General features: G+C 35.1%; 1 protein-coding gene across 1 annotated transcript; it reads right to left on the reverse strand.

The window, feature by feature from the left end:
- Positions 1-3,106: 3,106 nt before the first annotated feature.
- LOC150094762 (ras-related protein Rap-2c-like) lies at positions 3,107-51,438 on the reverse strand. The gene is made up of 3 exons (XM_090411073.1): positions 51,305-51,438; positions 48,797-49,376; positions 3,107-9,090 (listed from the first exon to the last, which is right to left on the reverse strand). Exon 2 carries the CDS (start codon positions 49,346-49,348, stop codon positions 48,803-48,805), a length of 546 nt encoding a protein of 181 aa, XP_090267199.1. The 5' UTR covers positions 49,349-49,376; positions 51,305-51,438; the 3' UTR covers positions 3,107-9,090; positions 48,797-48,802.
- Positions 51,439-72,089: the final 20,651 nt, after the last annotated feature.

Here is a 72,089-nt window from a genome sequence, read left to right on the forward strand (position 1 = left end):
AGATTTGTGGGTTACAGAAACTGGTTGATAGGTGGAAAAGGAGTGATATGATTGAGACATGCAAATTACTGAAGGGTTTTTTACAAGATTAATTCAGAAGAAAATTTTCAGAACAGGTGTGGTGGTGGGGAGAATTAGGGACCATCCATGGTCCCTAATACTTAAAACTAAGTATTTTGCTTGGAGAGTAGTGAATGAGTGGAACAGGTTGCCAGAGTCTGTTGTGGGTGCCATGACTGTGAATGAGTTCAAAGCAAAATATGATAGATACTACACAAATGTTGGATAGTCGATATGATGTTTAAACCCTCAATGAGTCTGAGGACTCCTTGTAGTTGCCGGTAGTAATATTTATTTATTATATTCTTACCAAAGTTTTCCCAGGACTTGTTTAGCTACTTTTACATTTTCTCGGTATTCTTTTAGGGCATCTGCCTTAACTTATTTGCTAGGAACTGTTGGTATGCTTTCTTCTTTTACAGAACTGCTTCTTTAATTTATGTCTACCATGGTATTCTTACAGACTTCATATACCTCCCTAACTGAATCAATGTCTTCTTCAGTTTGCTACTGAGACTCCAAGGTTTGGTTCATGTTTTCAAATTTTCTTCGATAATGTTCATATAGATGTTATTTAAATTCAATGTAATATCCATTACATTTCTTTAGATATTTCTGAAATATCTTCTATTATTTTTGAACAGCTTATCAATGGAGAAACCATAGGGAATTTCCTGCAAAACAGAGGATGTAAAAATTTATAAATATGCCAAGAAATTATATTCTTGGTTTAATCCTTTATCCAAGTTTGTGCATGAAGTCACTTCATGACTGGGCTACTTGTATATAGAAGCTAACGACATCACATCAATTGCCTTAGTATCCCATAATGCAATGCACATATCCTTACAAACATGTGTAATGTCTATGCATTATGGTAAGGGCCACCACCTAGATTAGTTTCTACTTTTATTGAGGTCTCATCAGTATCTTGCCTTCTTCACAGCCAAAATATTATCTCTCACTCAATTCATTACTTTGAACAGCAGTATCACAACCCTACCCAAGTATAGTGTTTCACATTTGTAGTGCTGTTCCCTAAAAATATTTGATTCAATATATATAGAAGAGCAATTAGGCTGCTTAATGACCATCTCTCACCAATTCACTGTTTCACAGAAAGATTGTTTCTGCTGTTTGTATTTTAATATTTTCATGGTCACTGCTCATAACTGGCATACTATTCACAACCCTCCTCCACCAGTTAATCCTTCTACCACTAAATTCTGAAGTATCTTATTTCCTAAAGTTTCTTCTTTCTCAATAAATCAAAAGGTACTAATGTACTGTGGACTTTCATCTTCTAGTGCAGTACCACATAACAGAAACCTGAACTTGCAAAGAATCAGGTTTGCATCCTCTCTCCACATGAACATCTAAGTTTATTTAAAGCTACAGTACTAATGTCCTATAGGTTTTCACATGAATTAATATTAAAAATCAGACTTCTAGCAATGCCTATTCTTGTTTTAATCCACATTGTAGCCTATTTGCACATAAATTATCTTCATAATTGAGTTACTTACTACCTATGTATAGAGAAGTTGCAACTCTTTCTCCCTAGTTCTGATTGGGTCAGATGACAAAATGATGCATTACATTAACATGCACCATTTTGCTACATGCATACAAAGTAACTTCCATTGGAATAGCTCTCATCACAGGGTGGTCCAACATCACTAACATTTGGCATCCTACATGAACTTTGTGTGAGAGAGAGATTGTGGAATACAGCACAATTAAAGTTACTGTATAAGAACTTAGTTATAAAGATATGTCATGTACAAACTTTCATTTGCTTACTGATGGACTATAATACAGATAACAACAGTCAAGCTTTAAATTAGGAACACCTAACTAATAATGGGGTGTCCACCTCTCTGTGTAATCATGGCTCAGATGTTGAATATCCTCCATGTGGAACTTGACCCATGTCTGCTGCAACTCTGTTAGTTCACACATTCCGTGGAGGAGGATCAGCAGTTCTCATACCCCATTTCAGCATATCCCACACATGTTCAATTGGGTTAGTTAGGGAAGTTTGGGGGCCAAGGCAATATGGCAAATTCGTTTGTCATGTTCTTCTAACCACTCAGTTGTTGTACAAGCCCATGACAAGTGGTGCACTGTCCTGTTGAAAGATAGCACTACAGATATGGATGGAGATGGTCAGCTAAAGGTCCCTGTAGCATTCAGTGTTTGTGGAATGGTAACCAACAGACCTATGGTATGCCATGCAGAGCCTCCAGACCATACCATCACCTCAACTGGATTGTTGAATTCCAACTGTGCAACCAGGGGATATGGCTTCATGCTCTTTACGCCAAATGCAAACCAAGCCATCAGCGTGGTGCAGCCAAAAACATTATCACCCCACAAAACCTTCTTTTATCTGTTGATAGGTCCTTTGCTAACTTTCCTTGGCATCATGGGCACTCTTGTTGGTCTCAGACTGTGGAAACCCAAGTAAAGCAAGGTATGGTGCATGTGGAAATGGATCGAACTGTCCCCCTGTTGTACTGGTGAGCAAGCTGAAACTGTTCCACATCGTTTCTGAGATACCAGTTGTGACACCCAACGGTCACCTCTAGGATCAACCACATGTGGCTGGCCAATGTGAGCTCTTTTACTGGATATATTCATGGTTAATCCAGTCCTGGTATACCCTTGATACAGTAATATGGGAGCAAACAAGTGCAGCTGTTTCCAAAATACTGGCACCTGCCTTCCAGGCCTCAACACCTGCAGTCAAATTGGCTTAAGTCACCACATCATTTCTCCATTACTGGCTCCCATCAGTACCTAATTTCCTGTTAAACATAATATACTTTCAACCTTAAAAAAAAAATGCTATAATCTAAAAAATTTTGGATTTCTGTGTTATGGCTAAGATCTTATGCTTAAAAATGCTAACTCATAACAGAATAATTAATTTGACTAAGTTTATATAATTGCAAACTTTGTAGTTATGTTTAATTCATAATGGTTTATTCTTTGTTTTTCATATTATAGTGGAAAAAATGTTATGTATTAAAATAAAGAGGCATTTTCCCATCAAAATTAGTTTATTGTTCTGTTTATTTAAAAGGATTTATATTACTCTTTTACACTCTGGAAAGTTATAAAATATTGCAAATCTGCTATAAGGCATTAAAATATCTATCTTTAACCCTCCAAAGACTTTATATTACAGTCTATCCTTATACACATTTAGAATATGGGATACAAAGACTGGCAGTTCTGTGCTACTCATAACAGAGGAGCTTATTTGTTCTTTCAAAATACTGCCCCAATTCATATAAATCTCAGCAGTCTATGACCTTGTCTAGATTTAAAATTGCACTATAACTAAAGGCTACACAGACCCAAGTATGAAAAGTTAAAATATGTGAAGTAATGGAATAGATGCACATTTTGGACTTTGCACAAAAGGTACATATTTTTCTGGATATTCGTACCACTACAGCTATAAAATTGGTAAGGTTAGTTGCAAAAAGTTTCATTTGTCTAGTTATTCCAAATGAACAGTAAAATACATCAAAATTGGATTAGTATAAAAAGTTCCAACATTTTTCTATTGTGAGCTTATCCAAAGCATATTATATACAGTCAGCCCAAAGAGAACTGGCAAGTGAAGATTGAAGCACATGATTTTAACAAATTGTCATATCCACAAATTTTAAATCACTACAATAAAGAAATAAAAATATATTTTTTTTTATTTTACAAATGTTAAGTATAGCTAAAATAAACTTCATTTTCATCTTCTAGTCTCCATTTTGTATTTAATTAAAAAAACTAACATAGATTCCACAAATCACCCAATTCCTTATCCTGTTGTGATTTGGCCATGCAGAGATCAGTATACAAATTAGTATTTTCAAAAATTATACCAGTTTAGTATTTCACAAAGTACAAATCTTACCATCACAGATGAAATATCGCCTAATACACAAAATAGGGATATTGCAATTTAATGAAATTTGTTTCCACAATTATTTTTTAATGCAGGCTTCATTTCTACTATATCACGATTCTCCCTATACAAAACACCTACACTGTGGACAATAAGTACAAAGATTAGTAACAAAATTGTGCCATTAACAGTTTGATTTATATATTTTGTATTTAGTTATCTGAACCACCAATATGTCCTCAGAGATATGTAGAAAAAATGTAGCTTATCTTAAAACCTGAGAAAAATGACAAATATCAGCAGTACTCTACTTTGAATTATTACATATAAAAAATTTTCTTCAATTCATATAATTAAGCTTCAGTGTTTTAAAATTCTCTTCCATTAGGCTATTCCCTTTGAAATAATCAGAATAGTAATGTATGGAAATTCATATTTTTATCAGATAGTATATAAACAAAATTTTATATGCAGCGGTAATTATTCAGTCCTATTTTGATTTACCAGATGCTTCATTGTAATTGATGATGACAGGTTCAAGTATTCTGAACATTAGATTTGGGAACTTTCAAAAATACAAAATCATACTGTGAGTTTTCATATAGATCAGTGATTTCCTTTCTCTTATATAAGAAAAAAAATTTTTTTTATAACATTTATACAATGTAAACACAGTATAAACATCTTCTAAAATAACATTGTCAAAAGATAGATAAGGATTTCTCTTTGGACACTAACAACAAGCCCTATTAAAGAAATGCATAAAATTTACATACCATCTGATGATTTATGTGACTTATGTTTCATAGTACTTAAAAATTTTCAAATACTTTGATATTTGTGACTAGTTAATATCACATTAGTTACAGGATAAGGTTATTTTTTTATAGAAGCCCTTCTCATAACATTAATTCTTCTGCTACATACAAATGATAATGTAATCAATTAATCTGGTCATCTATGCTTAGACCTATTCCCTGTACATATTTTATGAACTGCAACCCATGTATGGTAGCTGCCAAAACAATGTATGTTTTAGTTGCACTGCACATTTTATGTAGAGTTAATTTAAAAAAAAAAAAAAATGAGGACTAGAAAAATCCTTTTCTCATTCTGATTACAGAGTTATAGATTATGAATATAGACAATGTTTTGAAGTAGATATCAAAAAACATTTAAATACACAAAGGAAAAAAAATCTGTTATTTAATATATGAAAAATGTTTAAGGTGATGACTCATTCTTAATGAATAGACCTATAAATTATATTTAAGTTAAAATACATTCATTTTCCATAAATTCAAAATAAGAGTTTACGCAGCATAATATTAAACCAATGGTTTACTCAATTATCCTTTACCAAGCTAAATAATTATATATATTTTTAAAATTTGTAAATAAGTTATACATTCTTTGTAACAAAATCAATTACATTTTTAAGTTAAATCTGATAAATCATGACCTAGCCGTCAAGTCATTTTTTACTGATAAAAAAACACATTAAACATAGCCAAGATCCACTGACTACAGGAATAATCATGTTTGAGTTGTCTAAGAGGCAAAAAATGTCAAAACATGAAATATTTTGATGTAGGATGAATTTTTTTCACTTCTTTCCAATTCTGTATTCCATTCCTTGAGTTTTGCCATTTATTTTAAACAAATCTCACACACTATATATACCATAATTTTGTTCTACAAATTAATGTAGAGTATTTTGACTTTTCATTTACTATAATAGATCATAGGACAAAGCTCAAGCTATACAAGAAATTAGATCTAGCAATGATCTAAATGAGTCAATAGATAAGTCATGAGCTAATTATCAAATTAATGTTAATTGGGATATCACTGTATTCTGGAAAATATATCATGCTCTAAGTTTTAATGATACAATGTCTGGAAGTAGGATAATATTTTACAATTTGTAGTTAACTGTTCAAATAAAACTAAAAACTAATATGATCTTTATGTGAAATAATAGGAAAGCATTACAAATCATTTATCAAAAGTATATCAAAAACTGACCTATATAAGCAATAGCTTTTAAACATTTTAACTGCTAATATTAATTAAATATTCCTACTGAATTACTACACATCAGTCAGAAACTACAGTGAGCAATAAGTACTATCCAAAAAAAATGACTCGGTACTGAGAACAGACAAAAGACTAGTGACAGACAGTTACACATTGAGGATAAACCTTTCTATTATGAATGAAATAGCTGATTCAAAACCAACCTTAAAAAAAAATCTAGCATCAGAAATTTTCACTTCTGGACATGAGTAAAATGCCAACAGATAAACTCGTTTTTTTTTGTTTTTTTTTTTTCAATATTGAGAAAAATATCAAAAAAGAGATACACAAACTGTATGTTTAAAAAAACAATATATTATGAAGTTACTCTGCAGTAAAATAGGTCTATACTGACCATACTATTGCATAGTATAAAAAAAATATACAGCACCAGGATACAAAGAGAATTTTCAAAAAATATATACATTTAGATTCCTTATATGTAAAAAACTGCAGCAATCGGAACTCGTGCAATGTAGTACACAATTTTTTTTCTGTTATCAAACTGATATGATTATCGATGGATCAAACATGCTGATAATTAATGCCTTTTTTAACTTTACATCTTTTGATGATATGTGTTCTGCTAATGTTTGTAAACAAAAAAAAAAAAAATTATGAAATTTGATGTTTATAGTTCACTTTAAGTAACCACACTTAAAAAAAAAAAAAACTAATTAAATATTCTCATGAAAAGAACTATAAAAACTGAAAAAATATCAAGCACACTATTTAAATTTCTGTATTACAAACTAATTCCAATGATAAAAGGAGAAATGGCTTACATCATTTTCATACCTGAATGAAATATATTAAACCCATACAAATATATGAATAGAAAATTACATTTTTATGAATTCAAGATTCCACTCACATGAGCCTGTATTTATTTAAGAAAAAAAAAATATTGAAATTATCTTAATACTTTGGTATTTTCAGCACTAGTTACTCAAAATAATCTCACATAAGTATTTGATGTAAATTATATTCAATTTTTTAATCATCTATGATTATTTTAATTCAATAGCATGTTTTGTCCTTGATACTTTTGTTTACTACCACATAAAGCAAAAATGCCATGAATCTCTTGCTCCCCCCCCCCTCACCCCCAAAAAGAAAATACATGATTTGTCCATAAAAATAAAGGCTGTTAACCTTAGAGATGCAATAAAATCATATTCCTTATAAGTAAAAAACTGAAGTAATGCATGGTATAAATGCATGGCACATAATCTTTAACAGTATTAGAAATACCGAAGTGTTGGAAAATACAGCATGCTCTCAATTATCAATGTTACCTATAACTCACTAATTTTCAAATAAATATTTACGTATAACAGTCCTCCAAGACTTTTCTGTAAAATGGTCTTTCGTTAGTTATTACATGCTAAATTTTTTTTTTTTTTTGTAAACGATAATTTATTTTTAAGTTGTAAGTCACTAACTGTGCTACCCAGTATCACTATATTTCACTCTTCATTATCCTTTGGATTCACCCCTCTTCCAACTCTCAAGATAAATGAAAGCTGTATGCATAGAATTCTGTTGTATTTTTAATTAGACAAGTACTATATAATATGAAATTCTATAGACTAAAATTTAAATCTACTTTTAAGTAGATTTATGAACTTAAATCTACTTAAAAGTATAATCCACCCCCCCTAATTTTGTGTGATCAAAATAACACTATTTTTTTTTGAATAAACAAGAATAGTCGAATACTATAATAAAAGATTAACTTAGGTACTAGGTACTGTAAAGCTATTGCATTAATCCCTATAATTTAATATATCAGCCACTGTATACTATGTTTATATCTAATTTTAGATAACACAAAGCTAAACTACTGTAAATGCCAATCATAAAATTAAAACTAAATTTTGATTTACTGACAAAGATTTCCTGCATACAATCCTAAAAAGTTAAGAGACGTTGCATATTGTTCCTGATAAATTTCATTCCATATAATTATATAAATCAACTGCATTATTGCTTTATAAACAGGATTCCATTAACTTCACTTAACTGTATATGCAAGAATGAAATTCCAACTGTTCATCCCTTGATTTAAAAATGTGACACATTTGCAGTTTTTCTATTCTCATAATGAAGGAAATGAATGACTTCAAAGACTGAATTTACTTAATACAAGATTACATTTCTCTAAAAATATATAAAACTATTAATAGATAAAATACCTCTAGAAATTCTAGGCACAGTGATAAAAAGTTTTCTTGTAGCATTTACTTTCTTTGTCCCTAAAATGTTACCAAAAAACTATACACACAGGAAGACATGACTTCATCAAAAAAGCCTTATTACAACACACAAATACACTCATTTCAGAGGATACTCAACCAATGACTTATATGGCACTATAAGAAACACCCCACATCAGAAAGGAGGGACATCAATATGAATTATACATGTTATAAAACTTTGACTTCGGAGTTTGTTTGAAAATTACATGTATTATACAGTTTAGGAAATATCTAAATATCTCTAAACCAATGAAATCAATGAAATTAAAAAATGAAAGGAAAAGAGCACAAGACAAAAATTACAAAACTGATGGGAAAGACAGCAGAAAATTATTACACAATATCAAAATAAACAAGGTTTCTTGGGAAAAAAATTAATATATATATATCATTCTGATAATTTTTTAAAACAAAATAATGAAGAGGTTATTTGGCAAAGTCATTTAAAAACATACACCAAAATACTGACTTCAGAGCAGTACTTTCTGTTTCCTTTCATAGTTATCACATGTTCAGAGGAAAGTTTATTATAAAGGATAAAAAGGATTTTCATTCACAAGGTTCACCACAGAAAGAGATGACATTACTTTTTTTTTCTGCATTGACACAGCTATTGCACATTCACAGCAGAACCATGGTGATGTTGCTCACTAGCACTGCTACTTGTAGTTCTGTTCAGGATATCAGCCAATAAAAAGAGCCAATCACAGTTCTTAAGTGGTCCATAACTGATTTTTACCACCTCACTTTTTTCCTCAAGATGCCAATGAAATGCTGAAAAAGAAAGAATATGTGTTGTCAGTCATGCAAAACTCAATCTAGTTTCAGTGACATGCCTTAGATTTGGAGAGTTAAGCAAATAAAACGATTATTAAGAGAATTCTTCCATGACCAATATGTTCAGAAATTTTCTGGTTGCTTAACAGTTCTGTACTTAGGCCAATGCATAATTAAGATAAAGCTTGAAAATTAAATGATTATTATTTAAACAACAAACTATCATAAAACAATAACTAACTACTGCAGGTTAAAAATTTCCATATGTGCATTAAGCATTACCATTAAGAAGAAATTATTTTTAATGTCTTATAATGATAAGGACATAAGATGCATTATCATTAGGTCTAGATTTTTCAAATTGTCAACAGAATCAGAAAGTCACATTGCTTTGAGTTCTGAGATTTCCAATATACAGAATTCATGATGAATATCATTCATTTTCAAATAATTTTCTCTCAGTATAATCCTTTCTCATTTTTTTTATATTTCTCTTATTAGTATTCCTGTTATTCCATTTTAACTTTTTATTAATTCTTTCCATTATTTAAAGCATTAACTTAAATGCTTGCATTTTTTGGTACTGATTAAATTTGAAGATAGAATATAAAGTTCTATAAGAAACATTTTCTTTGTACCATTCTGATACAAAGAAAATATTTCTTATGGAACTTTATCTTGAAACTGCTCTACAAGATTAAGCACCATCTAATTATTTCACATCCACACATGCATGTAGATAGGAAGTGTTATAACTTCAGATATGACCCTGACATAACAAGGAAAGACTACATTAGAGCACTTCCTATTGATAAAAACTTTTACAGGAACTATACAGTTAGTTTTTCATTTGCCACCACACCCTTTGCCATTCTCATTTTGTCCTATTATTTCAATTGAGAATAATGATTTAATCTTTAATTTTTTTAAAAAAATATTTAGGATATACTACAGAATTTGGATTCACTCCTATAACTTATCTTACTTTTAACAGAAGTGAAATAATTAAATTTCTATAAAATACAAAAAAAATCTCTTATATTTGATCCTAAGATAACTAAAAATTGTATTTATGCAATATGAATATTTTTCTAAGACATGTATTAAAGCTAACTAAAATAAATAAATGAATATCCCAACTGAAGAAAACATACATTAGGCTGATAAACATTCTTTGTTAATCTATTCTTATAAACTACACCTGTCAACTGGAATTGTAAAATAGAAATATAATGTTGGATAGTTAACTGTTTTTTTTTAAATTATTCCAGTTTCTATAATTTTATTTTAAAAGTATTTAGTTTATAATGACCTCTTCAGGAAGACTGATAATTTGACTTAAAATTTTTAAGTTATATTTCTTTAAAAAATATTTTAGACAGCAAATCAATTATGAAAATCTCTTTCAGTATGATTTTAAAAGGAACAGATGTTTAGTGTATGATATACTCAAATTTTAAGCTGTTTCTTAAAATTCTAAGCTGTTTGTTAAGTATGATATACTTAATTTTAAGCAGTTTCTTTTGAATAAAATTTGGCTTCTTTTTCAGAAAGAGGTCAAGAAAAATAATCTATCAATCTTAATATAGATCTTGATTATCAAAGAAGAAATATTTGAGAGAATGGTTATTTTTAAATTTTTGGTTTCTCTGGAGAACTTATTTTGATAATTCATATTTCCATAACTTCTGTTTATGGAATATGAATAAGTTTCACAAATCATCATTAATTTATGTTACTTCAAATTAAACTGAAGTAAACATAAATTAATGATTTGTAATCTAAAATTAAATACTTTTGTTACAAAGTGGTCTTTTGAAATAACCTTAGCTGAAGTGAGCAGCTGGATGTCTTGCGTTGGTCTTGCGCCATTCATGGTGTACAGAGGTTTTTCTTGTACTGTGTTGGCACATTTTTGAGTTGAGCTGAAAAGGAGGACCATAATAGTGAATGAGTTGATATGTTGAGGAATAATGTGGAGTTTGTGGAATGAGTTTGATGGACGAAAGGAATTATACAAGGATGGTTTGCATCTGAATGGATTTGGTGTTCAGTCTGGAAAAAGTGTTGTGGAATGAAATGAAAGTGGATGTGCAAAATCATGGAAACTAGAGCTTGTGTGTGTGTGGGGGGGGGGGGGGGGGGGGGGCTGTTGAGCAGGCACACAGATATCAGGGAGGCAGTTCAGTGTAAGAATGTGCATAAAATGCCTAAGTTAGTATTGCTGGTAACAAACCAGGATGGGATAGTTAGTATAAAGCATCAGGATATTATGGGGTTTTTGCACTTTATGTACACTAATGCCAGGAGCATTTGGAACAGGGTTTTTTGGCATTGGTTAGTTCATTATGGTCAAACGTTACTGCCATTAGTGAGGCATGACTGACAGATGATGATATACTTAGTGGGATAGAATATGAAGGGTATAGTGTTCAAGGAGAATAGAGAGAAAATAATGGGGGAAGGAATATTATTGATGATAGTAGATGAACTGTAACCAAAGATAGAAGTTCAATTCAGCTGCACCAGTATATATAGAAAATTTGAGGCCATCTGGTATGAGATTAGTGGTCAACATTACAAAATATACAGCTGGAAAATTCCATAGACTAGGGGATGGCAAGAATGATGAGGATAGTATGCATCTGCAAATAACTTAATGAGTGGAAGGCAGGTAATTACTATGGGGGATTTCAATTATGGGAACATAGATTCGAAGAAGGAGAGGACACATAAGAGGAAGAAAATGGAATATACTAGAAGTTTCAGAGTGCTAGATCTAGTAACTGCATCAGAGAATTTGTCTATAACCAATATGACCACATTGGCAGCAATTGGTGAGAGTGATCATATGGTCTTGACCTGGGAGGTGGCTAAATGTGTGGAATTTTCAGTTAAGAGGGGGGGGGGGGTGTATATATATATGGAATTACAGAGCTGGTAAGTATAAAGCTTAGGAGGTTGCTTGGATCAGTGCCATGGCATGTGAAACTGCAAGGACTGGATATTGATAGTGCATGAGAAGTGGTAAAGGAGTGTTTAAGGGGAAGTAATAGCTGACTATATACCTAGAGTCAGGAGAATAAATCAAATGGGAGTTAAATGGATGAATATCATCATTAGGCTGGAGTTACAAAAAAATTGTGGAATGAATTCAAGGAGAAAGGTGACCAGCAGGCACATGAGCAGTACAGGCCAGAGGATACAAGTGTGGCAAGAAAGGCAAAAGCAGAGCATGAAAGGAAATCAGCAGTGTATGCCAAAGATTATCCAAAAGAGTTCTTTGGTATGTTGCAAGTAAAAAGAAGGACATTTATGGCAGGATTTTAATGAATGTTGATGGTAGGGAAGTAAATGAATCAGGTGAAATAGTAGAATTACTAAGTGAACACTTTGGAAGAGTATATCAACTAGGTGAAGATATTGCAGTAACGAGAGGCAAAAGCTTATATGGAATCTGAGATAAATGAAATGGAGGTGGATAGCATATTACAGAACCTTGATGTGAATATAGCTATAGGATTAGATGGTATACCAGCTTGAGTTTTACAAGAATGTGCTAGGGAATTTTCAGTGCCAGTGACCATGTTGTTTAATCTAAGTGTCAGCTCTGGGTTAGTCCCAAGGGGGTGGAAAAAGGGGAAAATAGTTCCACTACATAAAGGGGGCTCTTAGACTGATGTAGCAAATTAACCAATCAGCATATCAGAAGTCATTTAGGTACTGGAAAAGTTGGTCAAGAGCAAATTACTGCAATGGATAAATGAAAATGGAATACTGTATGGGGGGGGGGGGGCGGTTTTGTGAAGGGAAGGTCTTCAGTAATCTTCAGTAACTTGATCATGTTTTATAATACTGTGACAGCTGAGTTGAATAAAGGCCTGTGATTAGTGTGTGCCAGAGCCCTGATCTTGGGCCGCTACTATTTAATTTGTACATTAACGATATAGGAAAAGATCCAAGAGGAACTATTCAGTTTGCCAACGATGGAAAATTGGATAGAGCAATAGTTGATACAGATGTTAAAATTTTGCAGGATGATTTGGACAGACTGGCAGTCTGGGCAAAGGAAAACAGATGTCTGTTTAATGTGGCAAAGGTTATGTATTTTGGAGGGAAAAGATTACTTCACTGATGGAATGTACTCCAGGAAATTGACAAAGATATTTGGGGGTGTTAGTGGATAGGGGGGGTTGAAGTTTAGAGGACACACTACAAAAGTGGCTAAAGCTTTCATTGGATTACTTGGTTACTGAAGAATATTCTGACGAGTAGAGACAAGCATGTTATTATACCTGCTTGGTAACACCCCATCTTGACAACTGCACACAGATTTCATCACCTGTGTTTCTTGACAATGAAGAGGAAGTGGAGAGGATCCAGAGGAAAGTGACCAAGATGGTACTAGGTATTTGGGAATTAACCTTATGAGAAGAAGTTGAAGATTTGTAGATTACAGAAATTGGTTGACAGGAAGAAAAGGGGCGATATGATTAAGACATACAAATTACTGAAAGTTTTTTTTATTTATTTTATTACAAGATTAATACAGAGGAAATTTTTCAGAACAGGTGTGCTGGCAGAACTAGGGGCCCATCCTTGAAAACTGAACAAGAGTATAGTTAATAAGAGTGTTAGAACTAGATTTTGAGAGTGGAATAGGTTACTAGAGTGTTGTGGATGCTATGTGGACTCTGAATGAGTTCAAAGCATGATACTGTGCAAATGTTGAATAGTGGTGAGTCTAAGGACTCCATGGGACAGCCCATAATAGTAATAATAAAACATTTTATTAAATCATGTATTATAATTTGTTTATATTTCCTATTTTGGACATCTATATCTGACAGTGGAGGCACCTCTACAAATGAGTGCAAGGTAAAGTGTGTGCCAGCAATAAAATAAAGCAACAAATAAAATTATAAAACTTTTCACATGTTTAAAACAAATGGAATACTTTAATCAAACCAATATTTAAAAAAAAAAAAAAAAGTTGAAATCATGATAAACCTTTATAAAACTATTTCTCTTGGCAACATTTCAAATAATCAGAATATAAGCATTTCCACAAATTGACTTAATTACACAAGTCTGAAAGGAAAAACAGTAGATTAGATATTTTAAATTCTCTGATAAGCACTAGGATAAAAACATTTCCTTTAAAGATAATTAAACCATTAAAAGCATTGACTTACTCCTCTACTCATAAGATTATCAGAAATGATTATTTAGAAAGGTTTGCAAGTTCAAAAAATAAACAGTAAGGAAGAATAAAAACAGGTGGGTCTTTTTGCTATACTCAAAAAAATGTATTTTTCTTTGGATATAGTAAATGTCCTTTTTCATAAATAGCAAAAGATCCACCTGTTTCTATTCTTCCTTACTGTTTATTTTTTGAATTTGTAAATCTTTTTAAATAATAAAAATTTCTGATAGTCTTAAAGGAACAAGTCAGTACTTTTAATAACTTTTCACAGAAAAATTCCAATTCCTCATATGAGCAAGAGCTACAGAAATAAATAAACTCAGAATTATTGCATCCTCCATACTGGTATTCAATGGGGACAGTGCACCTAGCTGCCAAAATCAGAAGATGGCTACATGCAAATGTAATAATCACAAATAAAATTTGACAAATACAGTGATACCTCGGCTAACGAGTGACCCTGCTAAAGAATTTTTCGGCTAACGAAGATTTTTTCGCTGTTTTTCGGACTCCGCTAACGATTGTTTTAGTGAATGTGCGCGCTAACATAAAGCAGCAAACATGAAATTGAATGGTCGGGCCATTCCAGGAGCTTATCTTTTCCATGTGTGTGTGTGACAAAGAAATGAGCTGACCACATCACAGAGGGGAGACCCACCAACCCGACTGGATTGTTTATGTTCGAGACAGTGAGAAGTGAGATGCCTCATACCAGTGTCAGGTGACATTAAAAAAATGCTGCACTACTGGGAAGAGTTTCAGTCTTTGGCTACAAAGTGGCATCCCAACAAAGCTGAAATGAACAGACTTTGTGCCTTGGTTGAAGACAAGTGTCTGAATTACTTTAAAAACATTCTGAAAAAAAAAGTACAATCAACTTTGGACAGATTTTTGACTTCTCCTTTAGCAAAGAGACAGAGGTCAGCTACTGAAGAAGAGGAGCCTTACCTTGAATAAATTTTGAAAATTTGGAAGAAGAATAGTAAAAACGTTATGAACATATTTTCAGTTTAATAAAGTGTATATAATAGTGTAAAGATCGTCAGTTTTTTATTCTACTTTCCATTCTCCTTCATCTAATTGGGTAGCTGTTCATCTCAGCCTTTGGTGAGTTTTTGCCCTTTTATAGTGTACTTTTTACTATTTTATAAAACTTATCTTTCAATAGTAGGCAGCAGCCAGAACGAATTAAACGATTTTCTATAGAAACCTAAGGGAAATCATGTTTCGGATAACGAAGATTTCAGCTAACGAATGCGATTCCAGAACCAATTATCTTCGTTAGCCAAGGTATCACTGTAATGTTAATGTCCACATTTGTGTGACTGGACAGCCAAGCAGGGGCGAATGCTGGTCTTGAAATTCACGCTTGCTCTTGTTATCATTCAGGGAGCGAGAGGTGATTGAAGTCTGATTAGCGGAATAATGAATTACTGACCATTTAAAACTATATATGTAGAAATTTATGTACATTCATTTAATCATACAAATACAACATTTATTTTACAAATGATATTCTATCTTTTTCAATTTAGCTATTTGAATACAAATTCTACCCTAGAGTTCTTCTTTATGAACTGTCAATAACATAGTCATAAAAAGTTAGTTGCAACTTAATTTTCCCAAGCAGCATGCACACTTGTAAAGGCTGGCTGAAGCTCACTGGCTAAAGCTACTTTGACTGCGTATGGCCTGTGTTTAAGACAACGTGAAGGGAGCAAAAATGGCCATGCGCGTGCATGCAATCACAGTGCTGTAGCGAAAGACCTGGAAGCTCCCACAACCGAGCAAGCCAAGGTAGCTTTGACTAGACAAGCAAGCATCGGCCTTCAATACACAATGCAAAGCTCAATTATTGCCACACAAGCTTAAGACGTCTTCTGTCTAAAAAAATAAAAACCTAAATGGAATGCTTATAAATGCATGCATTTATTAACAAATAAATATTACTTCTTTCTCAAGTAATGAAAGCATGGAGAATTTGCCCCTGCAGCCAAATAATTGGAAATGGTTATTGGTTAAATATTACTACTAATTACAAAAAAAAAGATTCCAAAGAGTATATTCCTTTCTCACAAATATTTAACCTAATTCAATTTTATTCTTCTTTGGAGAAGAAATATTAAGTAAGATTACACTATAATTTTATAGACAGTTACTGAAATGATTATTGGTAATAGGACCACTCCTAGCTCATTATACAACTTCCAGGATATCCTTCTGTTCTTGTCCCTTCTAAACTATATATGTTTTCAGTACTATCTAAGTTGTTTCAATCATATATATGTGTGTGTGACCTCTTTTTCCTTAGAACCACTCCAGAAATCCTGTTGAGACCAAACATGGAACTTCAAGCCCTCAGTAAGCAAAGCAGTAATTGTTATTAGTCATTGTTGGCCAATACTTTACAAAATCTCACTTCCCCAAAAAACCAGCTAACCAAATGCAGCCTAAGGCCTTATGCAATAGGACAACGACCTCATCCTTTTTTTTTTTTTTTTTAAATCATCACCTCACACATGAAAGGTTATAAGATCTAAAATACAACAGTGCCATGTGTCAATAAATAATTAAGGAGTAAGAAGTGATCTACTGATATGTTTTTTAAGCGCTAGGAATTGTACTCAGTGGAAAAACAGATAGGGAATATATGTTTGGAGTTGGACAGTGTATAGATGTGGCTGCTCTAGTTCTTGCATGATTAAAAGAAAGTGGAGGAATGGTAGTAACTAGTTCAGCAGAGCAGTGTCCGTGAAAGCACCTATAGAAAAAGCATAGTATGGAACCAGAGCCCCATGACAATGCCCATGGGGAGATGGCTAAAAGGATGCTGTGAGAAACAAGTCATCTATTAAGCAAATTGCCCACTTCTGTATATCAAAAATTCTTAGGGAGGTTTTGAGAACAATATTCCACGGTTGGTCAAGATCTGAGATTTATGAAATATTAGTTGAGCAGAAGAGAAATGTCAATATTTTCCTAACATTGCTGCCATAATCTATTAGGTTGTTCTCATAATTATCATAATGCATCTCTTATCTTGTCTGCCACACAATCCATTATTTCCTCACTTCCATGAATGCATACCAACATAGCATTTCTTCTTTCAAACAGTCGTATAGAAATATCTCAAATTGTGATTGATTACAGAATACTGATAACCTTCATAGACAACACACCATCTTACTTACAGAAGGCTTGAAGTGGCTGTTACCATGTTTGGTATATATGGTTTCCTATCTGTTGCCCCTCCCCAGCAACATGCAAACAAATTTAAAGCCTGGAATCTTTTACAACTAAGGGGAGGTATACACTATTAGACAGTAACATAAGACCAAACTGATAATGCATCAGGACTATGACAGCGCTACCCATAGCAACTTAATACATAATCTTATCACCACTCAAACTGCTGTAGTTAGTGCCTGAAGGGTCCAATATAATGAAATGCAGCAACACTGATGACACAATGGAACAGCTAGAAGACTAGATTCAGAAAACATCTAGTCTTCTGGTCTTTTGCTTTCATATCGCAAATTTTTCAGCAACAAATTCCACTATCTTCCATTTGTGGTTACAGCAGAAAAGTAGTTCCACTGACCAGTTGAAAGATGGTAGTACATGGGAGCAAACTCGACTGTAATACATCAAGAGAAATTGCATCTGGAGAGAGTGAGTATAGCCATGAGGAAAGCTGATGTCATGTAATGGACGTGTATTTCACATGCACTTTCTGTGTGGGAATCTTGTATTTCACACACAAATATTGATGACATCTACATACATGACAATGCACCATTACTTATGTGCATCAAAAATCATCTATTTTTCACTGAACCTCAACTGTTCAAACTACATTCTGCGTGATTCCATACATAAGGAGAGTACATATGCCTCTCTCAGATCTGACATCCCATTCTCATTGCTAAACCTCCAGTTTCCTAGTTCCAATAACTACTCCAACCTCTATCTGGTAAGGTTGATTTTCAGTAATATAATCCACTGATGTTAGTAACTAATGCAAACAGTATATTTGAAATATACTGTTGGTAATGAAGTATAAAACTGGTTATAAAAAATGAGACAGTATAAATTGGTGAGATGATAAAAAAAAAAAATCAGATATGAAATTGTGGAATCTAGCTAAAAAAAAAAAAGTTAAATAAGATAATAAGTGAAAACAGAATACTTTTTTAAATCAATATTTCAATGTCTCCATGAACATTAAATTTTTTTAATACATTATCTGCTAAAATAAATTTTAAAACTGAAAAATTACAGCATCCTTGAAGTTATATGGAGGGGAGGGGGGAAGTAGAAAGAATGTAAATATAACTTTAAAATCTAATTAACTATACAGTTAACAGTAACAACTTTCCATCAGTTAATAGAGCAACTTTCTGCCAAGTTAATAATACAGTAAATAAACTATGACCAGTAAATAGGAGAGATACTTAAAGATAAGTAAATTATAATGCTTCTTAACTGCAACATCAAAGTCCCTATACAGCAACAGTGAGAAAATAGCAAAGCCAGTATGACCCTTGAGCAAATTCACAAGGGTCAAATTTCTCTCTTAGAATGTCTAGCATGAGTCAGTGACCCACTTTTCAGGTTCATTAACTTCAGGCTTCATTCAGTGAAATAATTAAAATAAACTACCAGAGGTTTTATGTCTTTATGATATATTACAGACTATCAACTCAATTTGAACAATTTTGCAACTGCTATAAAGGAAACTGACTAGAATTATTTTAGTAGTGAATTTAAGACACCAAAATAATATCCTTGCAGTAAAAATTATATAAATTATACAAATTTAAATATTACTCATAAAACAATTTAGCTAACAAAAAGAATCCTTCAGATGAACACTGAATAATATTCAAATAGAATAAAGCCAAAATTAAGAAATCAAAAATACTGTAGGGAACCAACATACAGTAGAAGTTAAGAATTTTACATACTTGAAAGCTAATATTGATAATGAAGGTAATCTGACAAAGATAATAAAAATTGACAAAAGCAAATATATTCTTTATAAAAAAATAAAAGAAAATAAAAATAAAACTGAAATAAAGATCATCAATATTGATAACATTGGAGCTAATATTGATAATGAAGGTGGATCTAACAAAGATAAAACAAATAAAGCAAATATATTCTTTATAAAAAAATAAAATAAAAATAAAACCGAAATAAAGATCAATAGCAATGTCAAGGCTTTATTAAATTATTGATCAGGAATTGAAGCTGACAAAGAAACAGGAAACTAATTTAAAGTTTTCATTGTTTGTATAAAATATTAAAAATATTTAGACCACAGCATATAGCAAATGATGAATTATATAAACAGAGCAAAAAAAAAAAAAAGAAGTATCACCAGTGAAGTAAAGATAAATGGATATGTACTCAGAATTGACAGAGTGGAGATTTCAAGAGTAGCTTTGATGGATTCCAGAAGGAAAAGGTTTAAATTATAGCAAAAAATGACAGAAAAAGAAAGTAGAATATTTGGCTGAGAGATATGAAGAGCAATAGAATTAGTTGCAAAAGAGAAGGTTAATTGAAGAAGACTGACTTCTGCCCTTACATACTACAGGACACAAAGAGAATAGGTGTATATCCCCCCCCCCCCAAAAAAGCTCCAGGATTGGATTTAAAATAGTTTAAGTTCTGTTGGAATATCTTCTTAATCAAAATACACATCTCCCAAAAAGGACTGCCTTTTAAGTCTAGTCCTAGAGAGCACTAATGTCAATTTTGACTAACTGCAATTTTGAATTGCTTCCACAGTTACTTGGCTATGGAAAAAATTCAAAATTTGTGTGAAATAAATGTTCTGAATAGCTGATAGCATTAGAACATCAACAAGACAACCTGATTGAAAGGGGAAAGATTTTAGCAAAAAAAGATAAAAAGAGAAAATTCTAAGTTGGACACTGGTACAAGATATAAGGACAAACAAATGCATAAATGCCGCCGTTCAAATAAAAAGTCAGAGCATGTAATAAAAGTGATATGAGTAGTGATGAAAGAAACTGAAAGTTGAAGGTTTCAGGATAATTATCCTCACTTCACAGTTGCGGAAATTATTTTGTAACATGCTTGCCAATTTCAACACTGCACAAATCAAAATTAAATATAAAAAATATATATGCATACACTGCTTTTTTTTTCTTTTCTTTTATGTTGAGCCCATACATGAGAGGTTGGTTGGTCAACATATAGTATGCTTGGAGAAGTCAATAGATTTAAGACAATGGGCAAGGTGCATAGTGCCATATAATGAGTCACATGTTTGTAGTCAGTATATTGGAGGAATATAATGCTACCAAATCAGTGCAACTGTGTTTGGGTGAAATGGCTGGGAATAGGGAATAACAGAGTTTGAAAGAGATATTGTGATAAGATGCCATGTTGTAAGTCTATCAGTTCAGCAAATTGTTGACAAATTGGGCCATTCCAGGTCAACAATCAGTGATACCATATTGAGATGAGAGTGCAGGGAGACAACTGTAAGTGCTACCCTCAGTGAACAATCCACCACACTCACCAAATATGACTGTAAGGTGCTATGAAGAATGATAATATGTAAAACTGCCGATCATCTGCCTACAGGTTGAATGCAGAGTTCCGGGCATCGACTGGAACACAAATCTGCACAAAAACATTCAGAACCAAAACTCACAACATGGATTTCCATGGTAGAACTGCACAATATGCAAACCTCACATTACCTGGACCAACACAGAGTGTCATCTTCAGCTGTGCAAAGAACATGTATACAGTGAAACGGGATGTGGAAGCTTGAAAAGCTGTGTTATGGAGCAATGAATCAGGCTACGCCCTCTCCCGAGCAGATGGATGAGTGCAGGTGTGGTGGATGCCAGGTGAATGTCTCTTACCAGCGTGCATAACCCAAACTATGAAATTCAGAGGTGGCAGTGTGATGGTATGGTCCTTTTTTTTACTGGTTTGGCCTCCTCGGGTCTTTGTTTACGGTTCAGGGCTTGTGGCACCACAAACAAAGGCCCGAGGCCAAAACAGGACCATACCATCACACCATTCAGGGGTTTCTGAACATTCTGGACAATGCAATGCTTCCTACTTTGTGGTATTTCTATGGAACTAACCATTGTCTCTTTCAGCAGGACAATGTACAGTGCCATAAGGCTGGTGCTGTGACTGGGTGGTTTATGGACATGAAGGTCACCACACAGTCCTGATCTTAATCCTACTGAACCTGAACTGGAACATCAGGTGAAGTCAAGGGATGTTCTCTCCACAACAATTCAGAACCTCATTATATGCCTACAGGAAGAATGGTCCAAAATTCCAATTGGTTGCTATTGTATGCCCTATGGCCCATAGGATTGCTGCAATCATTGCAATGAAAGGAGGTCTTACATCTTATTAAGGTGGATGCCATGGCTGTTTGTAACCCACACTATGGTGTCTGTTAACTTCTTTCCAAGCACTGTATATATATCAACAGCTAAGACATTCATTCATTCAGCATGCCATGTAGATTGTAGTGCGGCTTGATTCTTTGTATGTGTATACTCCAGATGATGTGAATGTCAAAACATCAAGTGATTATTTTGATTTATATTAAACTGAAGTTTTACTCTAACACAGTAATTGTTTCCATAATTTTTGAAGATGTAGATAAAACATTCACTTTTCGTCTGTTAGAATACATAAGAATCAGGCCACAATTTTTTCACTTAGTACCTTATTTGCTTTCTTTCCTTCTCAAAGATGTATAAAAATGTTAAATTTATCTTTTCACAAAGATTGTGATCTACAATTTGTACAAAAATGCCTCAGCTTAAAATTAAAAAAGCTCACACATTTGCACAAACAGAATAGCAACTGGACTAGTATCATCCCATCTCTGGAGACATATCACAATCTGCTAATGATCAATATTTCCTGTGACACATTACTATCTTTCTGCATCACAGAAATCACAAGATTCACTAACACATTACTTTCCACCTGTATTCTTAAAAAGTTACACCTGCAATCAGATACAGCAGCTATTCACAATAACTGTGGCAGGAAACCTGCAAGCATGCAAAAGATGGGTATAGTGGATACATGAGGAGGGGAAGGGAATTTTTGATATGGTCTAATTCTGCTAAAGCATTAGGTCCTATGAAACTTCTCACTTTTAATGATAAAGAACAGCTAAATATCTCACTGCCCTATTATGTTCTATACAAAACACATTATACTTGACTGACAAACCTACAGAAGAAAATATTTCACTATTTATATAGAAGTGGTAAGAAAGATGAAAAATATGGAAATATGGCGAGGATTTAAAAATGTTATCAATGGCAGAACTATATTAAAAATGAATATTAGAAAGGAATCTTGCATTATTAATATTCAAAAATCTGTATGCAGATTTAAAGATTGGGAAATGAAAGATTAGCAAAACAGATGTTTGAAGAAAACAGCAGACAAAATACCAAAAGGAAACCAAGAGATAAACAGACTGATGCTGTTAGGAGTGACAAAAGATAAATATTTGGGCTGTCTCTCTATCAACATTTTACTGCATACTGTTTACAATTGAAGTAAAATGTTGATAGAGAGCTAGTAATGAAGCCTTATGTTGAATTATCATAATATTCTGTAACACAGATTAGGGTATATGCCAGATTACTAATCTAAGATTTCTCTACTCCTAACCATTTTTATGATCTTGCTTATAGATCTCCCTAGTTGTCTATTTTTCTCAGTTGAAGCAACCTGATACTAACATTCTCCAACCATCTCCATCTAGGTCAGTTCCACTTTCTCTTTCTCTGGTCATCTGAACAGGTGTCTTATCCACATAACATGTTCTTCTCATTTTTAATTTGAAATCTCCCCTGTATCCATCATTTTGCTTCATTCTTTATTTTGTCATTATCAAATTCATGACATGTATCTTCATAAGGGGGAGGGGACAGTTTTGTCTCAGTCCAATGTTTACTCCATCTCTCCATTTGGTACAGCATTTTTGTGTCATTGGCCATGTCATAATCAGCATATGTTGGTTAGCTGAAAAGTTTCGCCTTTTCAGATCTTATTTTACTGCAAAGGAATTTTTTCAATATGCCAACAAAAATGCTACCTAGTTTAGCTGAATTCTTATTTTTATTTCTTCATATATATTTCTTTTTTCTAACATAATATGAAGGCATATTCAATATTTATCATGATTATGGCTCTCTACCTTTATATATAACAAACTTACACTTTTTTATATAACATTTTATATAGATGGAAGGAATATTTAAAAGGTTAAAGTTTGGAATGCAAGAGGTATGAAAGTCACTGGGAAAAAAAAGAGAAAGAATAAAGTGTCTTGTGCTATGGTATGAAAATAATGAATTGAGAAAGACTATGATTACAAATGAATTAATGTGCAGGCTGTACAGAAGGATTGAAATGAAACTTTGATGCTTGGAGACTCAAATTGATGACTCGGATAACTCTGAAGAAATTGAGAATGTGCGAGAGATTGGGAAAGACTACGGAATGCTGAATGCAGTTTCTCAAGTCTCCAATCTCAATGAAAACTTCATGAAAGATTCAAGGGTACTTGTGGGTGCAAGGGGGGAGGGATATGGCAATACATATATATCAATGGCAGAAGTATCAGGAGTGAATGTGAGATTTTGGCATCGGTTAGTTTGAATTGACCAAAACAAGAATTAGCGAGACTTGATTAAGAGGAAGATATTGTCACAGGATCAGAATGTAAAGGATATTGTATTTTCGGGAAGGATAGAGAGAACAGGAGTGGAGGAGGGATTTTGCAACCAGCAAAAATAGAAATTTGGCAAGAAGATAGCACATTTGAAGATGCCAAAGGGAACAAAAGATGTTATTTCTGATGTGCATCATAAATTAGCTCAGATGAGCAGGGCAAGTAATCATTATGAATAACTTCAACTATGAGGAGATGCAGAATGAAAGGGCACAGACAGGAAGGAAAGGAAATGTAATTAATGCTGTTATTAAAAGATAATTACCTGAAACAGCATGCAATGGAAGCTACGAACTACGAAGGGTGTAGTGGATCTGGAAACAGCAGTGATATTATATCAAGGAATTTGGCCATAACTAAGGTAACCACCTATTCCACTTTATCTTTGATTGGGGAGAAAGAGAGATCATCCAGTCTTGACCTCAGAGGTAACCAAGCATGTAAAAATTGTCAGTGTATGTGCAGAACTATAAAGCTGGTGATGATAAACTCTGGAGACAGCTGACAGCAGTGTTATTATTTAAGAAACTGCAAGGGAGAATATTAGTAATGCATAGGAAACAATTAAGGGATATTTAAGGAAAGCAATATCAGACTGTACATCCAGAGTTAGGGAGAAAATTAGTGGCAGTTAAATGGATGAGTAGCATCATAAAGCAAGAACTGCAAAAGAAAAAAAAATATTATGGAAAATATATAATAGGAGAAAGGTGATCAGCACAGCTCATGAGCAATACAAAATAGAAGCAAGAAAGGTGATCAGCATAGTGAGGATGGAAAGAATCAGAAGTGAAAATTAGCCAAGCAAGCCAAGTATAATTCCAAAGAATTCTTTCACCATATGGCAAGCATAACTGCAATGAATACTGATAACAAGCAAATAACAGATGCAGAAGAAATAGTTGAATTACTAGTGATCACTTTGCAGGTATGTCATTCAGGTGGACATAAAGCAGTGACCAACACCACAAGAACAGTAGTAGATGATCTCTAGCACTGGTATTTATTATTCAAAACACCCAGAGGTAGATGAGCTCTGTTTTGGATATTAAGAAAGGTCAGTATAAATATAGCTACATGGTTAGATGAAATGTCAGCCTGTGTGTTATGGAAAAGTATAAGCGAAGTCTCAGCATTGGTAAGGTGCCATGGAAATGGAAAGAGGGACAGAATAGTTTCATTACACAGGGAGGCTCAAAAACAGGTTTAAAATTTTATACTTGTTAATAACCTCAGCAAAGTAGTTAAGGCACTGGAAAATATTATATTCTATGGGAGAGAAGCAGTTTTGTGAGGAGTAGGTCTTGCCTTAGTAAGTTACTCCTTTTATAATAAACTGACAGTTGAGTCGGGAAAAGGAAATGGCTGCACTATGATACTACTAAATTTTGCAAAGAAGTCTGATAGGATATGGCACAGGATCTTATGTAACCTGAAGCAAATAGGGCTGGTAAATGAAGCTGGTGACATGGATAAGAAAATAATGGATGGACAGACCTCAGAATAATAACATTGTGGAGGTGATCAAAGAGAAAGTAGGTGACCAGTGGTGGATCATGGGACTTGTACATTGTCACTGCTCTTTACTTTGCACATCCAAAGAATTGCCGATACTAAATTAAGGAGTTAATAAAGATGAGAGAGAGATCCTGCAGGATGACCTAAACAGACTGGTTGTTTGGGTAAAGGATAATGGCTACCAATTCAATGTCAAAATAAAGTTATGCACTTTACTTTGGTTGGTTCTCCTCAGAGATCAGTTGAAACCTTAAAAGAACAAAAACTCTAATTTCTCTCGTATCTTTTGCTTCAGCATTTTAATTATTAGTGGAGTTGTATTTTTAATCTTTGCTATGTGGTCCTTGAATTTCAACTTCCTAGCTACTAAAACTCCAATATCTCTAGCCTGGTCAATATAATGCCACTGGATATCTCATTATCCCAAAGTGCACAACTTTGCATTTACTGATACTAAACTGATGGCCATTTTCACATGTAACAATTCCAGCCTATTAATCATTCTGCAAGTATTGCAGGTGAATTGCATTTCTGATTGCACTGCCTATTTTGCATCATCAACAAATAGCTGTATGGCTTCTGTTAATCCTTCCTAATGTCATTAATGTAAAGTATAAATAACAATGGACCAAGGACTGATCCATGGAGGTACATCACTCATCACCTGTAATCCTGCAGACTCACATTCTCCATATATCACTTTGATATCTGTCAGTCAGCTATCCTCTTATCTAAAACTAGAAATTTATAATCCAATCATATATCCTCCAATTTACGTAAGTCTTCCATGCTATATCCTGTCAAAAGCCTTAGCAATATCCAAAACTATATATATCCATTTCCCTTGTCCAACTCAACTGTAACATTATAAAACAATGTTACAGTTGAGTAACATTAGTACCATTAGTAAACCTACACTGCTCATTGCAAAGTATATTCTTTCAAAAGCTTTTTCAAAATCTCACCACTTGAGATACTGATAGGTTGACAGTTAGACATCAGTGTTTGCATCATACTTGTGTGATGGGATTATCATACATTCTTTCCATTTCCATGACCAAATCTGGGCACAATAGTCCATGTGTGGCCTAATCAGAGCCTTATACAATGGAACAAGAATCACCCTACTTCTACATGTCAGTGTCCTCCGCATCATTCCCAGAAGTCTTTGTGTTGTCTTCACAATTTTGGCGATGTGTCCCCTAAATTATAGATCCTTATCCACTATCACCCCCAGATCTCTTATTTCCTCTACCTCCAACAATATATTCTCACCAAGTATAAATTCTGCATCCCATCTTTGTTTTCCAAATTTTAAAACCTTACATTTTGCAACATTGACCTCGCATCCCCATTTCCATGCCCAATCACTCAATCTATTCAAGTCTTCCTGTAAGGCCACAACATCTTCACTACACTTCATGGTTCGTCCCAACTTTGCATCATCTGCAAACAACTGAATATCTCCATCCAAATCTTCACCTATATCATTAATATACAAGTTAAACAGTAATGGACCTAAAACAGACCCCTGAGGCACTCCACTTGTGACTTTCTTTTTCCTGGATATCGCTCCCCCCCCCCATACACAACTTTGATACCTACCAGATAGCCAGTCTCCAATCCAATGCACCAATCTAATATCCAACCCCATCTGCTCTAGTTTGACTGTCAACCTATCATGAGTGTACTCTATCAAAAGCCTTTGCGAAATCCAAGTATATTACTGTGTATCCTTTTCCTCTGTCCAAGGAAGCAGTCACTTTATTGTAATAAGTAAGTAGATTACTAAAACATGACCTCCCTTTAGCAAATCCATGCTGTCCATCAAAGATAATAAAATTGTTATCAACTCAACTCTGGATCCTAGTTCTCACAAGCTTCTCCAACAACTTAACCACAACACCTGACAACAGATAGGCCTATAATTTGATGCTAGAGTTCGATCACTTCCTTTATGAAGTGGCACAATCTTGCCCTCCTTCCACTCCTTAGGAACTTGACCGAGTGCAAGACTCATATTAAAAAAATATGTCAAGGCAGGTGTCAACTCCCTGGCACATTCTTTCAGAATATGTGGTGATATATTATCAAGTCCCACAGCCTTATTAACATTTAGTTTACTCAACTCCTCATATACCTCTTGCTCACCAACAGTCAGTCTCTCCCCCCCATCATCAACTGCTCTCAATCCCTCCATGAAGTCACATTCACAAGATTGAATGTCATCCCACCTTATGAACTGCTCATTAAGTATCTCCACCACACATTCTGCATCAGCTGTCTTTATACCATTTTCTCCAATCAATGTCATCCTTCCATAATTATTCTTTCTTTTGCTGGCTACATATCAAAAGAACTCCTTAGGATGCTTTTTGCTTCATTAGCCAACTGCTGTTCATACCTCTCTTTAGCTACCCTCACCAACCAAGTCACCCTCCTTGCTTGGTCTTTGTAGACCTCATGGAATTGGTTATTTCCACTTCTCTTATGCTGCCTTCACAGTGCCCCTTTTCTCTGTATCGCATGCTTAATCTTTTTAATCATCCATCTCACACCCACCTTATTTAACCTTCTCATCCTTGGAATACATTTAGACATTGCATCCACTAAACAGTTTTTGAAAATCCCCCAAGCTGCATTGATCTCTTTTCCAGCTAACTCCTCATTCCATGCTACACCCGCAAGCTGTCTCCTGAGCTCTTCATAATCACCCTCCCCCCCCTGTAGTTCCACATATACCCTTTTCTCACAGAGGTCCTCGCACTGCTGGCAACCACCCAGGTAATCACCTCATGGTCACTCTCACCAATTGGTGGATGATTTGACACCTCATTTATAATTACATCCTCTGATGAGATGACCAAATCCAAGCCCTCAATCCTCGTGTGCCCTCTGTTACATACTGTCTGAGGTAGTTATCCCTCAAAAATTGAAGAAACTCATTTTCTTTACTTCCAGTTGCTATCTCATCATTCCAGTCTATATTGTCATAATTAAAATCACCCATTATGATCACCCTTTTCTTATTTACTTGGCAAATTTGATTGTACATTTCATTATCACCACCATCCACATTACCTGGTCTATAACACCATCCCACCAAGTATTTGATTCCATTCACCTCTATCTCACACCATACTGCCTCAAAACCACTGGCACTATTTCCCTCTTGCATCTCTACTTTATATGGACATAACTCTTTCTCTAACATCAATAGCACTCCCCTCCCTTTTACCTCTTCTGTCCTCACGAAACACATCATACCCTTCCATCTCTATTCCTGTCAGGATGTCATCCTCTTCCAACCATGTCTCACTTATTCTGACAATCTTTGGGTGAACAGACACAATTAGTGCAACCATTTTCATCTGCCTTGTTTCTTATACTTCTAGCATTTGCATACAAACACAACGGCTCATTACTGGATCTACAGCTAGTTCCACTGATACCACTCACTTGATGTGATCTCTCCATGCTCGACTGGGGCCATTTCCCTTTTTTGCTTCTTTATTTTAAAACTCTTTTCAATTCCAACTGTTTCCTCTTGATCCCTGGTCATCCCATTCCTGTCTACACATGCTCACCTCTTGGAGCATTCACCTTTCTCATGCTGTATACCCCCTGTCCTGAGCCTCCCTGTTTCCCTGCTCCTCTTGCACACCCATTCTCTCATTTTCTATACTCATACCATTCACTTCCCCATTCATAACCACCTCTTCAATCTCTCGTCTTACTCTCCCGCTCTTCCACATCACTTCCCACTCGATCTGATTCATTCTCTCTATTCACTTCTCTACCTTCCAGCAGCAGTCTCTCCAAGCGACTCACACCATAACCATTCAAATGCAAGTCCATCGCTCCCATACAGCTCACTTTGTCCCTCAAACTCATTCCACACATTAACAAACTGTATTCCCATCTCCTCACACATTTCAGCCAGCATATTATTCATAATCCTTGCTCTCCGCCTCATTTCACCACAGTCATATCTAGGCAACACGCTAACTACCCTTCCTGTCACACTATTCTCTTTTATCCTTCTAAGCAGCCTCCTGATATCCATTCTGACACACTCTTTGTCCTCTCTCAAATCATTTGTACCTATTAACTCTTTTGCTCGCTCCTGCCTCATATCCAATGCCTCAATCACTCTACTCATTTTAGAACCTGGAAAACATACCTTGTGCATTCTATCCTCCAGCACACCTTTAATAATGGAGTCGCCATACAACGCCACTCGCTCATCTTTCATTAATTCTTTCATGTCATCATTATTTATTTTAATAGTTTTTAACCGAATGTTCTTAATTTCATTCCGCATCCATTTCATTTCTTGCCTCATCCAATCCAATTCAACTTCCGAATCTCGCAACACATTCTCTCTATCATTCAATCTTTCTAACTCTCGACCCCCTCTTCTCACTTTCACTCTCATTCATCCTTCTTTGTTTCCGTACTTTCGGTCCAACATGCGTCCAACTTTCGCTATCATTCTTCCCATTTTCATACTCATTCATCTTTCTTCTTTGTTTCTGTACTTTCAGTCCAACATGCATCGAACTTTCACTATCATTCATTCTTTTTTCGCTATCATCCATTCTTTTAATTTTTTTTACTTTCGATTTCTGCGTTACGCCATTTCTAGTTTCATTCATTCTCTCAATTTCGTTTCCTTCTGCCACTCTTACCTCACTTTCATCTCTTTTAACATCCGTTACGGTTTTCAAATCGCTCTTTTTCACTGATTTTTTAACATTTTTTCGCCTCTCTTTCTCACCATCCTTCTCTTTCAAACGTGCACTCATTTTCCCCATGATAATCTTGCTACTAACACTTTGTGTCATCAATTTCATATTTGCATTCATCAATTCCTGGTTCATGGTTCAGGTCACACTTCGCACACACACACCCTCCTTCTATCCTCACCAAATATCCACAAATCATTTATGTAATCGAAAGAATACATATAACAGACCTCACACGTAACGAAACGACTGAAATCTAAATTAAAGTCATGGAATGACAATGCCGCCGCCATTTTTTGCAGGTTACTAAGTCTAATAATAACGATTTCGTAATTAAATTTTTGCAAAAAAAATCCCCTACACTAATAAAACCGGTAGCGCACAACGTTTACAGCCTCTCTTACTCAAACAATTACGCATATATATTTAATTATTCCTGGAAAACTTATCCCAATCAGGAGCTCTTCTTTTCACATCACATTCATCTTTCTTTTACTTGCAACATAATGACAGAATTCTTTTGGGTTGTTTGCAGAGCCAGTTTCTTTTCATACTCACACAGCTTTCCATACAGTAGTTGTAACTGTTCTGAGCTCCATTTTATCATTTACATAACTGAATCTCTTAATGAATAAGACTGCACCTCCTACCCTATTTATTCTTTGAACTCCAGAGATTTTGATATTACATAATTTAAGTAGTTTTTATTGCTTTCATACACTGCTGATAACCATTCCATCCAGTAATCAATACCATGGGATCAAACCTTGTATACGCCTCCTGTGGTTATAATTTCCTACTTTGTAGTTCATGTCATCTTTTCTGAATGGAACATTCACATACCTAGCCACTTTCCAGGTGTCAGTACAGTATAATCATCACCAACCAGATGAAGAACAATTACATCTTCAACTGAAACCATCCCTCCCTCTGAAAATATAAATCAGGTCTAGCACTCTTTGATCTCAAGTTCCTTCTATTGCATGCTGTCTTAAACAGCATGTAATAGAAGGATACAGCTTTCTACCCTAAATGGACTCAAATCATCCAATATAATTAGCACACACTCCCTTCTATCTTGTCTAGCCTTCATTAGGATATGTACTCTTTACACTCAATATCAGTTAGTATATATGATTCAGAGAGCCAAGTCATACTAATGCCAATAATCTGAGGCCACAATATACACATCAAAGCAACAAACTCAACCTCTTTGTTCCTGATACTCCTGGTTTGTGTACAGATGTCAAGTTATTCAAAGTTTGAATATAATCAAAGTTTGAATGGCACAAATTCAAACCAAAAGTTTGAATTTGTGCCATTGTTTCCAAATCGCTATAATCATTCCTTATGCTACTAGATGTCACCATCATACTATTACAAACTATCGGAGATGCTGAGTTCACTGTGACGAGTACAGGTTGTTCTCAGTGTAGTTTTGTCCATTGTGGAAGTGAAATGTCTTTTTTCCAGCCATAACAACTGTTCATTTTGGAAAGTTATTTTGCTAATTGTTCTTATGCATGTGTTACTGAGAAATTTCGTGAGAAATATCCAGGTACAGCAGTCCCTCAGAAGTCAATGATAACAAGATTAGTGCAGCATTTTAGGATCTGTTGCACACTTTCCATTTTGATGGTAAAATGAATGAGGTAAAGAGAGCACTGCAGCAGTCCCCAACAAAAAGGCTAGGAAACTTGCCTTGCAATCATCAATGTCATATGATAGCAATCAGAAAGCTACAATATCATTACACCTTCATCCTTATCATGTGCACTCAGTCCATGAACTGAAGGACCCAGATAAAAAGCAAACGAATAATCTTCTGTAGATGGGTACGCTCATTCATTGAAGAACGTAGTATACAGATGCTTGATACAGTTTTCTTCAGTGACAAGGCTTGGTCTCACCTCAGTGATTATGTAAATTGGTCATGTGAAAATCCACATGCTTTTAATGAAAAAGTTTTACATTCATTCCCAAAAACTTTGTTTGGTGTGCAATATCATGGCGTTGTATAGTTGGATCCATTTTCTTTGAAATGACAGTGAATAGTTCCATCTACCAAGACATCATCACACAGTTAGTGGCACTCCTTGATGTCAGTGAACACATTGCTGGATTCAGCAAGACAGTGCCATGTGCCACATGTCAAATATTACTATACATTTTTTGCAAGAATTTTCCGGTGACCACCTCATCTCGAAAGAATTGTGGCCTCCAAAATCACCAGATTTATCACCATCAGATTTTTTCCTTTGGAGGTATCTCAAAGATGTTTATTAAAATAATTCTAACACATTGATGAACTAAAAATGAACATTTCAACAGCGATTGAAAACATCAGTGAGATAACTCACAAAGTGACATTGAACCTGGTAAAAAGAATATGAGTTTCCATTCACAAAGGAGGTGGTCACTTTCAATGTATGTTATGATGGGGATCCTATTCTTTTATTATAAAGGTCCAATTATAACCTGTATTTGTAGATGTTTCATATACTTGTAATTAACCTCGAAATGTGTTATTTTGGGGTTGTGTGACTTTACGATCATCTTGTACTATCAGGCAGGTCCGAGAGCGTCTCATGCCCCTAGGCAAAGTAAATTTAGGCGTCCCTATACATTGTCTCTATATATTTTTTCCCCGAACTATGTAGCAAAATCTGGTGCCCCTAGGCGATTGCCTAGGTTCGCCTAATGATAAAACCGGCCCTGTATACTGTAAATTAAAGATGCCAAAAAATTATATTCTTGGTTTCATCCTTTATCCAAGTGTAAGCAACAAAGTTTGTGCATCAAGTAACTTCATGACTGGGCTACTTGTATATAGAGGATAATGACTTCACATCATTATAGTATCCTATAATGCAAGGCACATATCCTTACAGACATGTGTAATACTGTGAATTATGGGAAGAGACACTATTCAGACCTTTACTAAGGTATGTTTAAGTGCAGGGATACCGCTCCAAAAACTCATATGATCCCTCAGATTACCCAACAATGAGTGACCAGAAGGATCATTTAACTCAGTGGTGGTTCCACTCAGTGATGGGCTCACCTCACCACAAAAGGTCCCTCCAGTGATGGCTCTGCTCAATAGCAGGCTCATCTCACCACTGAGCAGAGCTGCTCATATCTCAGAGAAAGCAACCACTTCAGCACAAAAGCACATCAGTAGGAGCCAGATCCAGAAGAAATACCAAAGCTGAAATAATGTAGAAGTCATATTTCTCATATACAAGTAGTAAAAAGGTGTCATCACACCTTATTACTGAAATACTCTAGATTAGAGATAGATGTTGAAAGTTTTTTCACTTGGTTCTACTATAAATTAGAGATGTCAAGAAATCATTAGCCTCTATATACAAATAACCCAGTCGTGAAGTTACTTCATGCACAAACTTTGTGTTTGCTTATACTTGGATAAAGGATGAAACCAATAATATAATTTCTTGGCATCTTTAATTTTATAGTATAACCCAGTGAAAAAACTTCCAACGTCTATTTCTAATCAAGCGTATTTTAGTAATAACTGTCCACCACCACTAGTATTTTCACAGTCAACCGCAAACATCCGGGGTGCTTAAGGGTCAAAGCTGTATAACTGAGAGGAGACCTCCACATAGCCTTTAAAGGAATGCGGAGAACCGACCAGGGCTTCTGACCTAATGTCCAATCCTCACCTTCTCGTGGTGAACCCTGTTGGGTATCTACTTTGATACTGAAAGAACGAGGATGGGCTGGCAATTTGGGATTTAGCCAACCAAATTGTATTCTTATTGGTTAAACCAAAATAAAAAAATGATGGTACAACATGACAAAATTTCATGCCGGCTGAGGCGTCGCCCGGTTAAACAAGGCCCCCGTTGTTTTCGCCAGGGAACCAGGGCGAACAGCGAAAAGTCAGCTACTGGAACAAATCTGAAAACAAACCCCAACTCAATATCACCAGAGTTAAAGATCGGTACTATCAATGTAAGAAGCCTGAATGGCAAAGAAATGGAGCTAGCTGAGGAATTAGATAAGTACCAGATCGACATAATAGGGGTGACTGAAACAAAAAAGACCAAAACTGGCGAGATCTTTCCGAGCAATAAATACAAAATGTTATATTCAAGCAATGACAATCAAGGAAAAGAAGGTATAGCCATAGTATTCAACACAAAATACGAGGCTAATCTTCTTGAATGGCAGTCAGTCTCAAGTAGAGTGATGTAGGCAAATATGAGAATGGGGAACTGGACAATGAGACTTATTTGTGCCTATGGTCCCACAGAAGGTTCTACTAAGGTAGAAGTAGAGGAATTTTTTGACGCTTTAGAAAAAGCAACTGACACAATGAAAAAGGAAAAGTTGGTCCTTGTTGGGGATCTAAATAGCAGAGTAGGAAATGATTGTGAGACATACAAAAATATTTTGGGAAAATTTGGAGAAAAGAGCAAAGCTAATAATAATGGCAAATATCTGTTGGATTTCTGCTCAGGACATGGACTGGTTATTACTAACACCATGTTCCAACATAAAAATGTGCACAAATTCACATGGAGAGAAGAGGCTAGGAATAAGAAAAGTCTCATTGACTATGTTATTGTTGATAGTGATGTTTTCTCCCTGGTGCAGGACACCAGAGTGTACAGAGGATTTGAAATTGGAAGTGATCACTATTTAGTCTGGAGCAGGATAAAATTGATTTTCATATTGAAAAGAATAACATGTAAGAAAGTTTTAAAGCGAATAAAAGTTGAGCAGCTCTCAGATGTGAACTGTAGACTAAAATACAGAAAGATTATTGAAAAGAAAATGAAAGAGTTTGAGAACAGGAATCAAACCTTAGAGATTCAGTGGCAAACTCTGAAGAAAACATTGATTGATTCTGCCAGAGAGGCATGTGGAGAGGTTGTGTGCAAGGATAAAAAAATCAGAACTACCTGGTGGACACAGGAAGTTAAAGAGGCAGTGAAGGAAAAGAAGAAAGCATATCAAAAGTTCCTGGCAAATAAGTCAGCTTTTACTCTTACAGAATACAGAGACAAATGTAAGAAAGCTAAACAGTGTGTAAAACTAGCTAAACAAAAGTCATGGGAGGACTTTGGCAAGAATATAGAAAATAAATATCAAGAAGGTGGCAAAATATTCTGGAGGTTGTTGAAGAAGCTTAGGAATGGAGGAAAGGGTTCTGTAAAAGGAGTTAGAGATGATAAAGGTGACATGAAAACAGGAGAAAAAGATATCCTTGAAGTATGGAGTAATTACTTTGAAAAACTGCTAAATGAAACAAGCAGTGATGACAGCACAGTGATAAAAAACACTGACCAGGCATGCAGTCAGGAATACATATTCATACTTGAAATAGAAAAAGCCATCAAAGGCTTGAAATGTGGAAAGGCAGCAGGAGTAGATAATATTCAACCAGAAATGCTGAAGTATGGTGGTATAAAAGTCTTACAGTGGCTGCACTGCATAGTTCAGAAAGCCTGGACAGAGGGACGAATTCCCGATGATTGGAGTAGAGCTCTCATAGTACCCATATATAAAAAGGGAAATAAAACTGAATGTGAGAATTACAGAAGTATTTCCCTACTGAGTGTTCCTGGCAAGATCTATGCAAGTATACTTGAGAAACGGTTGAGAAGAATTGTGGAAGAAAAGCTTGGTGAAGAACAAGCTGGATTCAGGCCAAACAGAGGCTGTCAGGATCAGATCTTCACTTTACGACAAATAGTTGAGAAAGCATGGGAATATAACAAAAATCTGTATTTAAGTTTTGTCGATTTGGAAAAGGCATATGATAAGGTGCCAAGAGAGAAGCTATTCAATACGCTGCAGTTATATAGTGTCAATGGGGCATTATATCAAGCAATACTTAGTCTTTATTTGAGTTGTAACTCAGCAGTTAGAATTGAAGGAAGTACAGGAAGATGGTTTAATGTTAAATCTGGTGTGAGACAAGGATGTACATTATCCCCTCTGTTATTCATTATCTATATGGATCACATTATGAAGGAAAGTGGTATTAAACCTGATATCAAAATTGGAGATGTTAATGTCAGCTCTTTGCTTTATGCGGATGATGTTATACTTCTAAATAAATCCGCTACAAGTCTGCAAGATTCTCTGACTAAATTGAATAACTGTTGTAAAAGATATGGTATGAAGGTCAGCAATAAAAAGACAAAGACAATGAAAATAGGCAGAATCATTGAAAATGTCAACTGTGTTGTGAATGGAGAACCTGTGGAACAAGTAAAACATTTCACCTACTTAGGCACGATTTTTACTGAAGATGGTAAATTAAATATAGAAATAGACAACAGAATCAGCAAAGCTGGTATATGGTGGGAAGTCAAATGAATAAATTCATATGGAATAAGAGAGAAATTAGTCGGAACACTAAATTAGCTGTATACAAGACAGTGTTCAAACCAGTTTTAACTTATGGATCTGAGAGCTGGGTCAGAAGTAAAACACTTGACCAAAGACTAGGGACTGCAGATATGAGAGTCCTGAGAAAGATTAGAGGCATGAACAGATGGCATCAATGGCAATATCATATTAAAAATGAGGATATTAGGAAAGAACTTGACATTGTCAGCATCCAGGAATGCATTAGCAGAACTAATCTCAGGTGGTATGGTCACTTAAATAGAATGGGAGAGGAAAGATTAGCAAAACAAGTGTTCTCTGCCAGGTTGGCAGGAAAACGACCCAGAGGAAGACCAAGATATAGGTGGATTGATACGGTACAAAGTGCCTTAGACGATAGAAATATAAGATCTGATAATGTTGGAGTCTTGACAAGTAACAGACTGATTTGGAGGAAAATTGTAGATAGGAAGTTAGTAATGATGTAATTTTTTCATGTAGTACTGTCATATCCGGTACACCCCTTGAGGGTACATGGCAGGAAGTTGATGATGATGATGACTGCAAACATCCATGTCGATGGCAGGATTCAAATCAGAAAGCCTTTTGGCTGGAGAACAGATATGCTAACCACTCAGACTTTTACATTACTTCAACCTTGGTGTCTCTTCTGGGTCTGGCTCCTGCTAATGAGACCTCAATAAAGGTTGAAACTGGTCTGGGTGGTGGCCCTTCCCATAATGCATCGCATTATACATGTCCATAAGGATATGTGCCTTGCATTATGGGGTAGTAAGGCAACTGATGTGAAGTCTTTATATAAGCCTCTATATACAAGTAGCCCAGTCATGAAGTTACTTCATGCACAAACTTCGTTTGCTTACATGCGGAAAAAGGATGAAACCAAGAATATCATTTCTTGGCATCTTTAATTTATAGACATAGGTTTGCTCCCTGTGTTTTCTTTCTATATACTCACCTCTGTAGTCTAAATGATCAGGTTGGACAACATGCAGATCCCTGTTCATATCAAATGCTTCACTTAAACACACATCTTTGCATAAACTTAAATCCAAACTAGACAAACACAATCATTCTTTCATCATAAAAACCACTCATGATTACACTCATTTGTATCATTAACATAATTTAGTTGCTTTGTCACATTTATTCACATCCTTCCTCCCATCATAATCTAGTATCCTTCTATTAAGTCTCATACCAAGAAATAAATTTTTAATACAGGATACAGCCAAGAAACATCTAGGTCAAATTAGAAGACCAACAGACCCATGGCCAGCCGGCCTGTCTGGCCGAGTGGTTAGCGTATCCGCTCTCCATCCGAAAGGCTGCCGGTTCAAATATTGCCATGGATGTTTGCGATTGTCTGTGGAAAAACTAGTGGTGGTTGGTGGTAGATGACGTTGGTGTAGTCGAGGTCAGTTGGTGGATTGAGTGGTGGAGACAGAGTTGTAAAGCAGGTACCCTCCCTCGATGAGTCTTTGGACTCCCTGGAGGTGTCAAATTATAATAAATAAATAAAATCAAAATCTCAGAATCAACATGCAATCTGATCAAAAGGAGGAGGTTGAAGAAACAGATACAGGGACTGAAGAATATAACAAATTACATACAGAAATCAGAGAACACATCAGACAAATTGGTTGTCCAATTTAAAACTTGATTTGTAAATAGTCCTATTTTGCTGTATTTGACCATATGAATAAATGTTAGAATTATCACCTTAAAGTTATTTATAGAGAGCAGAGTAATAAATTATCAGAGTTCATATTTCCAATGCAAATCTGTCCAGTGAGTACACTGTAAAATCTTACGGGCATGTAAAAAAGTTAGCACATATAATAAATTCCAGGTGATATCAGTCTGAATAATTTTGCCAATTAGACCACATGGACATCACTGAGTTTTGTACTGCTTAGAATTACAACTGGAGCAACTAAGGTTATGAGGTCACTACATTACATCTTAAACGTAAGTTTTTGGCTGATTTATTTAACAGGATGAAAATCCCCAAGAGTTCCTGAAAAAAAAAAGCCCCACAACCTCCATATGACACTGACTAATTCACCTTTAGCAGCAAAAGGATCTTTGCGCACATGCATGCACACACGCACACAGGAGGTCCAATAGGTGTGTATATGCGTGTGCGTATATCCTAATTTGATTATAAATTCTATCCAATCAGAGCAAAGTTATTGCAATAACTAAGTTCCACATGTTTTTCACCCTTTGTGTCCTTGCAAATGGCCTTAATGAAACAAAAACTGGAATGATGAATTTCTGTAAGGATTTCAAATGCTAAATATGAGTAAATCATCTAGTCTTGGAATAACACACATACAAAATGCTGTGATATTATTCTTGTGTAATGATCCTATTCATTATTATAACTGAACATTTTTTCGGCATATATACTATAAACACAATTTTGTATTACCTAATTTTCCCATTAAAATGGTACAATTGAAACTATTATTATTATGCAACGCCTCCAGGAAGTCCAACGACCCAGTGAGGGAGGGTACCTACTCTACAACTCTATCTCCACCACTCAATCCACCAACTACAATGAACCACAACTACACCAGCACACCACTAGTATTTTCACAGACAATCGGAAACCTCCATGCCCACGACAGGATTCGAACACACAACCTTTTGGATGGAGAGCAGATAAGCTAACCACTCGGACAAGCAGGCCGGTAATATGACAAACAGGATCTTAAATGCAATCAAGCAAACAACGAATGGTAGAGTTATAAAAAAAACTATTTTTTTTATCAATAAAAATATTTTAATATGTATTAGCAATAAAAATATGACCGATAAAAAAAAAACTTTCAACGATAAACCCAAAATTAATTTTTAAAAAAATCACCATGAAGCAGCATACAAATACACACTGTTAGCAATTTTAATGCAATTAACAATTACTATAAACTGAAGTAAATGAAATAAACAAGTATATTGATCTTATGGTCATGACTACACTTCTGATAGCTACTTATTGATTAAAGATTTGTTTTACTTAAGTTAAAATGATTCAGTGTAATTCTAACAAAATTATTGGACTTTCTAAGTGTTAAACTGATGAAGCATAAACAAATATCACCTGAATACTCTCCTCCCTCTCTTCCAATGAACTTGAGATTTTAGTTAAAATTATTTCACTTTCCCTTGCCTGATAAATAATTTGTGCCACTGTTCATCTATCAGCCTGGTTGGCTATGTGGTTAGCACAACCAGCAGGCTACAGGTTTTGATATTTATTTCAGGTTTGAATCCTGCTGTGGGCATGAATGTATGTGACTGCCTTTAGGTGGTAGATGAATTTCATTATCCAGTGTGAGACCACTGAATACCCCACTTATTGGAGGCCTGAAGTGACTGAAGTTCCATGTTTAGTTCTCTAGAGCAAGGTTTCTGGACCAGGTAAAAAAATTATAAGAAATAACAAAGCAGAAAAAAAAAATTAGCCCACCCACTAATATATAACCAGCAATGCTCCAATATGAAAGTATAAAAGTTTTACTGCAACTACACTGCATAATTCAAAAGGTCTAAGGAATTTCCCGACTGAGTTTAAGTTAAGATTTATGCAAACACTGAGAAGAGATAAAGAAAATTTGTGGAAGCCCAGGGAAGATTAAGATTCAGGACAAATAAGAATTTGTCAGGACCAGAATTTTACTTAAAAAAAAAAAAAAATGAGAATATTCAAGTGTTGTGGATCTGCAGAATACATATAAGGTGAGGGGAAAATATCATAAATGCTACAATGTTATAAATGGGAGCTTAATATTAATACAGTGCACTACATAGTCTAAATTAATTTGAAAGTTAGAACAGGAAGATGATTAATATAATAATATAAGATAGAAGTCCTGTACAGGTAAAACATCAATAACACTGGAGATAGAATGCATCTAAATGGTTCATAATATGAAGAAAAGTGCTATTAAAATTTATATCAAAATCAGATATTCAACTAAGCTCTTTAAGTAGCCATTTTACTCCTAAATAAATCCAATAATCTTCAAGATTACTGTAATAAATTTGTTATGAAAAAATTAGCAATAAACTATCGACTTAACCTGAATTAGAATGATGGTCTCTCTTTCCCCTCCAAAAGCTTGGGAGATTCTAAAAATAGTTTAAATATTATTTATTAATATTAATTTCTTGCATGCCGCAACATTTAATTGATAAACCTATTGTTGTATGTGCCTTGTGTTCCTGTTCTTTGATTTGCTTGTAGTTACCACACACTGATGATGTACTATTATTTTCAGTATAAAATATTTCCATTCACAAGAGGTTGTAAGGCTATAGTACATTAGTACTGCAATTCTATTTTTTACAATATTTTTGCATTTTTTATATTATTTTTATTGATTTATTATTGTAGTTATCATGTAATTTTGTGTTTAAAAAGAAATGTTGGAAATCATTTCCTGGAGTTGCTTATTCTAGACAATAGAATAAGCAAAAACTAGTAGTGGGAGAAATTGAACCAGTTGAATAAATTTTTACATGGAATAAGATAAATAATCAAAGCACTATTAGCAACATATATGACAACGAATGTTCATTATGTTCACTGTGCAATTCTAACTTACAGATACAAAAGTTGAATTGAAATAAAACAGCTAATTCAAGACTAGAGACCTGAGACAATGAAAAATATATTGCATGTGGAAAAATAGGAGGGCAAACTGATGGTATTAAAAGTAAAGATATTAGAAAAGAATTTGAATAAAGCTGATATCATCACTTAAATAAGAATGGGAAAGGGAACTGTACTAAAACAGGTATTTGATGTTAAGATGACAGGAAAAAATCTAGGAGGATAAAGAGCTCTAGATTAATATAGATAGAAAAAATGTAAATTCAGACAATATTGAAGATCTAACAAAACACATTAATTTGGAAGAAAACTGTTAGTAGGATAGTAATGATATAAACATTATATAGTGCTGTCATGGTATCCTGTATGCATCTAGAGGTGACATATCAGCAAACAACTGACACTATTCAAAGGTGAATTTCCAATCATATATATATCAATATATATTTCGTGAGAAATTTATGTTATTTAAAAAACTACAACAGAATTTCAACACATTTTGCCTCTTTATTCCCTTTCAAATGATCTGATTGAAGCATAAAAAAATGGAATGGCTTGACTAATTTTTGTAAAGATTCAAATACCAAATTAACAAAATCTGTCTATTCAAAGTGCTGAAATAACTTGCACGCTGATGAATAGAATAAATCTAATAGGTACTTTTCCATTTTGGAAAAGAGACCTAAACTTCCTCTTAGGAGCAAAAAAAAAAAAGTTCTTGCTGCGATGTACACTGGAATGTAAATAAGCAAGAAACAATGAATATTTGGCATCTAATTTAAAATATGTCCTAGAGAAATGAAGAAATCACAAATAACTGATATATACACATTCGATTTCATGTACTCACTTTCTTTATGTTGATCCCATACATAAGAATGTAGAATGATCAAACTATAGTATGTTAATAGTGTGGTTAGGCAGAAAGAAACTTCTTCTCATTTGATATAAAGATCTGCATGGTGTAATCCTTAGGAATACAACCCATGATGTTCCAGAAGACAGCAGTAGAAGGAATCAATGGGGAAGAAGAGAGATGAACTATACTGCTTGGAGAGAAGTCAACAGACAATCCCATAGGCGAGGTGCATCATGCCAAGTAACGAAGCATGTGTTTGTAGCCTGTACAAATTGGAGGAACATGATGCTCCCAAGTCAGTGCAATTGCATCTGGGTGAAAGAGCTGCAAGAAGGGAACTGATGGAGTTTGAAAGAAGCATTCAGACTGGATTCCACGTGGCAGGTCTATCTGTTTGGCAAATTGTTGACAAACTGGGACATCCCATGTCAACAATCAGTGATACCATACTGAGATGGAAGCACAGGGTGGAATGCCAGTGCTACCTGCAGTGAATGACTCACCACACTCACCCAACCTGACCATAGGGTGGTACAAAGGATAATGAGTAAAAACCACCATTCGTCAACTGACATGTTGAATGCAGGGTTCCAGGCATCGACTGGAACACAAATCAGCACAAAAACATTCAGAACCAAAGCTCACAATGGGTTACCATGGCAGAGCTGAAATATGCAAGCACCACATTATCCAAACCAATATGCAGCATCATCTTCAGTGGTGCAAAGGGCATGTAAAATGGAATATGGATTGATGAATCGTGTTACACCCGCTACTGAGCAGATGCCTGGTGAATGTCACTTACCAGAGTGCATAATCCCAACTATGAAATTCAGAGGTTGCAATGCGATCCTGGTTTTCCTAGTTTGGCCTCAGACCTCAGTATATGGTGCCACAAACGAGCTCCAAGAGGTATCTGAACATTCTGGATAATACAATGCTTCCTACTTTATGGCGTTTCTATGGATTGATTGATTGATTTTTTTATGGCACAAAGACATGAAAGGTCACACTGCACCAGGACACAACAGTACATATGGTAATTGGTTAGTAGGACAATCACAAACATCCATGCCACTGGTGAGATTTGAACTTGCACCCTCTTAAGTAGAAAGCAAATATGCTAACTAGGCCAGTGGCATTTCTACAGAACTGATCATTGTCTTTCAGCAATGCACCATGTTATACGGCTGTTACTACATGGTGTGGGGACATGAACATCACCACACTTGACTGGTCTCCACAGTCCTGATTTCAACCCTACCGAGATGAACTGGAGCATCAGATAAGGTCGAGAAAATTCCACCACAACAGTCTAGAACAGTGTTTCTCAACCTGTGGTCTGCGAACCACAGGTGGTCCGCAGGCAGACTTAAATTAAATAAATATATTTTTTAATTATCCAAACAAAACAAATTAAAATTGAATAAGTAAAAATTATTGAAATAAAATGGATACTCAAAAAAAACAAAAAATTCCATGAACATTCTTCTGCTACAATAATTTGTAACTGCAGAATGACAAGTAATAAAAGAAGGGTGTAGTAAACAACAGTACTGTTTTATTGCTTCCGCCTTCAATTGCTCTTTTGTCAGATTTGAGGTAAACATGTGTTATCCACATTTCAACCAGTTGCTTGTTGAAGGTTTTCCTACCTACTTCAACCAAAGCTCAGTATGGCACTAAGCACTTCAGAAGTGCTAAGTGATACTTGGACAAAGTGTGTCGTGAGTTAATCCAGTATTTATATATTTTTCGGAAACTTTTTTTAATAATAAAAAAAGTGGCTTAGAACTAGGAATTTGAAAAGCAAAGAAATGAAACAGGTGATGCTAATCCTAATTGTGATACACGTGTTCTAATGGCGAGTAAATCTGATACTATTAAAGTAGAAGAAACAAGCAGTTCAAAGAAAAAATACAATAGGAAATATAACAGTCCATATTTGGAATTTTACTTGGTGTGGAGATGAAAGTGAACGAAACCTCAATGTGTTTTGTGTTATGAAATGTTGTTGAATGAGTGCATGAAACCTGCGAAACTCCAACGACATTTATAAACTAAATATTGTGATGTGAAAAATAAGCCAATTAAATTATTTCAGCGACACTTAGGGACATTAAATTATGAGAAAGATGAAGTTGCGGCCATGGGTTTGATTAGTAGCAAGACACTGGAAGCATCCTATCTCTTAAGTTTGTGCATACCGAATACAGGAAAACCTCATCCTATCGGGGACAATTTACTACTTCCAGCTATAAAAGATGTGATAAAAAGTATGTTTGGCAACATGTTACTAAAAGATGTTGATTTGATTCCTCTTTCAAATGACACTGTCGGTCACAGAATTAATGATATGGCAGATGACTTAGAATCTCAGTTAATCGAAAGAGTTAAGAAGAGCCCTTATTATGCTTTACAAAAAGACGAGACTACTGATGTTACAAATGATGTGCAGTTAATATGCTACATAAAATATGCACATGATAACATTCATGACAATATTCAGTTTTGTAGAACTTTGTCATTCCAAACAACTGGAGAAGAAATATTTCACATTCTCAATAATTAAATAATACACGAAGTGATCCAGTGGAAAAAATGAATGGGCTTCTATTCGGATGGAGCTCGTGCCCTTACAGGCAGGCATAGTGGAGTTGTTTCTAAGGTCAAGAAAATAGCACTGGATATGAATTGCGTATGTTGTTTCATAAATAGGGAAGCATTAACCTCCAAAAGAATGCCACCAGAATTTAAAAACTGTGCTATACAACGCTGTAAAGCTAGTTAATTTTATTAAGGCTTGACCGTTAAATAACAGGTTATTTTCAGTACTTTGCGATGAAATGGGTGGTGAATATATACAACTTTTGCTTCATTCTGAAATTCGCAGCCTTGCCAGGGGCAAAGTACTAACAAGGTTATTTCAATTAAGGCACAAAGTTTTATTGTTTGTAAATGAACGTAATTCTGATTTCGCATCACTCCTTTGTTGACGAAGCATGGTTATCAACACCATCCTAACTTTCAGACATTTTTTCAAAATTAAATGAACTAAATCTCTCCCTTCAGGGAAATTCTTCAACTGTTTTGATGCCAATGACAAAATAAAGGCATTCGAGAAAAAACTGGTGTTATGGATTAGTTATGCAAAAGACACACAATTTGCACCTTTTCCAACATTGGAATCATATTTTAGTGGGAAATGATATTTTTGTTGATTCTGAGTTTCTGGAAAGGGTTTGTGACCACCTCAAAACTCAAACAGAATTTGGAAACATATTTTCCGAATAACTTTTATAAGAAATTTCTGTGGGTTTACGATCCATTTCAAGCTTACAGTTATGAGAATGACCTTTCGTTATCGAAAAAAGAACAGTTAATTGAGCTTTCAAGTAACAGTGGGCTTAAAATGTAAGTCCGTTATCTTGGTTTGGCTCAATTCTGGAATTTGCCTTTAGTGAGAAGTGAATTTCCTGAATTATCTGAAGAAGCATTGCAAATCGTCATGCAGTTTTCTACAACCTATGTTTGTGAGAAAGGGTTTTCATCGCTCCTTCAAATAAAAACAAAATACAGAAATTGTATTAGTGTGTGTGTCGATCTTCGACTGAAGCTGACCAATATCGAGCCAGATATTCAGCAACTCTGCGAGGCCAAGAAACTCAACCATCCCATTAAAAGTAAGAACATAATTATATCATATTATTTATTTGTTTAATACAAATTAAAAGTTTGTTCAATGAGGATACACTTTTAGTCATTTACTTCCAATTTAATTATCTTTCCATATGCATTCAAAACATGCTTTTAGATTTATTATGCTATAAGTGGCACAATTTTTCCCAAATGTTGGTAATCTCCACATAGGTTTTTTAAAAAATAACATAACTTAGTGGTCTGTAGAATTGTTTTAGGCATTTTATGGGTCCTTGGGCTTATAAAGGTTGAGCTGCTATCGTACGCTTGTGAAAAGTATGCACTGTAGGATTGCTGTAGTCATTGCAATGAAAGGAGGTCCTACATCTTATTAAGGTGGATATCATGGTTGTCTGTTCCTCACACTATGGTTTCTGTTGACTTCTTTCCAAGCAGTGTATAAAGGAATGGTGATTGGCTGCTACACCCATTTCATTAGTACAAAATGGAGAATTCTTGATGCCAGTTCAAATGAGATGCAACCATACATATTCATAGAAGATGCACATAGCAAAGATAAGAAATGAAGTGAGTTGGTGAGAGAAATCATTGTTCAATCTAAACGTTCTTTTCTCTACTGAATTGAGTTTTAAGAAGCACTTAGGGGAACTGCCCAAATGCAAGAATAGTACTCCCAAGGTTGTGATCTGTATAAAGTTAACAGATGTTTAGAGATAAAACAACCCCTTGAATGAAAAAGAAGTCTTAGTTTTAAGGACGATGAGAAGGCGATAATTGTATTGTTTATGCCAAGACAGATTTGATGCTATTTTAAATTTCCAAGAAGAGAATTTTCATTGCGTCTTTTTTTTTTTTGCTTTTGGAGGGAATGAGGATAAAACAGAATGAGATGATTTGCATAATGCAAAATTTGACAAATGAAACAAATTTTACATTAAATTTAGTATATAGATAAGCAAAGGCAGCCTTTGTAGTTCAGTCAGTTTTGATGATGCCCTCCTGCTGAAGAGAAATGGGTTTGAACTGAATTGAAAATGTGGAGAATCTTAATTATAGCTTTTGAAATGAAAGCAAGTTATAGCTAGTCTTTATACAGCTGGTTTTTTCAGTCCTGGAAACTCATATTTTCGTCTACAAGACAGACAACCAGAACAAACAACTGATAAGACAGCCTAGTCAATAGAATTGCATGTTCACTGCATTAGGCTCCTAAAAAGCCACGTTATTTGGTTTTGACAGCCCTAACACAAAAGGGAAGATAAGATGGGCATGTTAGCCAATCAGCCTAACATACAAGGGAAAAGATTAAGATACTCTGAGTGTGACACCTATTCACCAATGCAATCGCAACTTAACTGAGTAACAAACATTTTATATATTACTAACAGACTAGCAGTAATATAAAATAAGCCACACCAGAAAAATAAAATACAAAATATACAGTTGTTTCTTTGTACTTTTTGAATTATCTCCCCCCCCCCTCATATATATAGCATGAGCCAAATGTAACGTATCAATTGTTTGTTCTTACCAGTGATTCTGAAAGGGGAAATAAAACCCTGCTTGCTTTGTATGAGTCCAACTGAACATTCAGTCAAAGCCTTGTAATATTCTTTATAACAGATGACATTCAAATCCATGTCTTTCCAACTAAAGGACATGATTCGTCCAGGATGCACTAAAGGTGATTATGTGAATCTAACCTACAAAAACTGTAACTATTACATTTTTATTACTATTGTGGGTGGGCTAAGCATAAGACAATCCAAAACTCTGTTGTTCCAGATTCCAAACATAAAAACTTTTTTCAAATCTCTTCAGGCCTCCAATAGCAGTGATCTTACACAAAGTTAAAAGTGAAGTCTTATATATAATACCATGTATAACAAATAGAAAGTGCCAATAGAATAGCATTGTAAGTGTTGTACTGATGCAACAGGAAAGGCAGAGCAAGCTCCCTATATATATATATATGTATCTTCTTAAAATTTATTTTAGTTTCCTAGTAAAAAACATGGTCTGCCTCAGACATCACCAAACATGCTGTTTTATCATGCACAATAAATCAACAGTATCTAAAACATCCAAACAAAGAATTTGAACTGGATTTGTTTGTTTCTTGTTTTAAAGTAAATAGCTGAATTATTTAGATTACTTAACAAAAGCAGTTCTGTATAAACCAATCAGTATAGTTACCTCTTATGCAAAAATGTGCCAACACAAATTAAACATTTGTATGAAATGTATGAGCATGGAAATTAAACATGAAGATGAAAATCATGTAATTAAGTATGTGCCTCTGTACATACTCTTTTAAATGACAAAAATAGAATATAAAATATTAGGATTTCTATCCATTCTTCTGTTCAGGGTGAGAGCAGACCAATATTTGAAATATCTGATATGTCACTTAAAAAAAAAAAATCTGAAATTCAACAAAGCAACATGTATGAGGGAGGGAGATTAAAAGTAATTTTTAGCAATATATAAAGGGCTCCCAATATTGCAAGCGATATGGAAAATTTTCTATGATTTGATCCTTATGCATAGGGTGCCGTGTCTCACTGTTTTCAGAGTTAAAGAAAAAGCATGCTTGACTATCCTACTTAGTGCTGCTATGACTGGCATAATACCATAAACTGCAGTATTCATTAAAACCTATGGAATTTTTAATATTAAGCAATGAATAAAATGGTTTATCCAGTTGAACACTAAATATATATTTAACTTATTCTTTTTGCTCATTCTTACTTATAAATGTAAATTTGACAAAATATTTCAAAACATGCAAATGTCAGCTGGTAAAAGTTGAAAACTAGACAATTAATATTCCATTTACACATAGGAAATAATAGATTAAAAGTTTTGTCAAATTAAAAAAAAAACAAAAACTGACAAACATATAAAAGTAAAGTTGACTTACTTATTGTCACTGTAGAACACAACAACAGTAATTCTGATTATTCTTAGATGGGGTATAATTCATTTCATGGACTATTTCAGCAAATATTTCATCTACATTAGTTTTGTTTTTAGCAGAGGCTTCAACAAAGGGACAACCCCATGTGTGAGCTAAATCTAGTCCTTCAGCAGTTGTAACTTCCCTCTGATGATCAATGTCAACCTTATTACCTACTAGCAAAATTGGCACCCGTTCTGTATTCTTGACTCTAACAATCTGCTCTTTCATATTTCTAATATCCTCAAATGTCTGATGACTGGTAATACTATACACTACTATAAATCCCTGACCATTTTTGATATATAGGTCACGCATCGATGCAAACTGCTCTGTGCCTGCTGTGTCTAAAATTTCCAAAACACAAGGTGCTGAATCAACTTCTATTTCCTTCCTATAAAAATCTTCAATAGTAGGGTCATATTTTTCAATAAATGTTCCTGATACAAACTGCACAGTTAGGGCACTTTTACCAACACCCCCACTTCCCAGAATCACAACCTTGAATTCTCTCATTGCAAACGTCTTCTGGCTGATGAACCAACTATAAAGCAAAAATAAATAAATAAATACAACATATTTATTCAAACATGTATATTTAGCATATATATTAATCAATATTTCTATAAAAACTAATATTTTATGATAATGAAAATTAGACCAAGTCGTAATTAAAAAAGTGCACACTTTCTCAAGCTCACAATAAGTAAACATTGCTTAAAGACAGGAAATCCCTCTTGATTTATTTTCTCTTATAATAACGGAATATGAATTGCAAAACTGTATTTTTCATTAGCTATTTGTTTTGCAATTAAAAAAAAACCCTTAATTTTAGCTAATGGATGAAATTCAGGATGAATATACTAAGAAAATAACAGTTCAATGTCTCATTAGAAACCAAATTCACAGCTGCACTTGCAAGATCGGAGCAATCTACAAGTCTATCTGCAATGGGTATACAGGAACCTGAGTTTCATTAAAGGGAATCCAAAATGCAAGTCATTATTACAATTAATTTAAAGAATAATTTCATACTATTTTTTTTAATGTCAGAGACTCTGAAGTTCAATTGTAAGTCTCCCAAAATTGAAGATGGCACAAAAAATATGAACTGCACATCAAAAGATGAATAATTTTGCGAGAAATACCTACAGGAAATATGGAATCTGCAAACAAAATATCTAATATGAAGTCTTTTTGTTCATTTCTTTTCAACCCTTTGAATAAGTAAACATCAAAGGGGGAAAAAACAAAACAAAAACAACAACAAAAAATAAATAAATAAATAACATTATGACAGTGCATCTTCCAGCTCATAATTTTTCCTACCAATGAAATAAAGGAAATACCTACTGAGATGGTACTGTCCAATGACTATTTGAAAATATTAATACCAATATTTTCACTGTAAATATATAAATGTCATAATTCATTGACATTTAATGTCATAGTGATTGGCACTGTTTGAATTATGGAAGAAAGTGAAGTTTTACATCACAAAGTGTTCTTCAAAGATCATGAAGTAGATGATTTGTCTATTTAAATAGATCAATGAAATATGAATAGAAACCTGATATCTTTAAGGATTGTGCACATTTGTATTACAGATAAAATATCTGCAAGTCAAGTTTAAATACCTTTTACAGTCAAATTTTCCCTTCTTTGTAATAGGAAGGTGCTTAATATCTTTTTCACTAATATGAAAGCTCGTGACTACTGTTCCATACTGGTTGTCAAATATAATAAATATAGTGCTTTCATGTGCTAAAATGAGGAAATAATTCGTTGCAATTTAATGACATAAAAATGAATCTTATTTTTATTCTGTGAAAATGCATTATGCAGGAATTATAAAAATCGCCGACTTTAAGATGAAAAAAGTTACTGATTCCAAAATAAACTTCAAAGTTAGAAAACGGGTTAAAACCTCAGCAGATACAGTAAAACTATACATACATAATACGTAGTTAAAATTTTTAGTATATTTAAGTCAATCCCAAACAGTTGTGTGTGTGGACGGGGAGTTGGAAAATGAATAAACAAGTAGAGATTTCCCCAAATGCAATATACCCGAATATTTTTTATACCACGTTTAGATACCACTTTTTGAAAGAATATAAACTCATTTGAATATCCAAGTATCCATTGTAGATAAGCGTTGGATAGGCAAACATTGACCTAAGATCGAAATTAAATTTCAATTAATGTTTACTAAAGGACTAAAAAACCATATAAATATGCTAATTACACTGCTATGTACGCGGTAGATAGAACGAAGCACAAAACAGCTATTTCCTGTTGAAATAGCTGTGTAATTAACGATCTCATATTCAAAAGTGGTTTTCACTAGCCATTTAAGTAACAAATCATGTTTCGAATTTGTAATCATGAAGTGCGTAATGAAAGAGAAATCAAAATAACCATAACAGAAAATATACAGACAGCAAAGGCATACAATATGTATATGCTTACAAATAAAAAAATAACGTCTTCCTTTTTCTTGCACGAAATGTCGATTTGCTATGCTCTTGGCTGATTCATAGCTCTCTACGTGAAAAGCAATGCTTTAGTCACTAATACCTCATGTCACTTCCGGCAGTCCTATGACCTAGCTCCATAGCCCAGTAAACACTACACTAGTGACCCTATTCAACAAAGGGAATAACCAATATTTTACAACTTTTAATTAAATTTAAAATAACCAATATTGTACGCACTTTTAATTAAATTTAAAATAACCAATATTTTAAGCTCTTTTAATTAAAAACGCAAAACATTATTACACAATAACACATACATTTGACTTTGTCTGTTCGATATGTAAAGGGAAGAAATAATATTTCTTTCAACACGCACCTCGCGAACTTTCATAACAAACTGCATTTTATTTTACGTAAAGCAAAATTACAACGACATCAACAACATTTTTATGGATCCTGAACGATTAATCATACATAACTTTAATAAGGTCGCTTTCCAACTATGATACATGCTATAATTTCATAGTATGTAGAACGATCGAACATCTAGCCACTTTATTTGAAAAATAAAAAAAAATCAGCTAACGCCTTTTGAGCCGTCTCTCTTCACTGAGTACCGCTTAATTAGTGATAGCCTTGGGCCATCTATCTCTGATTGGTACCAGTGGAGATTGAACTGCCCACTCAGTCTCCAAAAGTTAGATAGGGCTAAATGGCCTCGCCTACTCCCCGTATTTGAAAATACCCAACTTCAAATTTAATCCCGGCAATAGAAATCTTTTAATGGGCTTTTTAAACTGAAGGCAGTAAACCGATCTCATATGCGCAGGTACAGAGTTTTTCCTACGGGAAACTGTGATTTTTCATCCCTCATGCAGCAAATTGGCCAAGAGAACAACCTCAATTTACAGACAGAAATTGTGTATAGATGGTGGACGGTCTTGTGTGTAATTAGAGGATTAAGTAGTGGAAAAAACGGCGAGTTGTGCAGAGTGGAGTGGTGAAATCCTCTCAAGATGAAATCATTGGAATCCTCGGAAATGTCAGGTAGTAATAATAAATATTCTTCTTCTCATCTGTCTAGTGACGAGTTGAGTCCCCCTTTCTACAATTTGTCTCCAAATGGTTCTACTTCTAGTCTTCTCGAACATAGTAATGAAGTTGGGGAATTCGCCTTTTTCTTTTAAGGATATGAGCCAACTTTTCGTCGATCTTCCGGGTGGACGCTGTTTTCCTGTTCTTCCATTTAGCATGATGTTTGGAAGTCTGTGAGAATTCATTCTCTGGACATGGCCAAACCAACGGAGCTGTTGGTGAAGAATAATGTCTGTGAGGTTGTCCTGTAGTTGAGATCGTGCTTTACTTGTTGATGTTTTATGTTCAGTACAGTGTGTTTTGTTTATATTTCTTATATTTAAATAATAAATATAAATTAAATAAATGCACTAACGTCTTTTATTCCCTATAGGCAATAAGCGAGGTCGTTTTAACTCTAACGTCTGGTAGCAATTCAGAGATAGCTGGTCAAGACTATTAGTAAATATAATTGGCATCTGATAAAGAGAGACAAAGTACCTCCATCTTGTACTCCCTAATCTGGCACAGTACACTAGTGTCTGAAATAGTATAGGTTCTAAGCTGGATTTTTCTTGAGTTTATGGAACGAAAAAGCCGTGTTTCTGGGAGAAAATCCGCTTGCTAGAGCCAGAGATCAAGCAACTTGGGAACCAATTGAAGGCATGAATAGAAGTTCCTCCAATTTGAAATAAAACGGTGTTTCTTAGGGTGGTGTGCAGGAGTGTAGTCGGGCTAGGGCGATGCCCTGGTGATTTTTTAAAACTATCAAAATTTTTAAATTCATTATAATAAATTATAAGAATTATAATAATGAGACTTATAATGCATATCCAGCTTTAGGTCAGAAAATAGCAGCTTGCCGCTCTTGTCATTTTCGTACCAGAAAACAAGGCAATCTCTCTGCCATATGGCCGTCGCAATAATAATAATAATAATAATAATAATAATAATGCCGCACTTCATGCTCTGGAGTTTTGTTTCCAAGGTACTACCCTGGCACTATTTCTTTTAGTACTACATCCCTGGTGGTATGTTCGAATCCATGCCCACGGCGGGATTCGAACATGTAGCCTTTTGGCTGGAGAGCAGCTATGCTAACCACTCAGCTAATCAGGCTGGCAAAAAGAAATTTTCTTACTTTCACTTTCTTTCACTTCAATTGAAAAAGCCCATATAAGGATTCCCCTGGATATGAGGAGGATCGAACGCAGATATTTCCCAATCGAAGAGCAATATTCCCTGTTTTTCCAATTTCGTTACGGAGGCACTATAAAAAATAAAAAAAACGACTATCCCCCCGCACAGTGGAATTTGTTTCATCTCTGCCATTCTCTTGAAACAAGTGTGCTCCTGAATGTTATCCCCGTATGGCTAACTCACGTAATGTATGTGAGTTAGCCATAGGATCGCCACAAGGTTATGCTCCTGGCGCTCACCTTAGTAAGACGTAGGATCTCTTTTCGCTGTAATGACTATAGCAACCCTAACGTCATACTTCCCACAAGCGTACGATAGCGAGCAATGGAAATTTTGGACTACTCTTCTTTTAATGAAGTTCTGGACTGTTGTCGAGTGAACGTCCTTTGACCCGCCCGATCTCCAGTTTGCGATGATGTTCAGATGTTCCATTGGATTGAGATCAGTACTCTATGGAGGGCAGTCAAATGTGGTGATGTTCATGTCCACAACTCGCAGTTACAGTAGCGGCTTTATAACACGATGCATTGTCTTGCTGAAAGAGACAACGGTCAGTTGCCTGACCATTGTCTCTTTATAAATAGACTGAGTTAGCACTGCATAAAATAGAAAGCACTGCATTATCCAGAATGTTCAGATACCTCTCGGAGTTGAATATTTGCTGCCCTACAAACAGATTTACGAGGTCAAAACCTAGAAAAACAAAACCATAACGCCACCTCCAAATTTCATACTTCGGGTTATACACTCTGGTATTAGACGTTCATCTGGCATCCGCCACACCCATACCCGTCCATATGCTCCGTATAGTGTGATTCCTGGCTCTATAACACAACTTTCCAAGCTTTCATGTCCCACTTTACATGCTCTTTGCACCACATAACGACACCGCATTGTGGTCCGGGTAATGCAGGCTTGCCTACCATGGAAATAGATGTTGTAAGCTTCGGTTCTGAATGTTTTTGTGCAGACTCGTGTTCCAGTCGTGTTCCACCCGATATTCCGCAATTACTGTGCCGACCAACGAATGGCGGTTTTTACATACTATGTTTCGTAGCACCCGAAGGTCACTTTCCGTGAGTGTGGTGGGTAGTCGACTACGGGTAGCACTTGCAGCTGACTCCGTGTGCTTCCATCTCAGTATGCTATCGCTGATTGTTAATATGGGATGTCCCCATTTGTCAACATTTTGCCAAACAGATAGGCCTGCAACATGGCATCCCATCGCAAAGCCTCTTTCAAACTCCCTAAGTTCCCTTCTCGCAGCTATTTCACCTGGACACAGCTGCAGTGACTTGGAAGCATCATATTCCTACAATTTATAATGGCTACAAACACGTGACTTGTTACAAAGCACAATGCACCTTGCCCGTGGAGGTACCCGTTGACATCTTCCCAAGCAGTGTGTGTGTATATATGTGTGTGTATGTATATGTGTATATATATATATATATATATATATATATATATATATATATATATATATACACAGTTAACCCTTGAAGAATGAAGGTTTGAACAGCGTGTATCCACATATACTCGAATTTTTATGAATAATTTTTTTGAGATTTGCGACAATTTTAAAAAACTCGTAGGCTAGCAGCATGGCTTAAAATTTCGAAAAAATTAAGAAAAAGTTAGGTATGTTATGAATGCGTAAAAAAAAAATATATATATACTAGTATATTTTATCATTTACTACCATAAAGTAACACAAATCTATTATAAAAAGTTAAAATTTATCAACAGGTACGCATATACTCACAGACCATTGCAGTTGAGAGAGATGCAAACAAACGATAAAGATGCAGTATTAAATAACTTTATAAAATGAACTGTTATTAATTAGTTAAATTAATTAATTTAATTAGCATATTATGTTATATGTTTATGTTATGTATATATATTATGTTAATTATAACATATAATTAAGAGAGAGAGGGAGAGAGCCTTCGTAGCTCAGTCGGCATAGAAGACCTTTAGTCGGAAAGACCTGGGCTCGATTCCTGTCCAAGACGTGAAGAACTTTTATCTGGTCTCTTTCGACTAAAGGTGAGTTAGCCTGTCTCATACAGAGGTAGGGGATTTTTTAGGGGGTTTGCCCTATACCAGGGGGCATAGGGCTAACCACCTTATCCTCGAGGCGGTTGAGGTTTCAAATTGTAATAGGCCATGCCTAATACGAGCGTAACAGGTCACTAGACCTAATATACGTATAAGGAGGAGGACATATATATATATATATATATATATATATATATATATATATATATATATATATATATATATATATATATATATATATATATATATATATATCATACCTTCGTGCGAGACAGGATAACTCACCTTTAGTCAAAAGAGACCAGATAAATGTTCCTAACGTCTTGGACGAAGGACAACAAACCAAAATGGGACAGTTAGTATAAGGCGTCAAAATAGAGGTATGGCTAAGGGACTTCTGCACTTTATGTACAGAAGTATGCCAGGAGTATTCGGAATAAGAATGAGGAATTTTTGGCCTTGGTTAGTTCTTACTTGCCACAGGTTATTGGCATTAGTGAGATATGGCTAACAGAAGACGATGTAGACAGTTTGATAGAATGTGAGGGGTATTGTGTGCTCAGGAATAACAGAGAGAAAAGAATGGGGAGGAGTGTTATTGATGATAGCTGATGAACTAGAGCCAAAGAGAATAGAAATTCAACTTCAGGATAGTGAAAATAGCACATTTGGGGATGTCTGGTGTGAGATTGAGGGCAGCAGAACAAAATTTACAGTTGGGTGCTACTATAGACCAGGCGATGGAATAGATGATGGAGACAGTATACATAGGCAAATAGACTTAATAAGTGAGAACAGGTAATTATTATGGGGGATTTCACTATGGTAACATTGACTGGAGGAAGGAGAAGACAAATGGGAGGAAGGAAATGAATTTTATGCAGTTACAGGGATAACTACTTGAGACAGCATGTAATGGAATATACTAGGGATTCGAGAGTGCTTGACCTAGTAATTGCATATGAGAAATTGATTGTTATGAATGTGACCACGTTGCCACCAATTGGTGAGAGTGATCATAATGTCTTGACCTGGGAAATGGCTAAATGTGTGGAATTTTCAATTAAGAGAGGATACATGTGGTATTACCTGGCTGGTAAGTATGACAAGCTTAGGAGATTGCTTGGATCAGTGCCATGGCATGCTAAACTACAAGCGCTGGATGTTGATAGTACATGTGAAGTGGTTAAGAAGCATTTGAGGGAGGTAATGGCTGACTGCATACCTAGAGTCCGGAGAGTAAATCAACTGGGAGTTAAATGGATGAATAACACCAGCTGGAGCTTGTACAAGCTGGTGTTATTCATCTTGGACTGAGCTGCAACAAAAAGAAACAATTGTGGATGAAATTTAAGGAGAAAGGTGACCTGCAAGCACACGAACAATATAAAGCACAAGCCAGAAAGGTAACTAGTGTGGTAAGAAAAGCAAAAGCAGATTATGAAAGAAAATTATCAATGCAGGCTAAAGTGAATCCCAAACAGTTCTTTCGATATGTTGCAAGTAAAAGAAAAAATTTATACGATAAAGGATTCTAAGGAATGCCGATGGTAGGGAGGTAATTGAATCAGCTGAAATGGTAGAATTACTAAGCGAACACTTTGCAACACTTAGGCTGTGATATTGCAGGAATGAGAGAAAGAATGTCTGATGCAGGAATTGAAGTGAACAAAATGGATGTGAATAGTTTATTACAGAACCTTAATGTAAATACATCTGTGGGATTGGATGGTATACCAGCTCGAGCCTTACCTGAAGTGGCAAAGAAACTATCAGTTCCTTTGACCACATTGTTTAATTTAAGTCTCAGCTCTGGGTCAGTCCCGGGGTTGTGGAAAGAGGTGAAAATAGTTCCATTGCATAAAGGAACTATTTTCAAGAGTGCTGTTGCAAATTACCGACCGATCAGCATATCAGGAATCGTTGTCAAGGATTTGGAGATATTAGTCAAGAGCAAAATACAGAAATGGATAGATGAAAATGGGATACTGTATGGAGGACAGCATGGTTTTGTGAAGGGTAGATCATGCCTCAGTAACTTGCTCACATTTTATAATAGAGCGACGGCTGAAGTGGATGAGGGTAATGAATTTACAGTGATACTGCTGGACTTTGCTAAGGCCTTTGACAGGATATCACACGGAATTCTAATCAGTAAATTGCAGCACATGGGGATGGATATAGGGTTGGCTAGATGGATAGGAGAGTGGTTGATGGAGAGATATCAAAGAGTCGTTTATTGAGGAGTTTTGTCCAAAAGAAGGCCTGTTACTAGTGGGGTGCTGCAGGGCTCTGTTCTTGGACCACTGCTATTTAATTTGTTCATTAATGATATAGGAAAGGATCTGAGAGGAACTGTTCATTTATTTTCTGACGATGCAAAGTTGGGTGGAGCAATAGTGAATGCACAAAATTTTGCAGGATGATTTAGAGAGATTGGCAGTCTGGGCTATATCAGTTAAACTATTTTAAACTATATCAGTTTAATGTAGCAAAGTATAAGGTTATGCATTGGGGTGAAAAAATTAGCAGCAGTATATCACATTGGTGGAACTGTACTTTAGGAGTTTCACGAAGTACGATATTTGGGTGTGTTGGTGGATAGAGATTGGAATTTCGAAGGCACATAGCAAAAGTGGTAAATCAACTTATCAGATCACTTGGACTGAAGAATACTTTGACGAGCAGCGATAAGCAAGTTATTGTTCCTCTGTATTGAGCCTTGATAAGTCTCCATCTTGACTACTGTGCCCAGATCTGGGCCCTTGGGTTTCTTCTTGACGAGGAGGAGGTAGAGAGAGAATCCAGAGGTGAGTAACCCAGATGATAGCTGGTCTATGGGATGAACCGTACGAGAACAGGTTGAAGATCTGTGGGTTACAGAAATTGGTTGATAGGCCGAAAAGGGGTGATATGATTGAGACATTCAAATTACTGAAGGGTTTTTAGAAGATTAATTCAGAGGAAATTTTTCATATCACGTCTGGTGATGGGAGAACTAGAGGCTATCCATGGACACTGAGCAAGAGTGTAGTTAGCAAGGGTGTTAGAACTAGGGTTTTCACTTGGAGAGTGGTGAATGAGTGGAATAAGCTGCCAGATTTTGTTGTGGGTGCCATAACTGTAAATATTCAAAGCAAAGTATTATTATTATTATTATTATTATTATGATTATTATTATTATTATTATTCCTGGTACCTCCAAGGAGTCCAAAGACTCATCGCGGAGGACACTTACATCTGTCTCAACCACTACACCGAACCTCTACTACCAATCATCGAATCTACGAATAAGTATGATAGATACTGTTCGAATGCCGAATAGTTGTTCTTGATATGATGTTTATTTAATTGGTATTCGTTGTTCTTGATATGATGTTTATTTATTTTACTTGGAGAGTGGTGAATGAGTGGAATAAGCTGCAAGAGTTTGTTGTGGGTGCCATAACTGTAAATATTCAAAGCAAAGTATTATTATTATTATTATTATTATTATTATTATTATTATTATTATTCCTGGTACCTCCAAGGAGTCCAAAGACTCATCGCGGAGGACACTTACATCTGTCTCAACCACTACACCGAACCTCTACTACCAATCATCGAATCTACGAATAAGTATGATAGATACTGTTCGAATGCCGAATAGTTGTTCTTGATATGATGTTTATTTAATTGGTATTCGTTGTTCTTGATATGATGTTTATTTATTTTACTTGGAGAGTGGTGAATGAGTGGAATAAGCTGCAAGAGTTTGTTGTGGGTGCCATAACTGTAAATATTCAAAGCAAAGTATTATTATTATTATTATTATTATTATTATTATTATTATTATTATTATTATTATTATTATTATTATTCCTGGTACCTCCAAGGAGTCCAAAGACTCATCACGGAGGACACTTACAGCTGTCCCAACCACTACACCGAACCACTACTACCAATCATCGAATCTACGAATAAGTATGATAGATACTATTCGAATGCCGAATAGTTGTTCTTGATATGATATATATGTAGAAAGTTTTTTACCTTGGGTATAATATACGTTAAAGCTATTTTAATCCCAAGCTATTTATAAACCTGGTTTTAATCCATTTCCCAAGTAAGCAAACAGACAAGAAAGTCAAGTTTGCGCCTGCAAGTCTGGGTGACCTGCACGTAGTGCAAGTCTTAGGCAACTCGTGGTAAAGGTGGAATAAGCTGTATATATATATATAAATCAGCTAACACATTTTTATTCCTTTAAACAGGGAGTAGGCGAGGCCAATTAGCCCTATCTAACTTCTATATAAATTTTCGATTTTTCGAAAAACTACTCACACAGATAGATACTTGCATGCCTCTTCTCATCACTTCCCTCAACAGAAATTTGGCATTATTTCCACTCTGGCCCATCGAGAAAGATCTCTTATTTCAGTAGAAGAAGCCCTTCAAACAGAACTCAACCATCTGAAAAGCACATTCTTAAACAATGGCTATTCTTCTCGAAGCTTCACCAAACATCTACACCCGCGTATCCAACCTCGACAAGAAGATAACTCCAATCCTATTACTCAGATCCAATTGCCGTTCATAAGCTCTCTATCTCCAAAACTGGCTAAAATAATGAAGAAATTACAACATTGAAACATACTTCACCACCCTATCAAAGCTTCGTTCTTTTCTGAGTCGCCCCAAACCAAAACACAACCAGCTTCAGTTTCCAGGAGTTTATAAAGTCGTCTGCAACTGGTAAACTTTATCATGGACAGACTGATAAGTCTATTTCACTACGTCTTGAGGAACACCAGCGTGACATCTCCTACAAAAGAACCCGTGCAAGCGTACTCTCCAGCCATGTTCTTTTCTCTGCTAACTCTAATCTAGAAGAGCTTTAACACCAGATAGACTGGAATCTTAAGACCAATATCTATAAATGCGGTGACGAACTTGAGAGACGTATCGTAGAATCAAAAGAGATAGTTCTGGTCCCATCATACACAAACAACAATTTAAGCTACAGTTTTTGCCCAACGCTTACAGCACAGTGATTGAGTTCTGGTGCTCTCGAAACGGTTGCCACTCACCTACAATTCACGCTAGTCCTGCCACGCGGACATCAGTTCAAATATGACTATTAACATTTCTATTTTGTTAATTTGAGAAGTCGATGTTTTTTTTACCTTATTTTTCCAGTTTTTTGTTATTATTTGCATACCTGAAGAAGTCGGCGTTCGACGAAATTAGTCGTGTTATATTAAAGTTTTCTTAGTCAGTATAATTATTAATTTTTAAATATACAGTATATATATATATATATATATATACTGTATATTTAATATATAGTATATATATATATATATATATATATATATATATATATATATATACATACATGTATTAAAGATACCAAGCTATTTTAAACCTGGTTTTGCTTCATTTCCTAAGTAAGCAAACAGACAAGTAAGTGAAGTTTGCGCCTGCAAGTATTACAAGTCTAGGTGACCTCACACGTAGTGCAAGTCAAGGCAACTCGTGGTAAACGTGGTTTAGCTCTGATCACTATTCTTAATATTTACCCTTAATGCAAGGCACATCTCCTGGAGGAAATGTATAATGCTATGTATTAATGACAAGGGGCCACTACCCAGACCGGTTTCAACCTTTATTGAGGTCTCATCAGTGGGAGCCAGGCTAGAAATACCAAGATTTTAGTAATACAGAGCTTATAAGTATTTTACCAGAACAAGTTACCATGAGATGTTTTAACCTTATTAAATAAAAATCTCAGGATGAGAGATAGATGTAGAAAGTATTTTACCTTGGGTATAATAAATGCTAAAGATACCAAGCTATTTTAAACCTAGTTTTACCCCATTTCCCAAGTAAGCAAACAGACAAGTAAGTCAAGTTTGCGCCTGCAAATATTGCAAATCTAGGTGACCCCACACGTAGTGCAAGTCAAGGCAACTAGTGGTAAACGTTAATACATAGCAGCATACATCTCCTCCAGGAGATGTTCTTTGCAATAAGGGTAAATATTAAGAATAGTGATCAGAGCTTATCCATTTTTACCATGAGTTGCCTTGACTTGCACTACGTGTGGGTGTCACCTAGACTTGCAATACTTGCAGGCGCAAACTTGACTTACTTGTCTGTTTATATATATATATATATATATATTCATATATACATCTATTCATATTCTATTCATATATTCATATATATATGAATATACATTCATATATACATACATATATTCATATATACATCTGAAAACTTCTTTCGAAGTTTTCAGATGGTTTATTTCTGTAAGCAGTTCATTTGGATCATCAAGAAGAGAACGGGCTCTATGTCCCAAGGTGGAAATTATTCCAAGCTTATGAGGAGGGAAATGATGGGACTGACTGTGCAGATATCTGTTGGTATGTGTGGGTTTTCTATATATCGATATTTTTAGTTTACCAGAAGAGCAAGTCAGTTTGACATCAAGAAAAGGCAAGGAATTATCCGTTTCAAGCTCAGCAGTAAACTTAATACTTTGATGTCGGCTATTGAGATGTTCGAGGAAAACCATAAGGGATTCATGTCCATGGCTCCAAACAATGAAGACATCATCCACATAACGTTTCCAAACTTTAGGTGTTAAAATAAAGGAAGAGATAGCCTTGGTTTCAAAATCTTCTAAGTAAATATTTGCAAGAACCGTAGATAAAGGATTACCCATAGCCAGTCCATGGTTTTTGTTTGTATATATATTATCTTGAAATTTGAAGTAACCGGACCTGATGCAATGTGTAAGCAAGGCTAACATATATATATATATATATATATATATATATATATAACTTGATTTGCTTCCTCAGTCTTACGTAAAAGACTGTTCATATTCCACTAATTCGAGCCCTACCCAAGGGCCTATGAGTTGTGGAAATAGTTTCTGAATATGAATGCTGTGCCTAACAAAGCGTCCTTCTGCCCAATTTTTAATCCATCTAACTCGAGTGCTTCTAGATGTTTTTTCAATGTTTTAGGGATGGCGCCTAAAGCACCTATTATTATGGGAGAAACTTTCGTTTTCTTTTGCCAGATTCGTTCACTTCGACTTGTAAAACGCGATACTTTGTAATTTTTTCATTTTCTTTGTAATCCATCAGACTATCTCCTGGTACTGATATTTCGATAAACTTATCACCCTTGTTTTCACTTTTTTCAACCACTGTTATATCGGGTGTATTACATTCCAAGCTTTTGTCAGTCTGGATTTTGAAATCCCAGAGTATTGTAGCTTTTTCATTCTCAACCATGTTCTGGTGAACTTTATGCTTCTAATAGTCTTTAGACACTTTAAACCCATGCTTTTACATACATGCCAGTGAATTATCTTGGCTACGTCATCATGCCTTTTACAGTACTCAATTTGTGCAATTTTGCTGCATCCATTTATAATGTGGTCTACCGTTTCTTCCTTTTCTTTGCACAATCTGCATTTACTGTCTTCTTGAATGTTTTGTATTTTTGCTTTCATAACATTGGTTTTAATGTCCTGTTCTTGTGCTGCAAAAATTACCGATTCTATTTCTGTCTTGAGTGCTCCATTTCTCAACCATTGCCAGGTCAAGTTGCTGTCAGCGCTGCACACACACACATATGTTCAGTGTGTGTGTGTGTGCAGCGTTTTAAATTTCGTCACTTCCGCTTTGTGCATGATAAATATCAATCTATAAAATTATAAATGTAATAATTGGACCAAAGGACTTATAAATGCCCAAAGAACTACATTTGAATGGTTTGGGAATTAGATGTTTTTGAGGAAGTGTCGTTTAGTGAGAGTGTGGTAGTGCAAAACCATTACACAATGGTAACTATGAGCACAGGGATGTCGAAATGTATATACGCGAATGCAAGAAGTATCAGGAATAAGAGCGAGGGGTTTTTTGACATTGGTAATCTCAAGTTGGCCAAAAATTATAGGCATCAATAAGACCTTGTTGACTGAAATGATATAGTTACAGGGATCGTATGAGGTTACTGTATTTTCAAGGAGGGTAAAAGGAACAGGACAGAAAGTGGGGTATTGCTGTGATAGCTGCGGAATTACTGCCAAAAAAAATTAGAAGTTAAAGAGGATTTTAGATATGTGAAAATGGTTCATTTGAGGCTGTCTAGTGTGAGATAGAGGCAAACAGGACAAAATACGTTGTTGGGTGCTACTAGAGCTGGGAGTCAACAGGATGATGCCATGTATTAGCAGATTAGCACATTAAGTGTAGGCCGAGGAATTATTATGGGACTCTTTAACTTTTATTATGGGGACATCGATTTGATGCAGGAAAGGAGGCATGGCAAGATGACAGTGAAATTTATACAGTTGCTGAGGGATAATTACATGAAAAAAAAACATGTTGTTGAGGGAGAAGGGATTTGAGGGGGTTGGATCTGATAATGTCATCAGAATTGAAGACACTTCCTCCAAATGGTGAGAGTGACCATGCGGTCTTGTTCTGGGAAGTTACCAAACATGGAGTGTCAAGAAAGAGTTTATCAGCTATAAGGTTGGTGATTATGAGAGACTCAGGAGCCATCTTGGAACAGTGCCACGGCTTGAGAAGGTACCAGAAAAGAATGTCAGTAGTGCACAGCAAGAGGTTAGAGATTGTTTTTATCAGACTGCATACCCAAGGTCAGGAGGGTAAATTAAGTGGATGACAAACTAAGTGGAATTAAGTGGATGAGTAAGGATATAAAGCAAGAGCTGCAAGATAAGAAAACATTGCAGAGGAAATATAATGAAAAAAGTGATCAGCATATTCATGAGCAGTACAAAGTGCAATCAAGAAGAATGACTAATATGGTAAGGAATGCTGAATCAGACCATGAGAGAGAATTAGCCAAACAGGTGAAAGTAAACCGAAAAGAATTTTTTTCGTTATGTAGCAAGTGAGAGTAAAAATGAGTGTGGTAGAATTATTTTAAACAATGCTCATGGTTGGAAGGTGACTGAACCAAAAGAAATAGTTGAGTTGCTGAGTGATTATTTTGCAAAGGTTTATTCAGTTGTTTATTTAGTTGTGTGTGTGTTCAACTGGAGGGTCCGCTTGTTTTGAGGAATGAAAACTCGAGCTTCCTTCCACTCCTGTATCAAAGTGGATAACTCACTTTTAATTGAATTAGTCGGTCTCATATGGAAATAATAAAAGTTATTCTCGTTAGAGACCGGGTTGGAACTCAAGTCTTTCCAACCAAATAACTCGGTCGCAACCAAATTAACTACGGATGTTCAGTTATTCTTGATTTTGACTGACAAAAAATGTTGTTGAATAGCTCTTGAAGAGAAATGCATTGTTTTGGTCTAATAAAATATATTTCAAGGCCCATAGATGTGAGCTGTTATCCTGAATAAAGGTCATTTCAAAGTGTAGTGGCGTAGATGTCTCTTCATCATGGACAATAAGACTGGACATCACGGACAATATTGAACTGGTAATTCAAGAATTGATTCACTTCACCTAACAAATGAAGGAATGCAAAGCATATTTCATGCAAAAGTGAGTTCATATTGTCACAGACGTTTCTGAATACTTGTGTGGATAGAGTGAATGACGTTAGAATTAAACATCTCATTAAACAGGTTCAGTTGACACTGTGTTCGCAAAAAGCCGACTTTGAGTTAGTCTAAAAGTCTATGCATATTCTGTGAGTCATAATGAAGTGCAGAAATCTAAAAGGTATTTTAGAGGTATTGCATTCTCAATCTGTAGTCCCAGACCACCTACGATCTATGATACCGTGCACCCGACATAAGAATAGTCAATACATGACTCAAATAGATGTATATCAATGACTCTTTTCTCAAGGAATATTGAAACTGGAATGTGTATTTCTATAAAGTGAATGCTTTTCTTTTTCATCTTCTATATTTTATTCTTTTCGAAAAAAAAAAATCTCTGCGCAGATACTGACCTTTGTAAAATACCTTTAGCTACAATCTCGAGAATCTTTTTCCTTCCTATGCATTTATACAACATAATTTCATATTGCACATTGTTATTGTAATCCAAAAGACCAATTAATCAATAGTATAGTGGTATCGTTTGATGTATTGGAGGTCTAAAAATAGCTTAAAGTTAAATTTGGAAACCAGCAGACTGTACTTTTTTATTTTTTTTAATTTAAGTCACATATGAATAAATGTTTCCCAAGGGCAATGGTAGAGACAATGAATGGAGAATGAACAGTCTGTTGTCTAAGTTTGGAGGTTAATTGTGGGAAAAAAAAAAAAAACATCTGTGAGTTGCAGCATATATCATAAAAGGTGTAGTTGTGAGTTGAGAAATAACTGAAGTCAATTCAGATCATAGAAACGAATTACAAAATTGGTGCAGTGAAAATGATCGTCTGTGTGAAAATGTGAATTGTGACAGGGAGTCGTTAACACAACGAATTTGATCTTTTCTGCAGTATCAAGGATTTTTAGGGAGCTCTAATTAGCACCTCAGATGTGGGAGCAAGTTGAACTGATTTGCTCTTTCTATAGGCTTAAGACGAGTAGTTGTTCTACTTCACATCGACTAAATTCACAATGTTCCAGAGTACACTCCACCAGTTCATTAATGACGACAAGAATTCTTGCCAATTACATCCAGCAGGCATGTAAAGTTACAGGATTACCTATGCTTGTCTTCACAGAGAATGTGCTTTGTGTATTAAACTTATACAAAATGACAATCGACTTTAATTAGTCTTTTATTTATTTTATTTTAAGATTTCATATTGCTGAACGCACCAGATTCTTTCCCTATTATTTGGTTATCATTTTCGGCCATCTACGAGGAGACGTAAGGCTACTGTACCGAATTTGTGAGTGTTGCATAATTTCAAAATAGCCAAATGCACGCTTCAAATTTGTTTCAGATCTAATCTTTGTGAGGAGGAAACTAGAATACTCAGATGAAAACCAGTTCTACAGTCACACTAAGGGACCGATTAATTTAATGCCCCCCTACAAAAAAAAAAAAAAAAAACGAACAGCAAGTAAAACTTATTCTGTGTAATTCCCACTGCCGCCAAACCAATATCCATAGCAAGAGATTTAGCTACTACTGGTTGGAATCACGACAAAAACAACAAAGTCTATGAGGGCAGTATATTATGTGTCGCATAATTTATTATTATATTTATTATTGTTGTTGTTGTTGCGTGACATTTCCAAAGACTCATTGAGATAGGGCATTCTATTCTACACTCTCCTCAGCTTAATTCATCAACTATACAATACCCATTCATCTACCACACACCGCCATCTACTGCCGACCACCACTATTTTTTTTGTCCATAAACTGCGTGTGTTCTATTTTTATTGATTTTTTCAGAAGCGTATGTTATGTTTACATATATACTGTACGTAAATGTACAACAACGATATTACCATGTCAGCAGTCCTAGATTAGTCAACTGGAAGCCTAAAATTTTAATTATCCTTTCCTCCAGCCATTTTAATAGCTATCTAATAAAGTTACGTAAATCCATTGCTTTATAAACTATAGACAGGCAATCCATATGTTTTTACAAATGAGCTATGTATATTCGTTCTGTCTTCTTTGCAATATGTTTTATTATTGTTTATTATTGTATATTTTATATTGCCGGCCTGGCTGGCAGAGTGGTTAGCGTATTTGCTCTGGCCAAATGGCTGCGGGTTCGAATCCCGCCGTGGGCATGGATGTTTGTGATTGTCTGTGAGAGTACTAGTGGTGGTAGTCGGCGGTAGATGGCATTGGTGTTAGATGATGAAGGTTGGTGGAGTAGTGAGACGAAGAATTGTAGAGTACACGCCCTCTCTAGATGAGTCCTTGGACTCCCTGGAGGTGTGATGTAACAATAATAATAATTATGCCTACTAGTAGAACCTGCTTCAATGGCAACAAGGCATCTGTCATTTTCTTTATATGTTCCCTAACTCATAAATCAATTTAACTCTTCTGTTAATTTTAGGATTCCAGTTAACTAATCGAGAAGTGCTGAACATGGTAATATTCTTGTAGTACATTTACATACAATATGTATGTATGTAAACATAACATAGAAAACATAATATGTAAACAAAACAAGCTCTTCTCCATCTTTTGTAAGATAAATTTAACAAACTGCAAGCTGACCAACTAATTTTTATGACTGTTCTTGGTAATCGATTGTTTCTCAAGATCACTTGTGTTTCACGGTAGTTACGACTCATACAGTTGCTCCATGTACTTACTGAATCTTCTCTAAGATAAATTCGATTCTTGGTATCCATTAAAAACCTAGACGAGTAAAGGTGTGAGCCAAAACTGCTCTGACTAGAGACTTGTATAAAGACCCCAACTTCTTTTCTCTGGCAACTAAGGTTACTTGAAATAAAATCGACAATTTCCTGAGCTTATCTGCTCATTTACCAATACGTTTTCGGAGCATAAGACTTAAATGCTAAATTCCTATTCTTCATCACGTTTTAGAGTAAAGAAGAAGAACATAATTCACCCTGAAACGAGTGATTACTCTGTCCAATCTCTCACCATCAGCAAAGAGAAAATTTATCGATATTTGAAACTAAATGAATTATGAATATATTAAAAAGTAAGCCTAATCGTTAGATACTTCTATTCTAGCCACCTGGCTCTTAGAAGACTCCACTCGAAACATTACTTCCTCATCTATAAACTAATTCTGCCAACGCCTTTCATTTCCCAAACTGAGTAGGCGAGGCTGTTTAATCCTAAACAGCCTCGCTGCCCCGAACTAGTGTCATCAGCATCTCATGGTATCTAATCCTAACACTGTATATTATTTTCTCAAGTGGCATGAGTTCAACAATATATCTTCTTCAGTTTATGGGATGAAAAAAATCGAGTTTCGCGCACTATCCCGTCGTTTTTCCCATTGGTGTACAGAGGCTCTAAAAAGTATCGTCACTGTGCTAAATATTTCATAGCTACAGAATCCAGGTCTAGGTCTTAATTCTAAACTCGGAGCTGGACCAGCAAGACAAATGCATTCTTTGAGTGCACATTTGTAAAGGCAGTATTCCATCAATGCATTTTCTTGAAGTTTAAAAAAAAAAAAAAAAAAAAAACTAGAGCCGGTACTGGTTGGAATCATGATCACGTCTAGGATATGAGAATCATTTCTCAGATTTTTTTTTTTTATTATTTTCAACTGGGCGAGATAATTAGTTTCATATTAAAGGGTGGAGGGGGATATGATTTCTTCTTCTCTTAATCGCTGGTTTTCCCTCTTAAAACAAACAAACCACACACACTTTGACAAACAAATCAGATTGTGGCGATAAGATAAGCCAAGTATGATTAATACAGACCAAATTACTTGGCTGTAACAGATCACTGAGTTATATACATAAAGAAGGTGCAGCTTGGGATTCCTATTATGACATCATTATTGGATATCACTTAATTCTGACGGGAAATGACCCACGTAGCTAGAAAAATTCGATAGCACATTTTTACTGACGTTTTGCTTAAGTTTTTTTTTTCTTCTTAATAATAATTGCAGTACGATCACAGAAAAACAAACCAACTGAAAATATGGCCAAAGAAAATCAAATACAGTTCAAGCGCCAATAGTTTGCAAATGCTGACACCAGTTGTTGTGGCTTTTTTGTTTTTCATTTCCCACAATTTCGAACATAGTCTCCCGAAGTTTAGAGATCGGAATACAACATTTCGTAGAATAAATAATGAAAACATTATTAGAAGGAGCTAAAGCACAGTCTCACATATTCACTTACTAGTCATCATTAAAGCTATTGTTCGTGTTAAACCAGATATTCGATAGCGGGTGTGGAATACCGCTGGCTTAGCTGCTGAACACTATGACTCTAGTCATACCGAGATGTTGTAATTATATCATAGCACGTACTTTGTACTACCAAGTAGGATAATATTGCTAATCGGTCTTCCAAACTGTAACGTTAGTTTCTTATTGTGTATTCACTGAACTATTAGTATGAAATCGTCAAAAGGCATATTTATATGCCTTTTGAACGATTAAAAGACATACAAACAGGCTTGAATAAAGGCATAGAAATATGCCTTTAATCAAGCTTCATTTTTATTAATGCACAGGAAGTGTCTCATCGTCTCATGCGCATTATAGTCTTTTTTTCATACAGTAACCAGAAAGTGACGAGTCACAACTCATGAAGTCAGAGAGGACTAACAATTTATACAAAAACGTAAAAATCATTAAGCACTTATATAAATAGAACAAATAGAGGTCTACTTATTGTGGTATGCTTAGTGGCAGTGGTGCACTTAGGATTTAATCTTGGGGGGGGGCACTCAAGATTTAATCGTGGGGGCCCGAGTTGAGTAGACGATTTGAGAATACACGCTACGCATTGCATACGACCTATGACTGAGCATCTGCAGTGATCGCCAATACATGATACCCGTGACCTCCTCTGGCCTGGATCGGACAAACGAAGTAGCGGCCGAGCACTACTTCGTTCGCCTTGCGTTCACGGCGGCCGTGATTCCCGAAAGCTATAAGGTGATCCCACCTTATGTGACCTCTAATTCATAAGTAGTATAGAAATAGAAGACACGACACAACATAAAAAGATGAATTTTAATTAGGAAAAGATTTTTGGATAATTTTCTAGTGTTTTTTTTTTTTTTCCTTTTTATTTTGTGGGCCAGGACCCCTGGTACCCCCTGGGTGCGTCACTGTTAAGTGGCTGTATCGGTTATTCTAGTTTTCAACTTTATTGATTAGAAACTTGTAGTTATCAAGCATGATCATGATTTTTATCTGACATTCACTCATCCATTTAGACTTGAAGCGTCAGGTGGCGGTCTTGTTCGGTTGTGATGATATAGGGAGAATAATAATTCATATTTAATTAATACATAAAAATGAATAATAAAAAGTAATAATTAATAATAGTCCCCAGGAACAAAAAAATACTAGTTCACTAATTGTTCTTCAATAATCATTCATAAATTCGAATCGAAATCCACTCTCTCTCTCTCTCTCTTAACGTATTTTATTCTCAAAGGGAGTAATCGGAGCTGCTTTAGCTCTTTTTGACGTACGGTCGGTCTTTACCCTTCAGCCTTCACTGAAAGCTAAGATTAATTAAGATTAATGCCATCAATGAATAAAGAATTTCAGGAAGAGATTAGCAGACAAGTGCCGCCATTTCATGATGCTAAATGTTAACAGGTATTTAGGACCCCCCCCCCCCCACACACACACACATTTGTCTTTGACAAAGATGGACTAACTCGGGAATCGGAAGAAAAAAGGTCTAGCAAACCAAATGAAAATAAAATTTTATTATTTCAACTGAAGATAGACGTGGTTTCTTTGATTGTGACCTATCCAAGTTATATTCTCTATGATTACATTTCCTGTCTTTAGGGAATATAGTATTATATTGCATGCTTTTATGTAGTATGTTATATTCATACTACATTCCCTATATATTATACAGAAAATGTTTCGTGTTGCTTTATTTATAAAATGAAATACGTTTCGTGTACGACAGTCATATAACAAACAAACAAAAATGAATTGAATTGGCCATACTACATCGGCCTACGTGTAATTAAAAACTCGAATTTCCGAGAGAGAAAAACCCTGCTACCTCCGTATGAGATCAGATCACTTACCTTCAGTTGAATACACCCATATAAACATTCCGCTCATCACGACGAGAATCGAACTTAGGTTTTTTCCAACCGAAAGGAGCAACGTCCTGTCATTCTTCCAATTGTGCTCCTACGGAGGTGCTTTTCTTTAAGTTAACATAGTCTTAGTTTTCATTTCCCCTCACCCGGTTACCCACTTTTATTTCTCTCTCTCTCACTCATTTTCCCCAAAAAAACTATTTCATGTTGTGTATTGTCCACTATGATTTTCACTACTATCACATTTAATAAAACCAGAAGATAATATGCAGCATGTTGAACACCGTGGGTATTAACTGAACTTGTTACATTCTTCGTGAGAGGAAGGACAGTGGGTTGGGATGATAGAAATATTTGTATTTGATATTACAAGTTGTTATGAGCTAAACAGAGACACCCCCCCACACACACACACACACACGCACGCATAAAGCGAGCTTGGTGGAGAAATGCATTCCTTTGGATCCATAGGTCGTAAGGATCTCCTAAACGCCATGAATATGCATTTACTTAAATAATATTTATAATTCTAGTTTATATATATATATATATATATTTTTTTTTTTATTTTATTTTATTTTTTTTTTTTCAGATCATTTAAAGAAAAATTGGCTATTTGGTTTTCTTCTTGTGAAACAAATTGTAATTTACTACACAAGAAGTAATAATAAAATGCTAGATAAAAATAGTATTTGAATCGATTTTAAGTTTTCCACAGTTTAGTGGAAAGACCAGGTTTGAATAATTTCTAAGCTGAATTACCTTTAT

The sequence above is a fragment of the Typopeltis vanoorti genome, chromosome 21 (genome assembly GCF_054136105.1).
Source record: "Typopeltis vanoorti isolate ZY-2024b chromosome 21, IOZ_Tvanoo_1.0, whole genome shotgun sequence".
Classification (NCBI taxonomy): Eukaryota; Metazoa; Arthropoda; class Arachnida; order Uropygi; family Thelyphonidae; genus Typopeltis; species Typopeltis vanoorti.

What these genes read in the sequence shown, in the direction of transcription:
- LOC150094762 (XM_090411073.1), bottom strand. Translation starts at nt 49,348, where the DNA reads ATGAGAGAATTCAAGGTTGTGATTCTGGGAAGTGGGGGTGTTGGTAAA.